General features: G+C 41.3%; 2 protein-coding genes and 1 long non-coding RNA gene across 3 annotated transcripts; all 3 read right to left on the bottom strand.

The window, feature by feature from the left end:
* Positions 1 to 13,331: 13,331 nt before the first annotated feature.
* Positions 13,332 to 20,163, bottom strand: LOC308103014 (uncharacterized protein; the record flags this gene model as incomplete). Its single annotated transcript, XM_080452866.1, has 5 exons — positions 13,332 to 13,336; positions 16,225 to 16,359; positions 17,222 to 17,362; positions 18,238 to 18,386; positions 20,105 to 20,163. 5 exons carry the CDS (start codon positions 20,161 to 20,163, stop codon positions 13,332 to 13,334), a joined length of 489 nt encoding a protein of 162 aa, XP_080308992.1.
* Positions 20,164 to 30,473: 10,310 nt separating this feature from the next.
* Positions 30,474 to 31,764, bottom strand: LOC308103345. The gene is made up of 2 exons (XR_013934727.1): positions 31,214 to 31,764; positions 30,474 to 30,771 (listed from the first exon to the last, which is right to left on the bottom strand). It is a non-coding gene; the product is annotated as an uncharacterized lncRNA (long non-coding RNA).
* A 37-nt stretch (positions 31,765 to 31,801) lies between these two features.
* LOC308103015 (receptor-interacting serine/threonine-protein kinase 3-like) lies at positions 31,802 to 41,229 on the bottom strand (the record flags this gene model as incomplete). Its single annotated transcript, XM_080452867.1, has 9 exons — positions 31,802 to 31,818; positions 34,588 to 34,719; positions 36,089 to 36,128; positions 36,446 to 36,528; positions 37,082 to 37,240; positions 37,595 to 37,650; positions 37,747 to 37,892; positions 40,071 to 40,410; positions 41,087 to 41,229. 9 exons carry the CDS (start codon positions 41,227 to 41,229, stop codon positions 31,802 to 31,804), a joined length of 1,116 nt encoding a protein of 371 aa, XP_080308993.1.
* Between the last annotated feature and the right edge of the window lie 30,860 nt (positions 41,230 to 72,089).

Raw genomic sequence — 72,089 nt, forward strand, 5'->3', positions numbered from 1 at the left:
TGCGTTTCCCTGGGTCCCCAGCAACACACCTGACAAATGTCGACTTCATACAGTGTTCGGTTTTCAAGATATATAATTGTATAATGTAATAATAGTGTGGATGGCGGCCATTTTGAATTAAAATAATTTCCCTACATGCAATTCCTTGCGACTTTTTTCCTCTCATTCAGGACATATTTAGGACACAAAATCAGTTGAGTTTGTCTTTGTTGCAATTAGTGGGAGGTCAAGTGACAATATTACTGAACTAATAGCTGAGGTATGGAGAAAACACTATCACAACCTATTTAACTGTGTAAAATGTGGCACTGTGGCAGTAGATCATGTTGAACTATCTGAAAGTGTACTGATCAGGTCTGATGAGGTGGTTGATGCCATTAGGTTGTTAGACAACAACAAGGCATGTGGCATGGACCACATCACAGCAGAACATCTCAAATTTGCAAGGAACAAAATCTGCCCTTTACTGGCCTTGTGCTTCACAGGTCTGATGGGTCATGGTGTCCTCCCAGAAGCAATCACTTCTGTACAATTAGTACCTGTCCTTAAAGACAAGGCAGGTAAACTAAACAGCATTGACAACTATAGACCTATCGCTCTGGCCAGCATCCTCTCCAAAGTTTTGGAGAGAATCCTGCTTGTGCGTCTGGAAGTGTTTGTCCTGACTGCAGATAACCAGTTTGGATTTAAAAAGAAACACGGCACAGACTTATGCATCTTTGCACTTAAAGAACTGATTGCCAGCTACAGTAGCCATAATTCCACTGTTTTCCTCTGCTTCATTGATGCATCTCGAGCATTTGACAGGATTAACCACTTCAAACTGTTTCAGAAACTGCTTGATAGAGGCACACCTAGATACATTGTACGTATACTGGTGTTTTGGTATGCAAATCAGAAAATGCAAGTCAAGTCAAGGTAATGTAATATCTGCCCAGTTCCCTGTTAGCAATGGGGTACGCCAAGGGGGGATTTTATCCCCTGTTTTATTTAATGTTTATATGAATGATCTATCTGTTGGATTAAATAAGTGCAATAGCACAATGGCAGGTGTTTTTCTCTCACATTTCTAAAGCCTTTTCAACTGCAATGAAAAAATAAATCTTTGCCTGCGGGTGTCACTGGTGAGGGATTTTGCCTGTCAATCATCGCCTCTGCTCCGCCCCCCCCCCCCCCAAAGGAAAGGATAGGGGAGGGGAGGGGCGAGGAGGAGAGTGGGCGGGATTAATCGGCTGTGACCTCACTGCTGAAGGGCCAAGCTCAGATTACTTTTCAGCCTAATTATTCAGAAAACCCCAGACCACAGCAAATCCACTGAATGTTCAAAGTTCAGATTTTTTGGGTGTTATTGAGGTCATAAAACCCCCAAAAAAACAAAAAATAAAAAAAGTGAAAATTAATGTCATAGAACCTTTAAAACACTCCATGTATGGTTTCATGTCCCGACTGGATGAGTTCCGGAACAGTATTATTGAGGATATAGTCAATCCTGGGAAAAGCTGTCTCCGGTACTCGTCCAGGCTGCGGAAACCCTGGAGAGCCAGCTTATGTGTGTGATTTTATGTCCTTGTATGGTATGGTTGTGTTTTGTGTGTTTTTTATTTATTTTATTTTAGTCTATTGTATTTGTATGCTGTGCTTTTATATATGCTCTATGGACCCCCTGAGTGTCTGGAATAAAGTTTGAATTGAATTGAATTTGTGTGGACAACACTTTTGTTCAATCCACAGGATTCAGGAACAGCTGGGTGTCTGTTGGTGCAATCTGGGAACCCAGATCCAACTGAAAATGAAAAACAGCGACCTCTGCTGTTTGTTCTATGTCTGTTGGCTCTGGGAGGAAGTCGACGTAGCACACGTGCGCAAAGAAAACCGGGGTTTAGGTCTGCTTTCAGCTTTCACTTCCGGTGGGTGCCACTATGCTTTCATTCCCACTAACAATATTTCTACACGGAACACTAACACCACTTCTCCCAGAGAACATGGATCGTTTTGGTTATAAGCCCACTTGTTTCTATGATGAAAGAGTAAGTTAAAATGTGAATATCTTTCCGTGGTTTTGTCTGCTCCGCGGACGCTATTGTTAAATTAGTTTGGGTTTGTTTCGAGGGGGAAAGATCGACGGACATGTGAATCCCGCCCACTACATTTGATTGGGTAAAGCGCGGCCTGCTTCCTGATCTGAAGGCACGCCCACTTGTAGCCAATGCGCAGACGTTATGACGAACCTCCCCGACAGATTCCAACAATTACATGTTCAAATCCGCAGTGTTCATTTGGCCATTTCTAACATTGTAAAAAATGGAAACAGACAGACCCATTGAATTCCATTTGTACACTCGGAGTTAAATTAACACAGTGTTAAATGTACAGTGGACTCATGTCTACTACCTGTGCATGTTCACGTGGTTCCTATCTCATCCAGAGAGACACACAGCTGAGCAGTGGGCATCTCCCCCAAAATGTCCCATGTGTTTGTCTGATCATTGAACGACTCGATGCAACAGAGATTGCTACATGGAGAGAGAACAATAGCCATGTACATTTACTCAATTACCGTCCTTAAGAACTATTGTGAAGTACCTTTACTTTACATTGTTAAACTTTTACTCCACTACATCTCATAGAAATATATTGTATGCTTTACTCTACTACAATTCTTTGAAAGCTTTAGTTAGGAAAGCTTTAGTTACACATTACTTTACTTATACATACAAAACATGCTTTAAACCTTTAAGGAGTAGTTCACCCAAAAAAATGACTTATTTTCTATCAATTACACATACACACGCCATGAAGCCTTGAATTCATGGATTTTTTAAACATTTTTGTCGCATTCCTAAGCCAATCATTTGATTAAAGTTATTCCCTTAACATTGAAGTCTATGAGAGCACCTCAGACAATGTCCAAGCTGGTTGAGATCGCCCTGAACTGGACCAGTACTTTCAGTAAGTGGTGTGCTAGTTTAAAAGAGACACAACTTTGTATGGAACACGGCTAGTCACTATTCAAAATTATCATTGTATAATAACAAAACAACTATAAAAAATATATAATAATATACAGACTGAAAAAATTATACTTACTTCCAGCATGTACCCTGTAATAGCTTAAGTACAAGGTATACATGCTGTAAAATGACTGTATTGATCACAATAGTTATGGGGTAAGTACAACACATATGTGATGACATTTCTGTAATGATAAAGCACACAGAGGACCTGTTGTGGTGAAACCTTTATTAATTATTACAAACAAAAACATTATCAATATTTATTTTCCTAGGTATAAAAGGGTCTATTTGAGGTCAGAAAAACACCTCAATAAATATACAAACTCTGTAGAATGTGAATAAGTATTCAAACTAACTAACTAACTCAACTGACTCTGGCATTTACCAAATATACACTATGATAATTTAACAATCCAAACAACACACACGTCAACACAAAGTGAACAGCTACACAAACCCAGCAGCTTGTCAGCACTTTACTGCACCATTATTGCATTCATATCAATGGACCTAATGATTATTGCATTGCATACTAATGAATATAATAATGAACATGACTTTTTTTTATCTGTGGACAGACACTAGTACTCATATTGTTCAACCAATATTATCGTATGAGCTGTGGGCGAATAATACAAGATGACAAAAAAAGCATCTGAAATTCCATCAAGTAGAATCCATAAACAAGATAAACAAAATGCCTAACACAAGATACTATTAATGTTTATTTTATTCAGTCATATTGATAGTCAGATTATGTGATTCCTCTGCTTTAGTATCCTCATTGTCATCCTGGATTAGACATAAAGGTCATTATACTGTATGTGTCTGTGTGTGACTAACTTCCACTAAAAGGCTGTCCCACTGGATGAGTCCTCATGTGTCTTTTCATATTATGCATTACGGCAAAGCCTTTACCACAAAGTGTACAAGAAAAGGGCTTTTCACCTGTATGAGTCCTCATGTGTTCTTTTAGATCACCCCTTTGACCACAGCCTTTACCACAAACTGTACAAGAAAAAGGCTTTTCGCCTGTATGAGTCCTCATGTGTGTTTTTAGATCACCCCTTTGACCACAGCCTTTACCACAAACTGTACAAGAAAAAGGCTTTTCGCCTGTATGAGTCCTCATGTGTATTTTTAGATCACCCCTTTGACCACAGCCTTTACCACAAACTGTACAAGAAAAAGGCTTTTCGCCTGTATGAGTCCTCATGTGTGCTTTTAGATTACAAGTCTGAGTGAAGGCTTTACCACAAACAGTACAAGAACAGGGTTTTTCACCTGTATGAGTCCTCATGTGTTTTTTTAGATCACCCCTTTGACCACAGCCTTTACCACAAACTGTACAAGAAAAAGGCTTTTCGCCTGTATGAGTCCTCATGTGTATTTTTAGATCACCCCTTTGACCACAGCCTTTACCACAAACTGTACAAGAAAAAGGCTTTTCGCCTGTATGAGTCCTCATGTGTGCTTTTAGATGACTTGTGCTAACAAAGCTTTTACCACAAACAGTACAAGAAAACGGCTTTTCCCCTGTATGAGTCCTCATGTGTTCTTTTAGATGACTTGTGCTACTATAGCCTTTACCACATATTGTACAAGAAAAGGGCTTTTCGCCTGTATGAGTCCTCATGTGTGCTTTTAGATTACATTTCTGAGTAAAGCCTATATCACAAACTGTACAAGGAAATGGCTTTTCCCCTGTGTGAATCATTGTGTGTATCTTCAGTTGTCCCTTTTGCTTAAATATGTTGCCACACTCTGTACAACTAAAGCTTTTCTTCCCTGCGTGACCCTTCATGGAGTGAGTTTGTTTCGATGATTTCAGGTGCTGTCCCAGCTTGCGCTGTCCTCCCACATTTTGTGTCTTGTGTGATTTCAGTGTGTTTAAAGCTGACTGATCTCTCCTAGTCTCCTCCCACTCATCACTGTCTTCAGTGTCTGATTCAGAACAGTGTGAAGAGAGGAGCTGGTGATCACTAGTTGGTTGTGATGTTTCACAGTCCTCTACATCAGCTTGTGTTTTCATGTGTTCAGTTGAGGTGCTGGCTACAGGCTCTGTGTCACTGTTTTCATCATCATCATCTTCACTTTTCACTGCTAGAAAAGTCAACGTTGACCCACCAGTTTCCTCTGGTCTTTGATGTAGCTCCTCCTGTTCCTCTTTAATCTGTGGAGGTTGTGGTTCCTCCTGAACCAGACTGGAGCTCCGCTCCTCTTCAGGTGAAACATCCTCTTTACACACAGGGACGTGCAGCAAGTCTAGGAAAAAGATTTAATGAGACTATAAAAGGTTTGCATCTTGTAGCTCCACTGCAGTACCTCAGTGCAGAGTTGCGGCTGGAAAAGGTATCAACAGATTACTCTTTGACCACATCTTCCAATTGTTTTATTTGATGGTGTGCTGACTGCACTCTGTGCTGTAAATAGTGTGGCCGTTGTTTGTTTACATTGCAGAGGTGAATGATTATATTCATTTACCCCAGGGGGGTCCCCACATGATTTTGGGGGGTCCCCAGATGATAGTGAAGTGACAATGTAAGGACTTTTAAGACCTTTTTAATACCTAAGAAATGTTTAAATGAAAACAAAAAAAAAATTCTGCATTACTGCATCAAAAGTAATCAACAAACTATACTATAAAAACTGGTCAAACATTGGCCAAATTGTTTCGATGATTTCAGGTGCTGAAATCATCGAAACAATTCCGAAATAGGTTGCCTCTCAATGCCTCTCAATGCGAGGCATTGTGAGCTTGTAGATCGGCTATTTTCACAATATTTATCTGTGGAATCAGGGTGGGGGGTCCATAGTTCAAATATGATTATTTTGGGGGGTCGCGGCCTGAAAAGGTTGAGAACCACCGATTTAGATTACATTGCATGAACGCACATGCGTGTACGCGTGCCCACATCAAGTCACTTTTTGACCAATGCGGCCCGGACCCCAAAATGAGTTTGACACCCCTGATGTAAACAGTTCAGATAATAACAGTACATGGCACCTTCTAGTCAGTGTTGCCATGTCTGCTTTTTGTTTTGTAAAGTTGCTTGTAAATATTGGTGGTTGTGGGTTGCGTTTTTTGGGGCTTGTTTCTTAACACGTTCCCTGCCATTGACGCAGATCTATGTAATTTTTTTTTTAAATCATGCTAGAGGGCGCCCTTTGCTTGAATGATCCCTTAAATGTGATGGTGCGCTGACTGTGCTCTGTGCTGTAAATAGTGTGGCTGTTGTTTGTTTACATTGCAGCAAACAGAGGCCATTCTAATCGGCACCCCACACCAGGTCAAATCATCCCCAATAACTAGCATCACTTTCTCCAGCCAGATCCTTTCCCTCTCACCCGTAGTCACCAACCTCGGTGTTAAAATGGACCCCCACCTGACTTTCGATTCCCATATCAAACACCTCTGTAAAACCTCATTTTTCCACCTCCGAAATATAGCCAGACTCCGCCCCACACTCACTCTGCCAGATGCCGAAAAACTCATCCACGCCTTTGTCTCCTCAAGGCTTGACTACTGCAACGCACTTCTCATCGGGATCCCTAGCAAGAGCATCCAGAAGCTCCAGTACATCCAGAACAGTGCTGCTAGGATCCTGATGAGAGTGCGGAAATATGAACACATCACACCCATCCTCCATTCACTACACTGGCTCCCCATCTCCGTCAGGATCGAATACAAGGTCTCCCTCCTCACACATCAGTGCATCTACAGCAATGCCCCCTCCTACCTAAAGGAACTCATCAAACCCCCGAACTCCACCCGCTCCACCCGCTCACTCCGCTCCAGAAACTCAAACGCACTGGAGCCCCGCACAACAAATCTCTGCACCATGGGGGATCGGGCCTTCTGCTCAGCTGCTCCTCGACTGTGGAATGCCCTCCCGGACCATCTGAGAGCACCACAGTCGACTTTTAAAAAGGGCCTAAAAACCTTCCTTTTTAACAAGGCATTTGCATAGATAGAGATGTAGTTGTTTTATCTTTTTAAACTTCTACTGTGCCTGCTGACTTGATTTGAAGTTTATTCATTTCACCGTTTTATTATTATTGTTGTTTTCTCTTTCTTTTTTTGTTTTTAATCCTGTAGCACATTGAGATTTGCTTCAAAAATAAAGTGCGTTACAAATAAAATGTATTATTATTATTATTATAGCGCTCTCATAGGAGATGCAAGATGAGCTGAATGAGAGGCGGTCCCTATTATTTTGAGAGTATTAACTTCAGTGAGTCTTCTGCAGCAGGTTAGTTAATACTGAAGTAGAATTAACTGCAACGCCTCAGTGAACCCATAAATACTTATACTACTGAGCCATCATCCGATTCATGGTACATTCTGTTCAATGCAGGGGTCCATGCATTGATGTAGTCACATGGTTAATGCTAAAATTGATCAACTATATGAATCGGTATCAATTCATATCGATAACCGATTTAAAAAATAAATATAGACAGAGTGCTTGAAACTTACTGAGATACAGCTGGTTGTCAGGTTCCTGTTTAATAGAAACAGTCCTGGCTCGAGAACTGATCTTCACCTGCAAACTGGACTCCACACACTGGTCTAGAATTAAGGAATACAATACACACTCATTTAATAATAAAGACTTTGATGTGACATAAATAAGGAATTTAATAATAAGGATTTTGATCTTTCAATAGGTAGTGTGGTTCTTTTTTGAAGTGTCTACCTAAATAGGCCAAATGTATGTTGCTGAATGTGTCTTTTTGCTTTATTGTTACATTATTTGTACTTTTTCTGTAAAACACTTGTGCTTTAATCTAGTTCTGTAAAGCACTTTGAGCTGCATTTCAAGTCATAAAAGGTGCTAAAATAAAGCTTATTATTATTATTATTATTATTATTATTATTATTATTATTATATCAAGTTATTCAACATAAATCAGCTTTTTATTTAACAGAAATATTGTGGTTGATATCACAAGCAATCAGGCTTAAACATACCTATCCTGTACAGATTTACTACAGGTTTAAGACTAGAGACTAGAAACTAGAGGTCTCCGCCAGGTCAGGTAGATTAGAGTGGGCCAGCAATGTTCGGAATTCACCAATCAGGCTGGAATGTGAAAAATAGGACGGATGCGTCTTTATCATTTGATTAAAGAGATAATATGTACCGATTTTGCATGATGTTACATTTGTGGGAGTCATTTAAAAAAAATATGTTTTACAAAATTCGGCCTCCTGGTGGCGCTATAATAGGCAGATGTGAAAAAAGCAGGGCAAAAGTTTTTCCTTGGCCGCTGGGGAGTGTGCATACAAAGTTTTACACAGATCGGTGCAGTTATAGTTAAAAACACGAATCGGCCTATGAGGCTCCTCTGCCACTGATCTCCCCGCAAGCCAAGAACGCGGCTACTTTGAGCATTATTTTTCTTACTATACTTTTTTCTTACAGATTCCAATCAACTGTAAATAGTTTTTTGGTAATAAATAAAACCAAATAAAATATGAATGGTCTAGGACTATGTTCAATGGGACTGGGAGTTGTTCCCAGTTCTGGGGCTCTGTGTATTTATGATACATATTGCACGTCATCTTGCCATCATAATATTCAGGTCAATTAACTTTGCACTGATCATCTCAGTATTAAAACAAGCACCGGGTAAATGTCAACAATGAAGCGTCCTGTGGCTGTGATTTCACTCAATAGACTGCTTCATCGATCGCGTCCCAAAAATAAACTGATCTACAAGCTATCATCGCGTCGCAGTTCAATGTGTGGATACCTTGTAGATTTGTTTAGCAAAACTGTTGTACGATGAAGTATAAATCATTCTTCCTTCGTTGGTGTTTCGTCCAGGTTTCGCTCACACAAACCTATGCTTACCACGCCCACCTGGGCGAAACACCAGAGAGAATCCGGTGACGTTGTGTTGATTTGACTGGAGGCGGTGCGCACACCGTGATCCTTCACCTGTCAATCACTAAATCCACACAGCTGAGATAAATTGCACTAAATTGGCTAAAGGAGCAAGCAGGCTAAAGACCGTCAGAAGAGACGACGACAACAAAGCGAAAATGTAAGTTATTTTGTCATTGAAATGTCATTACATCTATGCAAATTAACACTGATAATACAACAATGTGGTAGCCTAATGCAATTTAATTACATTTAATTGGACTAATTAATGAGCATTAGCTAGCTGCTAGCTTACAGCATTGGATGTAAATGGTGAGGCTCACACAAACTAATAGCTTGTTTGTCAAATTACGTTTTAATTTTCAGATGAAAAGTTTAAAAGACTGGCTGATCAAAAAAAGAAAGCATGATGATGAGGATGATGAGGAGGAGGTGAGTTGGGGTTTTGAAAGTTGATTTTAACCTTTTGTAGTAGGTTTTAAAGCAGAGGCCTTCAACGTTTTCAGGACAGGGACCCCCAAACTATTCAAAATGGAAAATGTTTTATTTATTGAAAGACAAATTGACTTTTTAAGTAAAAATGAAAAATATATATATTGTGTGTGTGTGTGTGTGTGTGTGTGTGTGTGTGTTTATTTTTTTATTTTTTTATTATCTAATCAATAAAACAACAATTTCGGACCCCTGTTGAAGAGCTCTGTTTTACAGGTTGCTAAATTTCTAGACAAGACAGGTGGTGGACCAGGGAAGCCCAGGAGTGAGTGGAGGCCAGAGCAGAGGAAGTGAAGGAGATGCAGGACAGGAGCAGGGAGGAGGAGAAGAGGAGCATATTGCTGCTGCTGTTGCTATACACCAGCTATAGCTGGAGGAACAAAACACAGGCTGTCTGGTTTTGATCCGGGGTGGATTGAGGAGACAATATTCAAGCCTTGGCTTTATTATACTCCTGACCATGGTGAGTACCTCATAACACTCCAGTTTATTTGTTTTGAATTTAATTCACCCTTTTTAACCTCTGAACAGGATCCTCAGTGCTTGTTGCATTTGATCCCGTTATCATCCTGGAACATGAGGCTGTGATTGGTGGCTTCAAATGCCTCTACCACCTCACACAAAAAGAACAGGCTCATCATACTAATTATGCTGACCTCCTGGAGCTTGCTAAACTTCTTGGCTGCCAGTATTTTGAAAAGGTAAAAGTTGCTGATTGCCTTCCTTTAATCAACATCATGACCAAGTTTGTAATATTTAATCTGGGCTCATTTGGTCTCTTTAAGATTGGGAAGAGAACCAATTATACATCACTCCGAATTGTGGATGAGATGCTGGAGATCCTGGGCACTGTTGTTGAGGAGCCAATCCTCAAAGACATTTGTAGCTCTGTGGCAATTGGTCTGGAAGTGGATGAGACCACAGATGTGTCTGTTAAGAAACAGCTTGATATACACATCAGGTAAAATGTTATTCAGAGACTGGCAACAATTATCTAATAATTAAAATGATTTTGAATACATGATCTTGTGTTTAATATATGCTCTCTGTTCATCAGATACATGGATAAGGAGGGGATGCTTTACAGCCAGTTCTTGTCCACGCCATAAGAGAGGTCCTGAACAAAAAGAATATTCCCACCCATAAGATCTACGGCCTGGGGACAGATGGAGCAGCAGTCATGACTGGTATGAACTACCCCCCCCCCCCAAAAAAAAAACAAGGTTGACATTTACTGCTTAAAAACAAAATCATTAATATAAAACATCTGTTTTTGTTGTTGAACAGGGAGATTGAATGGGGTAGCTAAGCAGCTACAGGACACCTTCCCATGGTTAGTGCCAGTTGCCTGTGCCACCGCCTCGCCCTGTGCTGCAAAGATGCATCCTCAGGAGTGGCTTATATGGACTCCTTCAGGGACCTCCTACAGCAGCTACACCTGTATTTCAGGAACAGTGCTAACCGCACAGCTGTACTCCAGGCTGCAGCAGAGTGCTTGGGCCTGGATAACCTGAAAGTGAAGGTAATTGTATAAAGGGGAAAATATATATTATATTCCATGGTATATTTGAGGCACCAACCTGATATGATTGACTAACTGTGCTTTGATATCAGAATGTTAGTTTTGATGCAGTTGAACTAAGTTTTAAAGTCCTTATGTTCTATGACCTATGGGTCAAATAGTACCCCCCCCCCCCACTGCCTTGTGGTACCTTTGGGAGAAGGAAAGGCTATGGGAGTAAACCCTGACAGATAATCAGGAGTGGAGCCCCTAAGGCGGCTGTCACTGCTGACCTCCTGCCGGCAGCTCCTGCAGCCAAGCTGATGCCAGATGTATTGCCCTGCTCTCCTGGATCACACCAGCACGGCCGAGAGGGGGATTCTGATGATTGGGCAACCCAGGATCTCCATACTCCCTGCCCAGGCTTGCGCCATGGAGAGGTCACTCCAGCCTCCCCCTGGAGGGAGGAAACAACACGGAAGCTGGCAGTCTACGGGTTCTAAGTCCTACCCGTCTGGCGAAGGGAATGGGGCGCCACGTGTGCCAACCCCCCAGTGCCAGCGTCATCCTGGCGGGGCATAGGGTAAAGCACAACTAGCGGATGTCAACACTGCACTAGTGAAAAACAGGATGAAAACGAAGATAACGAAAACGAAGATACCAGCTCTTCGAGTATCAACTGGAATGTCAGAACCATGCGCACAGGGCTCTCGGACAGCCTTGACCACATTGATGACTCGCGAAAGACAGCCATCATCGACCGCGAGCTCCACAGACTTAATGTTGACATCGCTGCCCTCCAAGAGACACGTCTCGCTGACTGTGGCTCTCTTCTGGCAGGGCAAGAGCGCAGAGGAGACCCGGGAGTATGGCGTGGGATTTGCTGTGAAGAACACTCTACTTCCCATGATAAACCCACCGACAGGAGGCTCTGAGCGGATCCTTGCAATCCGCCTATCCACCAGTAGCGGGCCAGCCTACCTGTTGAGTGCTTATGTCCCGACTCTCTGCTCACCATCACAGTCAAAAGATAAGTTCTACATGGAGCTCAATGCGGTTGTCAACACCTTCCCGAAGAATGAGCATCTGCTCCTTCTGGGAGACTTCAATGCCAGGGTAGGTGCTGACCATGAATCCTGGCCAGACTGTCTTGGTCACTTTGGAGTGGGGAACATAAACGAAAATGGACAGCGTCTTCTAGAGTTGTGCTGCTACCACAAGCTCTGCATCACCAACACCTTCTCCCAGACAAAGCCTCTGCACAGGGTCTCCTGGAGACACCCCAGATCTAAACGTTGGCACCAGCTCGACCTCATCATCACGAGGCGAGAGGCACTTAACAGTGTACATCTCACACAGACGTTTCACAGCGCTGACTGTGACACAGACCACGCACTAGTCCTCAGCAAGGTCAAGCTACAGCCAAAGCAGATCCATCACACCAAGCAGAAGGCCCATCCACGCATCAACGCCAGCCGTTCTACCAACCCGGCTGTCACACAGCGCTTCCTCTCCTCCCTCGACCAAGAACTCTGTGCGTCAAGCCAGCAGTGTGCTGTGGACAAGTGGAACTGCCTACGTGACACCATCTATGACCAAGCCATTGTAGCATATGGAAAGAGAACGAGAAGGAACGCAGACTGGTTTGAGGCTAGTGCAGCAGAGATGGAGCCAGTTATAGAGGCTAAGCGTACGGAACGCATGCATTCGTTGGGTGTCCTCTTTTTGGGAATTCAGAATATGGTCACCCTAGATTAGCTGTTCACAGACTGAGGGGGCGACGGACACACACACACACGGACGGACGGACGGACGGACGGACGGACGGAAGGATAGGGTGCAAAACATAGTCCCGGCCATGCCTTTTGGCCTGGCGGAGACAATAAAACACTACATACCCATCCTGTACAACTTTACTACAGGTTGCATCCTTGAATCAAACCGTCCACGTCCCTCGTCCATCTCTCGCTGTTCCTCTGACAACGTTGAATATCTTTTGGAGGACATCTCTCTAGATGCTGTAGACCTCTCCCTGTGGTGCTCTGTGGAAATCAACATGCATTAGCTGAGCCTGAGAGTGCCAGACGAGCAGGTCCTGGTCAGTCCAAGCTCCTAGCTGTTTGGTATATATGTGCCTCGGGCCTAGGAGGTAGGAATTTGGGCTTACCAGTATAATTGTATTCATTATGTAAATGATGATGGGTTGTATATGCTTAGTGATTAATTGGTGTGTTTGTACATTTTAGGCTGAACGGGTGATGCACAGGGCCGTGGTCAGCAGGGCAGCCACTGTTCTTTTTCCTCCATTTTATTTTAGTAGTTGTTGCTATGTGCAAGTGCCTCCCTTGTGTTCAGCTTTGTGTAGATTATTCATTTATTGTAACTTCACCTTGATGGTCCCCAATGTCTTTAAAAAATATATATATAAATCTAATCTACAAATGAAAGAATATCTAGCAAGCAGTATTTTTTATTGCATATTTGATATTTGTTATATTTATTTATGATCCTGAAATAGATAACACAAGTAGGTATAATATTGTTGCTGTCAGGTGGAAACCTCTTTCCCAAAACTGTTACTTTTCAGAATTCTAATTAAAAAGTTACAGAAATAGCAGATCAAAAGCTTGTAGATCGGCTACTTTTGTGTGACACTGTAATATGATGAATGGCATTAATTTACAAAATAGATAAAAAGGTTAAAATATGGAGATACAAGGTTTCTGCCCGACAGCAACGATATGTAGAAAAGGAAACACAGCCAAAAGAGTGAGAACTATGTAGATTTCACATGGGAACGGTGTGGCTAGGGTGACCATATATTCAGCCCCTCAAACCGGGACCCTAAAAGAGATATTTCACTTTCAAACATGTTCGGGGTCATTTTAACGTCTACTTGGGCTTCACCCCAAACAGTTTTGATATTCATTCATTTAACAGACATGCCCCTTTCTATACAAACCCATTGTATTGAATTTAACCATGTTAGGCTCATTTAAAACACCCGTCTTGGTTCTAGTGATTGATATTGTCCTTCTAAGAAGCGTGAGGACACCGTGTTTATTCAATTACAATTCTTTTTTTTTTCTCCATTATTATTATTTTGTTCATTTTCCCAAAACATTACACAGTCTCCTCACGCATTAGAAGGACAATATCAGTCACCAGAACCAAGGAAGGGTATTTTCAATTAATCTATAATGGTTAAAATGGAGTTTTAACTCATTTCTGGCTATTTCTATCTAAATCGAGCAACTTATGGGGGTGCTCACAAAAGCCTGAGTAGACATTAAAATGACCCAAACATGTTTGAAAGTGAACTAGAAAAAGTGCTCCTCGGAGCACAGGTCTCCGCCAGGTCAGGTAGGATAGTGTGGGGCAGCAATGTTCGGAATTCGCATATCAGGCTGGAATGTGAAAAATCAGGAGGATCGGACGGATCCGTCTTGATCAGTTGACTATAGAGATCATGTGTACCGATTTGCGTGATGTTTGGATAAAATCTGAAGGAGTAATATAAAGAAATTGTTTTATATAAGTTGGCCTCCTGGTGGCGCTATAATAGCGCAACGTTGAAAGGGTGGCATTTGTTCGTCAACGTAGTGCAAATGTGCAGTTTCACCGCAATTATTTCTTTCAAAACGGGCCACTCCTGCAAACTTTAGATGTCAATATTAGCCAATCAGGATGGAATATGAAAAATCTAATCACATGACTATAGAGATCATGTCTACCGATTTGCGTGAAATTTGGATAAAATGTAAAGGAGCAATATCAAAAAATGTGTTTTATAAGTCGGCCTCCTGGTGGCGCTATAAAAGGCAGATGTGAAAAATGCAGGGCAAAGGTTTTTCCCTGACCTCTAGGGAGTGCACATACAAAGTTTTACACAGATCGGTGCAGTTATAGGTAAAAACAGTAATCGGCATGTTATAGCGCCACCATGAGGCTGATGTGAAAATGTTCAAGTGGCATTTCTTCCTCTGCATAATGGGAATGTGCGTGCAAAGTTTCACGAAAATTGCAAGCTGTGTTCATGATTTGAGGCATTTTGTTCAAAACGGAGCACTCCTGCAAACTTTGGAAGCCATTTTTAGCAAATCAGGATGGTATATGAAAAATCTGAAAGACCCGTTTCGTGTAATGACTATAGAGATATTGTTACGATTCGTGTGACGTTTGGGCAAAATCTGTAGGAGTACTGTCAAAAGAAATGTTTTGCAAAAAGCGGCCTCATGGTGGCGCTATAACAGGCCCATGTGAAAAATGTGTGGCAAAGGTTCTGAATTGGCATCCAGGGAGTGTGTGTGCACAGTTTCGCTGCGATCAAGCCAACGGTGCCGGAGATTACATGTTAACAGACGGACGGACACACACACACGGACGGACGGACGGACGGACAGGGTGCAAAACATACTCTCTCGTTCATGATTTGAGGCATTTTGTTCAAAACGGAGCACTCCTGCAAACTTTGGAAGACATTTTTAGCCAATCAGGATGGAATATGAAAAATCTGAAAGGCCCGTTTCGTGTACTGACTATAGAGATACTGTGTACCGATTCGCGTGACGTTTGGGCAAAATCTGTAGGAGTACTTTAAAAAAAAAATTGCAAAAAGTTTTGCAAAAAGCGGCCTCCTGGTGACGCTATAACAGGCCCATGTGAAACATTTGTGGCAAAGGTCCTGAATTAGCATCCAGGCAGTGTGTGTGCACAGTTTCGCTGCGATCAAGCCAACGGTGCCGTAGATTACCTGTTCACAGACGGACGGACACACACACACACACACACGGACGGACGGACGGAAAGGGTGCAAAACATACTCTCTCGTTCATGATTTGAGGCATTTTGTTCAAAACGGAGCACTCCTGCAAACTTTGGAAGCCATTTTTAGCCAATCAGGATGGAATATGAAAAATCTGAAAGACCCGTTTTGTGTGACTATAGAGATACTGTGTACCGATTCGCGTGACGTTTGGGCAAAATCTGTAGGAGTGGTGTCAAAAAAAATGTTTTGCACAAAGCGGCCTCCTGGTGGCGCTATAACAGGCCCATGTGATCAAATTGGGGCAAAGGTTTTGAATTGGCATCCAGGGAGTGTGTGTGCACAGTTTCGCTGCGATCAAGCCAACGGTGCCGGAGATTACCTGTTCACAGACGGACGGACACACACACACACACACACGGACGGACAGGGTGCAAAACATACTCTCTCGCCATGACTTTTGGCCTGGCGGAGACATATATCTCTTTTATTCAATATGCACCTTTGTCATGCATCTATCTCCACTTTTAAATGCTAGTAATGTCAACGTTGACCCACCAGCCTCTTCTGGTCTTTGAAGTAGATCCTCCTGTTCCTCTTTAATATGTGGAGGTTGTGGTTCCTCCTGGACCAGACTGGGGCTCTGCTCCTCTTCAAGTGAAACCTCTTTACACACAGGGACGTGCAGGAAGTCTAGGAAAAAGACACAATGAGACTCTATAAAAAGGTTTGAATCTTGTTACTCCACTGCAGTACCTCAGTGCAGAGTTGTGGCTGGAAAAAGTGTCAACAGATTACTCTTTGCTCACATCTTCAAAAAAATAAATAAATGACGGTGCACTAACTGCACTCTGTGCTGTAAATAGTATGGCCGGTGTTTGTTTACATTGCAGCGCTCTCATAGAACAATGGTTATCAACCTTTTCAGGCCGTGGCCCCCCAAAATAATCATATTTGAACTGGATACCCCCCACCCTGACAAGCACTAGGAATGTAGGAGTTGAGGCATTACATTTAGTTTGACTCGGTTCTACAGAGTCAAACGCGAGGCGTTGTGAGCTTGTAGATCGGCTACTTTCACAATGTGTCGCCTCTTTCTTTAATTATTTGACGATTTGACCAATGTTTGACCAGATTTTATAGTATAGTTTGTTGATTACTTTTGATGCAGTAATGGTTATCTGGGGACCCCCTCAAAATCATGCAGGGATCCCCCTGGGGGTCCGGACCAGCAGGTTGAGAACCGCTGTCATAGATGATGCAGGACGAGTGAGAATGAAAGGCAGTCCCTATTATTTTGAAAGTAATGACTTGTAAATGTTAGATCAGTTAGTCTTCTGAAGCAGGTTAGTTAATACTGAAGTAGAATTAACTGCACAGCTTCAGTGAACCCATTAATATTTTTACAACCGAACCATCGTCCGATTGATGGTATTTAGATAGATGCAGGGGTCCATGCATCCATGTAGTCACATTGTAAATGCTTAAATCGATAACCGATTCATATCGGTTCACCCTCCGTACCGGCCCACTTTCACCAATGAAAGAAACTTACTGAGATCCAGGTGGTCTTCAGGTTCCTGATTAAGGTGGTCTTCAGGTTCCTGATCCAGGTGGTCTTCAGGTTCCTGCTTAACAGAAACAGTCCTGGCTGGAGAACTGATCTTCACCTGCAGACTGGACTCCCCACACTGGTCTGGAATGAAGGAATACAAGAAATACTTGAATAATAAGGACTATATGACATGAATAAGGACTTTAATAATAAGGACTTTATGACATGAAAAAGGACTTTAATAATAAGGACTGATATGAAAAAGGACTTTAATAATAAGGACATTATGATATGAATAAGGACTTAAATAACAAGGACTTTGATGCGACATGAATAAGGACTAAACTATATATAAAGACTATATTACTATTACTATTATAACTTAATAAACAGCCGAACACTCATGAATAGAACTGAACCAGACTAAATGCATTCATATTATGAACCTGAATGTTTCTTCAAAAGTAGTAGCAGTATTTTTTTATTTCATATTTGAATCAACCAATCAGTTTGATAACAGATTTATGATCCTGAAACTGATAACAGAAGTAGGCTATGTTGCCGTCAGGTGGAAACCTCTTATGTCCAAAACTGTTACTTTTCAGAATTCTGATTCAAAAAGTAGCAAACTCAATTGTGGCGATGGATTCGAATCATTTGGATTCCATAACCGTGTGTGTGTGTGTGTGTGTGTGTGTGTGTGTGTGTGTGTGTGTGTGTGTGTGTGTGTGTGTGTGTGTGTGTGTGTGTGGAGGGGGGATAGGCTACAGAAATGATCACAGCAGTGTGGGACGAGGAGTAAAACTCAGTCATCAAAACAGAGTATACTGGCTGGTTTATTGATCTACAAGCAATGATCCCTAAAACAGATCTACAACCTAACAACACCTCACCATGTAAACACTGTGTCATACCTGCAGTGTGTAGTTTGATGTTTTGTATGTAAGTTTGATGTTGTGTGTGTAACAGACATACCTGCAGTGTGTAGTTTGATGTTGTGTGTGTAACAGACATACCTGCAGTGTGTAGATCGATGTCCATATCAAAATCAATGTCCAGCAGTTTGTTTTGTTTCTCCAGCAGAGTTTCTAGTGTCTCTATCTCTCTCTGGAAGAGGTTGCACATGAACTCTGCAGCCGCACTGAGGCGCTCCAACACAAACACTCTGACAAGCTTCACACAACAAACATCAGCACCACGCTGCTGTTTGTCCAAAACACACAATATCTCCTCTCCCACCGACGTCATGTGTTCATTTATCTTCAGCCGTACAGACTCCATTTGACACGTTGTTACCTCCTTTATGACACGTTTTTCACAGCGACGAGTTAAGAGTTATAATTATAGAGTTATAATATATATATATATCGGTTATGACCACGCTGAACAACGCTATGGTGCGTTATGATCATAGAGATGAAAATAATAGAGAGGGCACCCGATATCCCCTCCCATCCACTTGCATTGAGTTGCTCACACAGCATAGGCCGAAATCATCCCTTCTTGCGTGTTGTGTAATGTGGTGGGCAAGGCCTATTTGGGGCTTCTGTGCGTCACTTCTGTGACGCAAAACGCGTCACAGAAGTGCGCAGCCCCGTGCGCAAGCTCGTGCGCACGCTCGTGAGTCGAGCCCATTGGTCGAAACTGTTTTCGCTCGTTCGTGACAGAAGCCCCAGGCCGTTTTAAGCTGCAGTACCATGAATGGCCAGCATGTCCATTCGGCTTCATTATGAAACCACTGGGTCTGGGGGCTGGGTTATGATACGCACTTAGTACTTCTGGGGTAACATGTTTCACACATGCGCATTACACGGTCAAGGAACTGTTGCCATAATGCCTTTCGCACCTGGTGGAGGAAGTGTGTAACTGTCACTGAAAAAACAAAGAAAGAAAGAAAGAAAGAAAGAAAGAAAGAAAGAAAGAAAGAAAGAAAGAAAGAAAGAAAAAAAAAAAAAAACAGACAGTAAAACATTTAGGCTAAAAGGCCAACACAAAAAAAAGTCCACTCCTTGGGACTTGTTTCCATTGTGGTCTTATGTATTCAAGTCATCCATGTACAGAGCATAGAATTCGGGAACACATAATACATGTCATCAACAAATACAAACAGCTATATTTAGAGAGGAGAAAAAGGAAAAAAGGTGTAGTGTAAGAGCCCATTTCAATGGGAAATAATATATAACTCCTAAGATTGGTTAAAAGTTGTCCCACAATGAAAAACACACTTTAAAAAACAATTTAGTATTCAGACTTTACTGTGTACTAATATCATATTATGGTCTAATTAATCACAATACAATCATTGAGATAATACAAAGTTAAATATATAAAAAAGCATATTTTATATGTTACTTCCTATTGGAAGGTGGATGTCCTAACCTCTAACCCCTAAATTTAAATTCATGAAAATAGTACTTAAAAGATTGTTGTCACTTTTGTCACGGTGATAATGGCCCCATTCAATAGGATGATAACGTAAAGATCGGCTGTCAGATCAGAGTTTGACCGTTTGGTTGAAAAAGTACTCAAATGTTTTACCTAAGTAAAGTATCAATACTGCAATGTAGAAATACTCTGTTACAAGCAAAAGTCCAGTAATCAAAATTTACATGAGTAAAAGTACAAAAGTATTGGTATCAAAATATACTTAAATGTAGAATGTAGAATGTCCCGTTTCACAAGGTATCATATATGTATAAAATGTATAAACATCTTTTGAAACAGATCTATAGCAACTTGTGAGCTTGTAGATCGGCTATTTTCAAATAGCCAAAGTTTAAACAGGGCTGAAAATGTATGTTTTGTTTATAATAATTAAAATCTGCAAAGTAATTAGTAACTGTCAATGTTGTAGTGGGCTACTTTATTATTTATTTACAGTACCCCACGGAAATGGCGACCGGAACTACGTCATTCTGAGCCTGGCTCCTCCCTTCGCCCATTCCCTATATCAGGGGCGGCGATTTATGTCCGCGCTTCTGGGTGCGCAACGGACGCGTGCGCAGCGCGCGTGCGGCCGGTCCGCACATGCAAAATGTGCTGTTATTTTCCGGGTTTGTTCTATTTTGTGATGAGTTTGTGATGGGTGCTCTTCATTTCCCCTGGGTGCTTTAGCCCCGAGGCACCCACAGTATCGGCGCCCTTGCCCTATATAGCGTTCGGAGATTGTGGAATACTTTGTCTGGCTACGTGAGACTACTTGAGCACAGTCCATAATGCTGTTCTGCATCAACACAAAAGGCTGTTGCATGACCACAATAACCCAACTTAATTCATGGTCCACAACAGGCCTGGAATTTTGTCATTTTAGGCCACTTGGCCTTCTGTGTTTAAAAAAAGAAAAAAGTCAGGGCACAGAGGCCAAATGCCAGGGCAGCAGAGCTATCAAATTATAAAACAATGATTTTAAGTCCACGGATATAACTAATTTAGCTTAAAATGCAAAAAAATATGCTGAATGAAATAAATGTTCACCATAGCAAACAACTTCTGAAACAGTGCTCTTGCTGCAGGTGAACAGAGGATTAAAGCTAGATGCAGCCTCAGGACTTCCACCTTTTTCTGGATAAGGGCCCACTTGACAATCTCCAAAGCGTTCACGGCCCACCCATCTGACCACTTAACACGGCACGTGTTAAGTGGTCAGATCCACAGAGAAACTTTTCGTCTCCGAGCCGAGCCTAGCACACTCTCCCCAGTGCCCTCGGCCCGCACCTCTGAACCAGGAAATAGATTTGACATGAAAATGTATTTTATTTGTAAATCTGTGCATACAAAAAATATATCCCCACCCAAATCTCTAAGTTACACCAACATTGTTCACGTGAAGCAGTTTGTTTAAGCTTATTTATTGAAATTCAAAAAATCGCTATGGTCATTCAGCGTACTGGGTGTCTGCGGGGGCTGAGCCTGAATTCTGGCCGGGTTTAGGTTCTCTCAGAGCGGGAGAGGCTCCTTCTGATCAGTGTTGCCATGTCTGCTTATTATAAGCGACTTGATGAAGACGCATTGTGGGCTATTTTCTATTATGCTTATTTCTCTTGCAATCTGGCAACACTGCTGGTGATACAATGCCTGTATTTCTCCCCGCCCACTGAGGATACAGAGCGGCTCTAGCCTAGTCAATACAGTGCTCATCTCATCGAGACCTCATCTCGGAGCTGTATAGCGGCAGGAGAGGTTCGTGATGGGGCTAGTGTTCTGTGAGACACTAGCCCCATAGTGAATGAAACTGCGCTCAATCGCTTACTAGGCTTACTGTTTGTGTAACGCAGATGATCAACCAAAGATGCTGAAGAATGAATGAATAAAATAATGAATAGTTTGTTTAGAAACAAACTGACAGCCACGCCCCCGCCATGCGTGTATCTCCATTTCTCCCCCGACCAGCGGGGACACAGAGCGGCTCCGAGGAGAGCTGAGAGACCTAAAGGTTCTAAAAGCTGGCCCGTTGGGCTTCAGTGCCGTTGCCACGCTTGTCACTGGCGTGTGCGTGTCCTCACTGACGTGTAACTTCCTCAAACAAAGCTGGCCTGTTGGGCTTCAGTTTAGTTTTGTTTGTCCACCATGCATCAGCACAGTCTTGTGCAACTGTCCGAGTGTCTGTCTCTCCACGAGAGCACTCCCCCCTCGGGTTGTCTACCCCTGGCGGTGGATGTGTGACTGAACCATGCAAAATGTGTCCGCAGGCACTAACTGTGTGTTTTGCCTTGGCGCAGGCTTGGTGAGGAGGAAACACAACGCTGCTGCTTTGCCGAGAGTATTTCACCCCTGACTGCCCTGGTGTTGGGCCTATTTTTATTGATTATGTAGCGTGAAACCCCCGGTCATGCACTGTCTACTGTGAAATGTAATTGAACTAACCTAATGTATTATACTGGTCCTCACTATTGTTCTCTCTTTGCCTAGGGTTCTGGTGCTGAGGCCCCAAGTGCGGACCAGGCGACGCCCGCGCTCCAGTGGTGGTGGTATCCCCATTCCTTTTCGTGTGCTATTTAGATTATTTTACCCTTTTCATTTTGGTGTGCTGTGGGTTGGGGTGCCTTGGGGCTGGTTAGCCAGTCCCCCCTGTCCCTTGGTAAGCCTCGGCACTGAGCCCTGTAGAAGTAAATTGATCTTGCTGAACTACAGTGATACATTTTAAGCTGTTGCTGCATCATTAGATACTCTGACCTGGTATTGCCTTTTGTAGGCCTATCTATATTGTGAATAAAACTGATTACCATTTGCATTGATCCACGTATCTGCCTTTATTATTTAAGTACAACGAACCTTGGGGAGTGATATCCTTGTCTTCAGGTGGTTTAATGTAATTAGATTCTAAATACTATTTCCTAGGGCGCAATTCCCTAGGTGGCGTAGTTGGCTCTACCTTAATTTATACCGTCCTGTTACATTTGAGTTTGCTTCCCCCCCCCCATATATTTTCATAAGCCCCCCCCCCCCCAATATATTTTCCTAATAACAAAGTGCCATATATCGTATCGTATCAATATTGTGAGCCCAATATCGTGTATCGTGTATTGTATCATGAAATTAGTGTCGGCACACCCCTATAATAAACAATATGTTTTATTATCAGGCATGATTAAGTCCAATGTTGTCGGTCCAGAATGCCTTTGTTGTCTTACTGTACTTTGTTGTCTTACTATAGGCATAGAGATAACAACGAAATACTGATCAAAATACTTATCATGTTGCATTTACTTGCACGTGTATGATGAAGATGAAGTATCAATAATTTAGCTGGGGACCCCCTGGAACCCTGTCAAGGACCCCTGGAGGTCCCCAGAACCTTCATTGATATCCATTGATTATGTGATGTTTGATCACATAATAGTATGGCAAAGGAAGAAATAACTAGAAACACCAGAAATACAGATATACTGATATATCATGTGTTTGATAGTTAGAAAAACTAATCAACATTTGACATGACTGAAATAGTGTCATTCATTAGTAAACACTCCTCCACTCTGTGTGCAGTGCAGATAAAACCCAGACAACCAATGCAGATCATTAGCCTCTTGATAAATTGAATAAATAGGACCACAATGGAAACAAGCCCTTAGGGTTTTTTGTGTTATCCTTTTAGCATCATTGTCTAATCATACCACTGTACAATTTTGCAAACGTAAATAAAGTATTCAATCAATCAATCAATCAAAGCCATGATGCCAACTATTCTATCATCTATCTGCAGTGGACAGGACAGTGTGTGTGTGTGTGTGTGTGTGTGTGTGTGTGTGTGTGTGTGTGTGTGTGTGTGTGTGTGTGTGTGTTGATAGGCGAAACATTGAAATGCTAATGATCTGCTACCATTTCCCAGGAATAGGCTGCTTTTATGCTGCGGTGCCAATTGTTATGTACACACACTCACAACGGGCAAAATTGAGTAAATTTTACAGGCATTAATACCATAGAGTTATAGATTAATACCTGTACATTTTACGACTTCCTTAATCATGTGATATTCTCCACAAAAAGAAGGACCCGTCCCTATGGAAAAGTTTCAAACAGAAGTACAGTCGCCATTGTCTGCACCTGTTTTTACCTGCTGCTTCAGCTCCAGTCACCAAGTTTATAACTTTAAGGTAAGAATAAAATTAGCTCAGCATTTGATTGAGGTTCAGTTTAGCAAGAGGCTATAAGATGTTTGGTTCTGAAAACAGAGCGCTGATATGTTCTATATCAAGAATCATCAAAGCAGCTGCACATGTTAAATAAACACGACGCTTTTTTGGAGTGGCTATTTCTGTATGATGTACATGCTTATGCATAAATTTACAATAGAAGATAATCTATTTGCTGTTTAAATGTGAAGGATAGAACGGTTAAGTAACTCATTTGGTTCCATTTTCATAATTTTGCGGGTGAATACAGATTTATACTTGTTCGTACGACGGTGTTGCGCAGCAAAAACTGCCGACTTACAAGCCCACATCGTGAAGCATAAGTGACGGATGTGAGCTTGTAGATCTACTCTTTTCACAAGGCAGAACCTAGTTATAAACTAACCAGGGATAACGTCGACAATTATGAGACTAAATCTTTTTTTTCTGTGGGGAGATAGTTTGGTAGTTTGTAAGTTAGTTAATAGGCACCTAAACCCAATTGTTTTGATGAGAGATGATTATTTGTTATTCCTTAAACCATGCTGGGAGTTACACCATAAGTGTTGGATCGTGTTCCCAGCCAGCACGCCCACGTGGGACCCATATGGTTTCAATGCGGGCTACTTGGGTACCAAGTGGGAATGGGCTTGAACTGGGCAAATTATGAGGGTCCCAAATGGTCTGCATATGGGCTAACTGGGCACGGGCTTGAACTGGGCAAGCCCATGCCGGGCCCACATGGTCTGCATATGGGCTAACTGGGAGTGGGATGGAAGTGGGCAAGCCCATGTGGTTCCCACATGGTCTGCATGTGGGCTAACCGGCATGGGTTGGAAGTGGGCAAGCTCTAGCCTCTATGTAGATGAGACGTAAACGTAATCTGTCTGTGTGTGTGTGTGTGTGTGTGTGTGTGTGTGTGTGTGCGTGCGTGTGTGCGTGCGTAGGTTTGCTGTGTTCAGCGCATAGATATCGATTCACATAGAACTGTTCTGACTGCTGCTGCTCATTCCAACTGCAGAGCTTCACTTTCTATGCTTATTATGTCTATGCTGACTGAGCTACGCTTCCACGCTCGACGGGATCATCGATGTACAAGCCCACAAGCGTTGTGGAGGCGAGTTGTTGTGCGTTTGTAGATCGGCGATTTTTGACGCGCGATACCGTCGTGCGTCGAAGTATAAATCAAGCTCATTGAGCCATGAAAAGCATCACAACTCATTGAGTTCTCAACGGATTTACACACGGTTTGGTTTGTATGATACAGGATTATTCTGGCTGTAAACATAATATAGTATAGCCTAACTTATAAAACAAAAAAACTTTTTGTCTGTTAGTTATTGCAGTGAAAGGATATGAATCATATAATACAGCAGTATTTTATTATTAGTCAAAAAGGTACAAAAAGGTGTGCTTGCACATATTTTTACAAATTGGTACCACCCGTGACCATATATATATTTTTTTGTATTACTATGTCATAGCTTATATTTTGGTATGATAAATATGCCAATATAGTAGCACAAACCTACCCCCATGCCCACTTAGCCCATATATAGCCCTTATGGAACCCACTTTTGTGATACCAGTCCTAACCCATGCCCACTTCGCCCGTACATAGCCCATATGGAACCCAGACATGGGTGACCAGTTCTAACCCATGCCCACTTAGCCCACACATAACCCTTATGGGACCCAGACATGGGTGACCAGTTCTAACCCATGCCCACTTAGCCCGTACATAGCCCATATGGAACCCACTTTTGTGATACCAGTTCTAACCCTCTAATCGCTTTAAAAATATATATGTATATATATATTCCCACTTGCTTTTTGACGCTGAATCCAACGGTGCCAGTCTCAAAGCTGCACGACCCCTAGGGGCCAAGATAATCATAAATAACTGTCTCAAAGGCTTGGAAAAGTCATTTTTCAAAATCAAACACCAGATTCTGGGTCAGTGTGTTGCCCAGAACGCACCCATATAACTTTTGTCATACACAGCCTTACGGTTCTCCTTAATTAGCTGGGGTCAAGGGGCTATCTTCTGCGCGTTATATCTCGATAACGATGCGTTTTTGGAATCCGCCTTTTGGATATGTCGTACAGCTCATTAAGGCGCACGTGTGGATGCCCTTGGTGTCCCAATCCGACATTCCTACGAGAAATTTGTTTTTAAAAGTTTGCATTCACTATGGTCTAAAGGTCTAACACTCTATGTAGCTCCCTGAAAGTAGAGGACTCTGCGTGGGAGTGTCGTACGAGAAAGGCGAAGACATCGACGCGTGCGCCTCTGCGAGCTTTACAACATATCCGAAAGGCGGATTCTAAAAACGTATCGTTATCGAGATATTACGCTTTATTGCGCGTTCTAAGTCGACATTTGGTGACCAGTTCTAACCCATGCCCACTTAGCCCACACATAACCCTTATGGGACCCAGACATGGGTGACCAGTTCTAACACATGCCCACTTAGCCCACACATAGCCCATATGGAACACACTTTTGTGCTACCAGTTCTAACCCATGCCCACTTAGCCCATACATAGCCCTTATGGGACCCAGACATGGGTGACCAGTTCTAATCCATGCCCACTTAGCCCGTACGAAACCCATATGAGACCCAGACATGGGTGACCAGTTTTAACCCATGCCCACTTAGCTCGTACAAAGCCCATATGAGACCATGTACAGGGTGATCAGTTCTAACCCAAGCCCACTTAGCCCATATATAGCCCATATGGAACCCACTTTTGTGACACCAGTTCTAACCCGTGCCCACTTAGCACGTACATAGCCCATATGGGACACAGAAAAGGGTGACCAGTTCCAACCCATGCCCACTTAGCCCACATATAGCCCATATGAGACCCAGACATGGGTGACCAGTTCTAACCCATGCCCACTTAGCCCATGCATAGCCCATATGAGACCCAGACATGGGTAACCAGTTCTAACCCATGCCCACTTAGCCCACACATAGCCCATATGGAACCCACTTTTGTGATACCAGTTCTAACCCATGCCCACTTAGCCCATACATAGCCCTTATGGGACCCAGACATGGGTGACCAGTTCTAACCCATGCCCACTTAACCCACATATAGCCCATATGAGACCCAGACATGGATGACCAGTTCTAACCCATGCCCACTTAGCCCGTACAAAGCCCATATGAGACCAAGTACAGGGTGACCAGTTCTAACCCAAGCCCACTTAGCCCTTATATAGCCCATATGGAACCCACTTTGTTACACCAGTTCTAACCCATAACCACTTAGCCCGTACATAGCCCATATGGGACACAGAAAAGGGTGACCAGTTCCAACCCATGCCCACTTAGCCCACATATAGCCCATATGAGACCCAGACATGGGTGGCCAGTTCTAACCCATGCCCACTTAGCCCACACATAGCCCATATGGAACCCACTTTTGTGATACCAGTTCTAACCCATGCCCACTTAGCCCATACATAGCCCATATGAGACCCAGACATGGGTGACCAGTTCTAACCCATGCCCACTTAGCCCACACATAGCCCATATGGAACCCACTTTTGTGATACCAGTTCTAACCCATGCCCACTTAGCCCATACATAGCCCATATGAGACCCAGACATGTGTGACCAGTTCTAACCCATGCCCACTTAGCCCACATATAGCCCATATGAGACCCAGACATATTTGACCAGTTCTAACCCATGCCCACTTAGCCCACACATAACCCTTATGGGACCCAGACGTGGGTGACCAGTTCTAACCCATGCCCACTTAGCCCACACATAACCCACATAGAACCCACCAAACTTGCCCAGTTCAAGCCCGCGCCCACTTAGCCCATATAGAACCTATATGGAACCCACTACAATTGCCCAGTTCAAGCCCATGCCCGCTTGGTACCCAAGTAGCCCACATGTGCCCCACATGGGGCCCAGGTGGACATGTTGGCTGGGTATGTTGGTCCCTAACAACAAACTAAAAGAAAAAGTCTCTGGAGTGACTCGGAAGTCCCCAAAACAGTGTCATGAAGGTGCTCTTTGCTTGGGCACTCAAACGGTACAACAAAGGAAAAACCAAGGCACTCTTCTGGTGAAAAAGTTTTTTAAAAAGCCTTTATTAGATGGATATTTCATGAGAGAAATACATAAAAAACAGTGCATGGTGACAGGAATACAACCCACGCATATATATATATATATAAAGAAATATTGCTGTTGCTAATGCCATGGCATTTGCTGTGAACCTTCCTTCTCCCTGAATGGGGAACTCAGCCGGTTTTGGTAACCATATGGCCTTTCCTCTAGTAGACTAGAGCCACCCTCAGGCAGTGGTGGGCAAAGTACAGTATATACTGTACTCAAATAAATACTCAAGTATTCGAAATGACAGATTACGAATTATATTTTCAGAATTTGTCCGAAACTTATATGTTCGTATCAGATATGTTCACAAATAGTGAAATTGGCACATCTACCAGTTCACATTGTTCCTTGTTCCTTTGTTGTACCTGTCAGGCTGGCATCAAACACAGGAACACAGGAATTTAGAAACAGTGCGTCATGGCTTATCACCGACAACTAACATCTGCCAAAGTGGAAGGGAAAAGGTATAACAGGCCTTAACCATGTTGCCTTGGGTCTAAATCCACACTGGCGATGTAACCCTGTAGCCCCCCAGGTTCACTAGGTGGGCTGCTGGCATCATGTGCCCCAGACCCAGGAGCAACTTGATTGGCATTTGTCTGAAAGCTGCACTGTAATGCAGCACAAGTGGAGAAAGTAAACATGTTTGCAATGCCAGTGTCTCAAGTCAAATTCAATCTGGAAAAGGCTGAGGCTTTTGGCTGAGGCTGAGACAATTTAGCCAATGTTTGAATCTCCTTTATATAGTAACGTTTGTTGGTTTCTTTTGACGTAGTAATATTCTCATTAGTTTATTTTTGTTTTCATTGTAGAGGAATTAAAAGGGTCTTAAAAGTCATGAAATAGTATCTTTATAAATGTGCAGATACCCTGAATATACACTTAATACTGTATATCTGTTTACTGTTGAGTGACAAAACTATGTTAGACATTAAAGGGATAGTTCACCCAAAATATGACATTATTTTCTATCAATTACACACCCCATGAAGCATTGAATTCATGGAGATTTTTTTAGTTTTTGTCTCATTCCGGTAGGAGACACAAAGGAGTCTCTTTGAGTCTCCTACCGGAAATACACCCGCTCATCAAATTACTGTCCCAGGAATGTGTCAAAAAAAAAAGAGGAAAAAGAATCGCCTTGAATTCAATGCTTCACGGGGTGTGTGATAAACTGGTAGAAAATAAGTCATATTTTGGGAGAACTACTCCTTTAAGCTAATCATCTGGGGACCAGTGGTGTAAAGTAACTAAATACATTTACTCAAGTTCTGTACTTAAGTACAATTTTGAGGTACTTTTACTTTCTTAGAGAATTTCCAGTTTTCAGTACTTTTACTTCTACTCCACTACATCTCAGAGGCAAATATTGTACTTTTACTCCACTACAATTATTTGAAAACTTTAGTTACTAGTTACTTTTCAGATATAAATGATTACATTATAAAACATACATTAACCACTTTAGACCTATTTTATACATAGGCTATTTGAAAATAGCAGATCTACAAGCTCACAACGCGTCGCATCGTGACGCGTTGTGAGCTTGTAGATCTGCTATTTTCAAACATTTTAGTACTTTCTACTTTTGGTACTTTAAGTACATTTTGATACTTTGGTACTTTTACTCAAGTCAATTTTGAATTCTGGACTTTTGCAGTATTGCTACTTTTACTTAAGTAAAACATTTGAGTACTTTTTACACCACTGAAAATAAGTCATATTTTTGGGTGAATTGCTCCTTTAAGCCAATCATCTGGGGACCCCCCAACATAATTTGGGGACCCCCCTGTGGATACCGAGCCCCGGCTTGGGAACCAGTGCTCTCTAGAGCATTGGTTCTCAGGGGTCTATAGATCTGTTTTATTCAACGGTCTTTTGTCGCCCCCGTGTGGACAAAATGAGTCAATAGTGAACTTCAAAATCAAAGTAAAAGTACTTGCAAAAGCATTTGTTTTGCACCAAAACCACTCCTTGGGCTAAAAACAGCCCAATCTCAATGGGCTTTTTACACAAAAAGTATACCTGGACAAGGATGGCTATGGCCGTTTGTAGCCCAATGAGTGGTTTTGGTGCAAAACAAATGCTTGCAATGGATTCAGAATCATAAAAACACCCTAGTTTGACCCCTCACATGCTACTTAAAACAGAATTAAATTTTTTTTTGCCCTGCATGGAAATGGTGGGTACCCCAACTTTCAGCAGCTGTCAAAAATTCTCCTAGGGAAACTGAATTTCAGTTTTCGTGAGATGTGTTACTAGACACCTTTACAAACACATTGGTGAAGATTTTTTTTGGTAAGGAATTTATTCCAAGATTGGAAATCTTTCTGCTAATATCCCCTGAATAATAGTATTGATTACATTATATTTGTAATCAACCAGTAATGGATTACTCTACATTTGTAATCATGAAATAACAACCATGACCAATGAGCTGAGGCCATGTTGTCATGACAACACTATGAATATTATATTATATATAGAACAATATCAGACTTTTAAGAATCCATTTATTAAACAATTAAACATCAGATGATCATACAATAACACAACGAAGAATGAGAATAATATGGAATGAATATGCAAATAAAACAACAACATAATGATGTAATAATGAATCAATAGATGAACAATGAATGATTTGAATGTCATTAATGAATGAATGCAGACATTTAGTAGATGTTTGAATCCAGAGTGATTTACAAAGTTCAACATGAGAGCAGTGGTGGAAAGTAACTAAGTACATTTACTCAAGTACTGTACTCAAGTACACATTTTAGGATTTTTTTTACTTTAGTGGAGTATTTAAATTATTCAATACTTTTACTTCTTACATCTCAGAGGCAAATATTGTACTTTTACTCCACTACAATGATATGAAAACTTTAGTTACTAGTTACTTTGTAGATTTTGATTATTATTACAAAACATACATTTACCACTTCAGCTCTATTTAAACTTTGGCTATTTGAAAATAGCAGATCTACAAGCTCACAACGCGTCGCAGAGCGACGCGTTGTGAGCTTGTAGATCGGCTATTTTTAAAATACTTTTACACATTTTAGATGGAACATTCTGCATTTACTTTTGGTACATTTACTCAAGTACATTTTTGAATTCCAAACTTTTACTTGTAACAGAGTATTTCTACATCGGAGTATTGCAGTGGTGGAAAGTAACTAAGTACATTTACTCAAGTACTGTACTCAAGTACACATTTTAGGATTTTTTACTTTAGTGGAGTATTTACATTTTTCAATACGCGACACGTTGTGAGCTTGTAGATGTGCTATTTTCAAACATTATACTTTTACTTTTGGTACTTTCAATACATTTTGATGCCAATACTTTTGTACTTTTACTTAAGTAAATTTTGGATTCTGGACTTTTACTTAACAGAGTATTTCTATACTGCAGTATTGATACTTTTACTTAAGTAAAGAAATGGAGTACTTTTTCCACCACTGCAGTAGTGATACTTTTACTTAAGTAAACAAATGTAGTACTTTTCCCACCACAGCATGAGAGTAAAGTAATCAACCAACAACATGCTCACAGCAGTAGGAGAGGAAAGAGTTAAACATATCAACCCTAGAGTCACTAACATGTGGAGTAACCATGGAGACCTGGTGTCCTCCTCACATAGAGACTCTATCTCTGCTCACACAGACGTACTGAGGAGAAGGAGCCCCATAACCTGAACCCAGCATAGAGCGGTTCAGATAATGTGTTGTGGAAGGTGAAGGTGAACAGGTGAGTCAGTGAGTCTGAGCAGACCTCATAAAAGGACAGATTCCCGAAAGGACAGTCCAGATACACTGCTACTCTTTTGGAGCGCCTAGAGGGACGGACAGGGAGGCGAGTCTGCTTACTATTGTGTTTGACAATGTATCTGTCATCATCACAGAACAGACTCCAGGACTTATCATTGAATCCAAACAGAGAGTCATGACCATCTCCTTTCCTACTGATTCCTCCATAAGTCACTGCTATAGAAACCTCTCTATGCCTCTCTACCTCCCAGTAACAGGGTCCAGTCAGACCCTCTGTACACAGAACCTGATCCCAGTAATCAAACCTGTCAGGATGATCAGGAGGAGGAGGACCTGTCCTCCTCCGTGTCACCACCATGTTGTTCTCAGACAGAGAGAGGTCACTGTATGCTGTGTTTGTGTCCAGTTTGAGATGAGAGAAATCTGATGAGAAAATAACACAATAAACATTAAACACATCATTCACTGAGTGACACACATATACACACACACACACACACACACACACACACACACACACACACACACACACACACACACACACACACACACACACACACACACACACACACACACAGAGAGAGAGAGCCTTCTATCAGCTAGCATGCTAGCTAATGCAACGTAGGCAATGCAAACGGCTTGGGGTAAAGACTACCATGATCCCCCCCCCACCCTTTTTAATCATTTTAACCCATTAAAGCCTGGAACGAAGCTGTGTCATTTTAGATGTCTTTGGCTATTCAAAAATAGCAGATCTACAAGCTCATAGCGCGGCACCGAGTGCCGCGCTATGAGCTTGTAGATCTGCTATTTTTGAAAAATCCTCAACATTTTGTGCAAATATTTGAAAATATATATATTTTTAAAGGGAGCATTTGTAACTCAAATCTTTGCTTCATGGTGGTCCCTGGAACAAAATATTTTGGGATGGGGGGTCCACGGCCAAATACATATAATTTTGGGGACATGAAAAAGTTTGAGAACCAGTGATATTATAGCAACATAAGTTTTTCAGAAAACTGTTAGGATTTAGGAGACATTTGTAGAATCCCCCAGAAGCAAAGATTTCAGTTACAGAAATGTTCGCTTTAAAAAAAATAATATATATATCCAAAGATTTGCACAAATCTTCACGATTTTTCAAAAATAGCAGATCTACAAGCTCACTCGGTGCCGTGCTATGAGCTTGTATATCAGCTATTTTTGAATAGCCCAAATAAATCTTAAAATTTACAGTCTTTTTCTTTGAGTGAAAGTAATCAACATATACTTAAAGTATTAAAAGTAAAAGTACTCATTTCACAACTTTTTCTTTTTTTCCAGAAGTTTTCAAAATGTGTCAAAATATTTTGAATAAAGCAGATCTACAAGCTCACAATCTGATGCATTGTGAGCTTGTAGATAAGCTATTTTAGAATAGCTGAAGGCTGAAGTATGAAATAGGGTTGAAGTGGTTAATACATGTTTTGTAACAATAATCTAAATGTAAGTAACTAAATTAATAATTATAGTGAAGTAAAAAAGTATAATATCTGCTTCTGAGATGTAGTGGAGTAGAAGTAGAAAGTAGTAAAATAAACTATTTTTGTGTATTCTGATGGCAATAGTTTTACTTTTACTCAAGTAAATTGTTGAATATAGGACTTTTACCTTAACAGAGTATTTCTACATTTTGGTATTAATACTTTTACCTATGTAAACAATCTGAGTACTTCTTCCAACACATAGTCTGTCAGGTAGAAACCTTGTAAGTCCAGACTGTTACTTTACAGGAAAAAGAAACTGATCCAATGTAGTTATTATTTATTATTAATTAACAGGGGGGTCCCCACATGATTTTGGGGGGGTCCCCAGATGACAGTGAAGTGACAATTTAAGGATTTTTAATACCTTTTTAATACCTAAAATTGTGAAAATAGCCGATCATTGTGAGGCGTTGTGGACTTGTAGATCTGCTATTTTCACAATATTTATCTGTGGAACCGAGTCAAACTAAATGTAATGCCTCAACTCCTAAGATTCTAAGTGCTTGTCATGGAGGGGGGTCCCCAGTTCAAATATGATCATTTTGGAGGGTTCACAGTTCAAATATGATCATTTTGGGGGGTCCCCAGGTTCAAATATGATCATTTTGGGGGTTCACGGCCTGAAAAGGTTGAGAACCACTGCTCTATACTACAGTTTTTCCCTCTATACTCCAAATATCTTTGTCAAAGATAAAAGATCTACAAGCTCACAACACGTCATAACATGATGCGTTGTGAGCTTGTAGATATTTTCCATGAATGTTCACGTATTAAGAAATGCCAAAAACCTTAAGGAGGGGAGGAGAGGAGAGGCGAGGAGAGGAGAGGAGAGGAGAGGAGTACACCCTGGAACCCCTTCAAGGACCCCTGGGGGTCCCAAAACCCCACCACTGGTCTACTGGTATCCAAACAATGTCACTGTATGAAGGGTTTGTGTAAAAGCAGTTTACTGATCACCATGTACTCACGTTTTAAATAGTCCTTCCTGTTTGTGCTCCCTGGAGGCACTGATGGTGAGTTATTGACTGCAGACTCTGTAAACACAAGAAGTAATTTGATATCATGATCTAATCTACAAAGTATGCATAAATTAGTGCGTTTGGAAATACAAACTATCGGAATGGAATATGCAAAAATCTGATTGATACATCTGGATCACATGACTCCAGAGATCATGTGTATTCATTCATGTGAGTTTTGAGCAAAACAAATGACAAAATAAATAATATGCACGAGCAAGTACTGTGTTTTGAAATGAATTGTCCAGGCTTCAGATCATCATCAACATTTAAATAGAAATAAACATACTTGGAGCTGTTGTGGGATGGAGAAGAGCTGTGGGTCTGTAGACAACTCTGGTCCTCATTGGTCCTGGTGTATCTGCCTGTGGAACTGGTTTGGTTGGAGGTCTGTCTTCTGTTGCTTTAGTGGCAGCATGACCTGGACACACAGAGATTAAAATGCCACCAGTTGTCCAACTATTTTATTTGCTTAATTTAAAATATAACCAGTAGTTTCAGATCTATTAAAAAAAGTGTATTTGTTTGTCATGAGTAGTTCCAATGCTTTGATGTCTATATAATTAAATTAAATTATATAGTTAAGAACTTAAGAACATAATGTGAATATACAGCACGCAACATGCTGGCAAATATTTAACTGCTCTCAGGAAATTAAATTGATTTAGGCCAGGGGTGATGCAACTTTGATGATGTAGAGGGCCACTATTTTTCCACACTCACTCCAGAGGGCCACATTGCATAATGCTGTCGGGCCATTCGCACAAAAGTAGCACAAATAGCCGATCTACAAGCTCAAAACGCGTTGCAGTGCGACACGTTTTGAGCTTGTAGATCTGATATTTTTGCTATTTTTGAATTGGAATCCTGATTTTTTTTTCTTTGCTGTTTTCATACTTATGTTAACTATATGAACTTAAATACAAATACATTGGACATAAAAAAGACAATAGAGTTTTAATACTAGTCATTAAGCTACTAATATAGACTGAAGTAATTAAAGCGGGTCATGTTTGCATGTTTGGAATTGTAACAGCTGAAATCAATAATATATCACTATTCTGATATTAACCTGTGGGCCGCATTAAGTGAAGGTGGGGGCCGCATGTGGCCCCCGGGCCGTCAGTTGCCCATGTATGGTTTAGGCCAACCGGTTACAAGATAAATGGACAACAGAGCCTTTTCTCCTCTTTAACCCATTAAGACCGGCAAGGAAACGCATCTGTGTCATTTTAAGATGTCTTTGGCTATTCTAATAATAGCTAATAATAGCAGATCTACAAGCTCATAGCGCGGCACTCGCTTGTAGATCTGCTATTTTTTTGAAAAATCATGACAATTTGTGCAAATCTTTGAATATACATTTTTTTAAAGTAAACATTTGTAACTCAAATCTTTTGCTTTTGGGGGGTCCCTGGAACTAAATATTTTACAAATGTTTGCTTTAAAAATATATATATTCAAAGATTTCCACAATTTTTCAAAAAAATAGCAGATCTACAAGCTCATAGCGCGGCACTCGGTGCCGCGCTATGAGCTTGTATATCTGCTATTTTTGAATAGCCAAATAAATCTAAAATGACAGATCGTTCCAGGATTGAATGGGTTAAGCAATGTGAATTAATTTAGTCATTATACACAAACTAAAGTAAAGAATCACAGTCATGGAACCATCCCTATAATAATAATTATTATTATTATATCCCTATTATGAGCCCATAGTGTTCTGTGATGTTTACAGGAACCTTGGATGGGAGTTAAATAGATAGTTTTTGCATTAATTTACGTACCTGGTGGTCGTACACACTCCTCCTGTCTGTTCACAGAGTCCTGGAGTAATGACATTACACACATATTAGAGTACTGATTACATTTAAGGACACAAGTACAGAAACTCATTTCCAACAATGAATAAACTGATAAAGCCTGAGTTTCTTTATCACAATTTTAACTTCACAACTCACACTTCCAACTTGTGTTGGTATGTTGGCAAGAAAAATTATACGTATAAGTGTTTCTGAGATGTACAGTTAAAAATCATAAAGTCACAAGTAAGGCCTTTTTCATAAAATGTTATAGTGGGCTTCCATCAATGAACTACTAAAAGTTGTTAGTTTGAAAACAGAGCTAGAAAAATGTGTACCTACCAACTTTGTCAAGGTTTCATTGACAGCAGCTTTGATTCCCTTCTGATGCTTTGAGAAAACACGACCTGTCACTTCAGTGCATCCTGAAAAGAAAACCACCATGACAGGACAAAGATGTAAATGACCAGAATGATGTACCTCTGTACCAGCGTGAATGTTGTGTTTACATAACAAGTTACAATATACACTAGGTCTAATTCCTTCACATGAATTACATGTATGATTTTTTTTTAAATCTGTTTAGAAAGTACAATTGGACTGTATAAATCATATTGACAAAGTATTTTAGATATATTTTGGCGACGAAACAATATCCTGCTTGAATCCTGCTCTCTTTCAGCTACAGAAAGTGCCGGCATGGCGATCTCAGAGAATCTGAATCTGGCTTTCTTTTCTACCAAACAAATTACATTTTATAATCTGTATAACGTGTACACAATATACTTGTTTGTGTTTATATCATACAGTATATTTGAAGTTTTTAAATGTACAAAACATGACAGAAATATATTTTGGACACATTATTGAAGTGTTTGAAGTCAATTAACATTGAGCAGGAAGCTCGTAGTGTGCTCCCATTTCATGACTTTCCCTAAAAACGTTATATCCGTAGAATGTATAAGAATGTAAATTCACCTCTGAATGTGGGCCTCTTAGTGGGATCCTTGTCCCAGCACCTCTCCATGAGGTCAACTAGCTCGTCTAATCCATCTGCTTTGCTCTGATCAATTGTGTGAAGATCAGGTCTCTGTCCCTTATTAATAATCCTGAATATCAGCACATTACGATTCACCCCTACAACAAATACAGAACAGATATTTGTGCGTGCGTGCGACTGTGCGTGTGCACGTACATGCGTGCGTAAGGTTTGAAATATGAATACATACAGTAGGTATGCATGAGTACTGTACATAGTGGTTGTTATGTACATAGTGGTATAAATAATAATAATAATAAATGTATTTGTTTAATAGCACTTTTCTCAAAGCTTACAGATTGCTTTACACAGCAAATATGACAAATAAAAACAGAACGTTGAAAGGCTCATAACTAAATATCACAAATCAAGCATGTTGATTGTAAGTGAAATTCCTTTTTCTACAACCACTTAGTTCAAACTCCATTCACATGAAACAGTGGATCATTTACCTGCTGGATAGGGCTCCCAATTTCCAGTGAGAAGGGTCCAGAGGAGCATGCCGTAACTAAATACAAATATGTTAAAAAAAAAGGTTTGAAACTGTTTTCACATAATAAATAAATGTAATGACTATATCAACAGCATTCCTTCAAGAGTTTACCTGTAAATATCATAAGAGCGGACAGGACGGTAGTCGTCCTGTTCAAAGGCCTCTGGGGGAGTGTAGGCCAGAGTGCCTCCTTCATCACCTTTGTTGCTGGTATTCAAAACACTGGTGGACACCATAGACAAGCCAAAATCAGCTATCTGTTAAAAGAAAGAGAGAGGATAAAAGAGCATTTTAGGGCTTCCTGCTTTGATTTAAGCCCAGTGAAGAGAAGAAGTGAGGACAAATGGCATGGCAATATGCATCATGGTCTGAAATCTGAATCAAACCCTTGAGGTTACGTTGTGAATTGATAGAGCAAAGTGGGTGCTCAATATTTTTTTTTTTTAAATCATTGTTTTTCAGAATCACCATTTTACACAAATGTGGTCGCGGCTTTACATGATAGATATAATAAGGCATAATAATAGTCATCATCATAATCAGAGTTGTCAGGGAGAAAACAATGAAATCATAAATAATAATAATAATATAATGGGGATTAACCAAATTATCATATTCACAACAATATGTAAAAATCACACCCTGTGTGAAGTGGGCGGTGTCTTGCTAGCTAATCACAATACTGAATGGAGTCAACCAATCATGTACAAAAAAATAAATACATTTATTGAAACACTCTTTATGATGGAAGAAACCATAACTTGAAAAAAACAATTTATGTTTTTTTTCAAGTTATGGTTTCTTATATAGGGCTATGCACATGTGTCATGTGACACTGGCCAATCACAGTCCTGAATAGACTGTGATTGGCCAATCACAGTGCAGGATAATTGTACAAATTACTTTTTGGCCAATCACAGCGCAGGATAATTGTACAAATTTCCAAACCTCACTTATAGGGGCGGTTTCACTGCCCAAAAAGAGAGATACATTGACAATGATCATCCACAGTAATTAGATAATAATAATAATAATAATAATAATAATAATAATAATAATAAATACATGTCATAATAAAGACATAATAATAGTAATTACATAATTACAGTTCATGTATTATGCACTAGACCTATTAAAGGAGAATTTCGCCCTAGGCGTTTCCTTACCTTTATTTGAGGTTGTAATCTCATCATACGTGTGGTCCGGGACCCCCAGTTCATAACGAGTGATGTTATGATTTCGAAGACCCCGTCCCCCACAGCACAGAACAGGAGTTTTTAGTTCTTGGCTAAATCGGGTTATTTCTGTCTCTGGAAATATTTTTTTCTTGTATATATCTGTAGTGTGTGGTCCGTCTGATGTCGGTGCTATGCTATTGCTACACGGGCGCCGCCATTACTGTTTACAAATCTAATTTTTACTGAAATCACGTTTGAAATCTCGTCTCGAGATACTTCCGCCTTCCGTCCGGACCAATGGCGGGCGGAAGTATCGCGAGACGAGATTTCAAACGTGATTTCAGTAAAACAGATTTGTAAACAGTAATGGTGGCACCCGTGTAGCAATAGCATTCTAGCGACATCAGACGGACCACACACTACAGATATATACAAGAAAAAACTGTTTTTGAGCGACAAGAAATAAAAACTCCTGTTCTGAGCTGCGGGGGGCGGGGTCCCCGATATCACAACATCACTCGTTATGAACTGGGGGTCCCGGACCACACTTATGACAAGATAACAACCTCAAATAAAGGTTAGGAAACGCCTAGGGTGAAATTCTCCTTTAAGTGTGTGTGTGTTAAATGTGTTTCTTGCTTGGCAACCATAGAAACCTGTATATGCCCTAAATATAAGCTCCCATAGTAACAGAGACAGATATTATAATACAAAAAGGTTATTCAAAGATCGTTCAAAGGGGGGAAAGATAGAGACATGTTTAGCCCTCAGTAAACAAGGAACCCTTTCATTCTATTTATTTGGGCAATATTCATATTTTTCAAGTAATTCAGAAAGGGGTTCCAGGAAACATAGAATGGGTCTTTTTGACCTCGAGATTTTTTCCTGCTTTTGCCAATTTTCTTTATTGATATAAATCAATTAAAAAGGGACCTGAATGGATACACACGTGGGCGTGCGCACCCACGCACACGTGTGTGTGTGTGTGTGTGTGTGTGTGTGTGTGTGTGTGTGTGTGTGTGTGTGTGTATGTGTGTGTGTGTGTCTGTGCGTGGGTGCATGCGTGTGTGTGTGTGTGTGTGTGTGTGTGTGTGTGTGTGTGTGTGTGTCTGTGTGTGGGTGCATGCATGTGTGTGTGTGTGTGTGTGTGTGTGTGTGTGTGTGTGTGTGTGTGTGTGTGTGTGTGTGTGTGTGTGTGTGTGTGTGTGTGTGTGTGTGTGTGTGTGTGTGTGTGTGTGTGTGTGTGTGTGTGCATACCTTGACATCTAAGTAGGCATCCAGTAGTACATTGTCTGGTTTCAGGTCCGAGTGCACAACCGGTGGCTTCTTGCTGTGAAGGAAGTTCATGGCCACGGCCACCTGGTTGGCCAGACGGAAAGCCAAGGGCCAGGGTGGAGGCCCAGCCAGGGCCTTCTGGAGGGACAGCAGGGAGCCTCCCTCCATCAGCTCCATTACTATACCCTGCCTCTTGATATAGCCCAGATCAGGGACAGGGGGAATGCCCTGGTACATCCCATAGACCCTGGGCACAAACTGATGGGCGACAGCGTCCATGTGACGAGCCTCTCGCCCCAGAGCGGTGGACAAGGTGTCAGAGCTACAGTTTAGGAGGAGAAAGACAGCAGTTGGAATCAGTGGTGTAAAGTAACTAAGTACATTTACTCAAGTACTGTACTTCAGTAAATTTTTAGGCACTTTTACTTTACTGGGGTATTTTCAATTGTCTATACTATTACTTCTACTCCACTACATCTCAGAGGCAAATATTGTACTTTTACTCCACTACAATTATTTGAAAACTTTAGTTACTTTGCAGATATACATTATTACGTTATAAAACATACATTAACCACTTCAGCCCTATTTTATACCTAGGCTATTTGAAAATAGCAGATCTACGCGACGCGTTGTGAGCTTGTAGATCGGCTATTTTCAAACATTTTTGTACTTTTACTTTTGGTACTTTAAGTACATTTTGATGCCAATACTTTTGTACTTTTACTCAAGTAAATTTTTTATTCTGGACTTTTACTTGTAACAGAGTATTTCTATATTGCAGTATTGATACTTTTACTTAAGTAAAGAATTTGAGTACTTTTTTCACCACTGGTTAGAATCCAGTTATGTGAGGCTGACTTTGATAGGACTGAATATTATGAAATATGTGATTGATTAGTGTGAAAGAATCAACCATGTTGCTGATAAAAGTCCTGTAATAATTGCTTTTTTTAAATATCATTTTTAATATCATATCCATATCATATCCATCATACCCAACATGAAGCAGCTTGATGGCAACGTCAAAGCCCCAGTCCTTGTGGCTGGCCTTGTAGACACATGCAAAGCCCCCTGAGCCCAGCTCTTTCCAGTTCTCCAGACTTTCATCGCCAATCGTCTCTCTGTCCTGGGCTGCCATCTCTCACCAAAGGACGGAACCACCAAAGATTCAAATCTAGAGGGCAGTAAGGTATAGGCAAATTAATATGACATCTTTCCATACTAAAGCAACCAATTATCACATACACGTACAGTACTTGTCTGCTGACAATGAAGCGTTCAATGACAACGTTTCCTCTGGCGATAGGGTTGCATAGTGCTGATGCTGACGCATCTCTGTCATTTTAGATTTCTTTGACTATTCAAAAATAGAAGATCTACAAGCTCATAGCGCGGCACTGAGTGCTGGTCGATTCTACAAATGTCTTCTAAATACTAACAGTTTTTTGAAAAAACTTGCTATCAAACCTTTTCATGTCAAGGACCCCCAAAATGATATGATTTTGCCACGGACCCCCATCTCAAAATATGTCGTTCCAGGGACAGGCACTCGTTTTTGGGGCCCTGGGGCCTTTGCCAGGGTTTTGACTGTGTGTGTGTGTGTGTGTGTGTGTGTGTGTGTGTGTGTGTGTGTGTGTGTGTGTGTGTGTGTGTGTGTGTGTGTGTGTGAGAGAGAAATACTCAGTGGTGGAAAAAGCACTATGTTTTTTTACTTAAGTAAAAGTATCAATACTGCAAAGTAGAAATACTCTGTTACAAGTAAAAGTCTGGAATTAAAAATAGTCTTGAGTAAAAGTACAAAAGTATTGGTATCAACATGTACTTAAAGTACCAACAGTAGAAATACTTCTGCTTAAGTATGATAAATGTCGCATTTCAAGTTCTTCAAATTAATGAAAATCTTTAGAAAATAGCAGATCTACAAGCTCACAATGATTCGCACCGTGACGTGTTGTGCTATTTTCAAAGAGCCAAAGCTTAAATAGGGCTGAAGTGATTAATGTATGTTTTGTAATAACATATATATATATCTTTTTTTATTAAGTTTTCAAGTAATTGTAGTGGAGTAAAAGTACAATATTTTCCTCTGAGATGTAGTGGAGTTGAATAAAAGTACTGAAATTTGTAAATACTACAGTACTACAGTAACTACACAAATCATGCAATTAATCGTGATTAAAAATTGTAATCGCTTGACAGCACTAATAAAGTAACTGAGTACATTTACTCAAGTACTGTACTTAAGTACAATTTTGAGGTATTTTATACTTTACTGGAGTATTTCCAATGTTCTGTACTTTTACTCATACTCCATTACATTTCAGAAGCAAATAATATACTTCTACTCCACTACAATCATTTGAAAACTTTAGTTACTAGTTACTTTGTAGGTTTTGGTTATTATCACAAAACATACAGTAACCACTTCAGCTCTATATACATTTCGGCCATTTTAAATAGCAGATCTTCAAGCTCACGATGCGACGCACTGTGAGCTTGTAGATCTGCTATTTTTGAAGTGGCCGAAATGAGGACATTCTGCACAATGTATACTTTCTACTTTTGGTACTTTAAGTACATTTTTATACAAACACTTTTGAACTTTTTACTCAAGTAAATTTTGAATTCCAGACTTTTACTTGTTACAGAGTATTTCTACAGTATTGATACGTTTACTCAAGTAAAAATAATAAGTACTTTTCCCACCACCGCCCAAGTTACAAACCACTCAACTCCCCCAAATCCCCTCCATATATATTCGGTTCCAAAAGGAAATCAAGACTTACCTGTGTGCTCTGTTCTGTGTGAGAAGATGTTATTCCTGTGTTCTGTAGAAGCTGTGTGAGAAGAAGATGTTATTCCTGTGCTCTGTAGAAGCTGTGTGAGAAGATGAAGGAGAAGAGGTTTCCTTCAGCTTGATGCACAGGGTGAAGAAAGAAATGAACTGCATGCAGTGTGTCTCCCTGAAGTTTGTGGTTTGGTTTGAATAACCGGTCAGGGTGCATTCAGTTGACCCAGAGGGCTGTTAGTGAAACCCACCCTGAGGGCCCAAACGAGAAAAGAACCTTTGCTTTGACTTAAAGGAATACTTCACCCCTCAAAAAATATTTTCTGTCAATTACTTGCTGTGTGATGTGTGTTTGTCTCAGTGGTGGAAAGAGTACTCAAATGTTTTCCTTTAAGTAAAAGTATCAATACTGCACTGTAGAAGTACTCTGTTACAAGTAGAATTCCGGAATTCAACGTTTACTTGAGTAAAAGTACAAAAGTATCGGTATCAAAATGTACTTAAAGTACCAAAAGTAAAAGTACTAACACGTTTGAAAATAGCGGATCTACAAGCTCACAACGTGTCACGATGCGACGTGTTGTGAGCTTGTAGATCTGCTATTTTCAAATAGCCTATGTATAAAATAGGGCTGTAATGTTTTATAATATAATAATGTATATCTACAAAGTAACTAACTAAAGTTTTCAAATAACTGTAGTGGAGTAAAAGTATAATATTTGCCTCTGAGATGTAGTGCAGTAGAAAGTACTGAAAATTGGAAATACTCCAGTAAGTAAAAGTACCTAAAGATTGCACTCAAGTACGGTACTTGAGTAAATGTACTTAGTTACTTTACACCACTGGTTTGTGTGCACTATTTGAAGATGTCATTAGTAGGCCACATGTGAAGCGCTTTGATTTACACAATACTAGATGGTGCATTTATACAGCGCTTTTATCCAAAGTGCTTTACATAGATTGTGCATCACACACACACACACACACACACACACACACACACACACACACACACACACACACACACACACACACACACACACACACACACACACACACACACACACACACACACACACACACACACACACACACACACACACACACACACACACCGATGGAGGAGGAAACCATGCAAGGCACCAACCTGCTCATCGGGAGCAATTAGGGGTTCAGTGTCTTGCACTTCAGCACTAACTCTGGGGGAGCCTGGGATCGAACAGGGAACCTCACGGCTTCCATCCGGCCACTCAACCCCTGAGCCACTGCCGCCCCGAAGATTGACATAAAGACTGACAGCTTGTAGATCTGCTATTTTCAAAAGATTTGTATACATTTGAACAGCTTGCAGTTGCCTGCAAACTGTTTGGGAAGAATAAAACGAATACATTTACAGAGGGGTTCTGTGACTGGGGACGTGCAAAACGCCTGGGTTAGAGTAGCCCAGAACACAGGGCTTGCATGTTAACATTGATGCAGTGGATTCTGCCATAATAAAGCAGGCTTTGGACGTGAAGAGTTATCGGAGGGAGGTTCTCAAACGGGTTGTGGCAGTGATTACGTCTTTAGGAGAGAGAGGACTGGCATTTAGAGCAGGGGTCTTCAACGTTTTCAGGCCAAGGACCCCCTAGCTGAGAGAGAGAGATGAAGCAGGGACCCCCTCTATATCGTATAAAATTGTGTTTCAGATTAAACTGTTTTTGTTTCCCTGGTCTGCTCTTTTTCCCCCTCTACACCTCTTTGCCAAAAATAGACGATCGACAAGCTCACAACGCCTCGCTGTGCGAGGCGTTGTGAGCTTGTCGATCGTCTATTTTTGGCTAAAGTTCTTCTCAGAAAAGAGATGTTAGGGTTCAAGTGGTTAAGGTAAAATAATAATCATATCACACAAAGATTTGGCGGACCCCCTGTAGTAACTCTGAGGACCTCCTAGGGGTCCCGGACCCCCTGTTGAAGACCCCTGATTTAGAGGAAACGACGAGCTCCTGGAAGTTTTTCGGAACGCAGACATCAAATCATGCATGAGCTCAAATGTTCTCAATCTCAACGACAGCAAGACAGAAATTAGCATTTTCAGCCTCGACTCTCCCATCCCTCCCCCCCGACATCCTTGGTCGCCTTAGCTCCTACACACACACCCCTCTGTTAAAACCCTTGGTGTCACTTTTGATTCAGCCTTCAAACTGGACAAACAGGTCAGCTCGGTTGTGAAACCAGCTTTTTTCATCTCAGACTTTTAGCCAAGATCAAACCCTGCCTCTCTCAACGTGACCTCGAGAGGGTCATCCATGCTTTTATTTCATCCAGATTGGATTATTGTAACTCTCTATATGTCTATACGATCAATCGCTGCTGAGGCGCTTGCAGCTGGTCCAGAACGCCGCTGCCCGTCTCCTCACTGGGACAAAGCAGCCAGACCACATCACATCATCACAGACCACATCACACACAAAAAAACACAGGGGTGACCGACCGGGCCTTTGCTGTGTGGTGGCCCCCAGGCTCTGGAATAACCTGCCCATATGCATCAAACCCAGTCGATATCGCTACTTTTAAAAAAGTAATTTCTTCTCCCTGGGCTTCAGTGATAACTGATGTAGCCCTGTCTTTTCCCTGACAGGTGCTAATGTTTGTTTTTTTATTTTTTATTTTTTTATCTGCCATCTGCTATTTTCAAAAGATTTTTTATACACTTTGAACTTGTGAAATGGGACATTCTGCACAATGAGTACTTTTACTTTTGGTACTTTAAGTATATTTTGATGCCAATACTTTTGTACTTTTAAAGTTGTACATTTTGATTACCAGACTTTTACTTGTAACAGAGTATTTCTACATTGCAGTCAATCAAGATTGTATGTATATTGAGATTCCACTGTGGTTGGTAACCAGACGTGTCTCTCCTTGGATAAGGAGACAGAAAGCCACACCCCCCACCTGATACAGGTGCCACACCCCCCACCCCTGATACACCGCCACCCCTGATACCATGCCACACCCCCCAGCTGCGGCTCAATACTGTGACTGCGGACCGGGCCTCTCCATGGAGCACGACCGTGGATTTCTACTACATTACACTATACCACTACACTATACTGTATATTATCTTAACATTCTTTTATTATACCATTATATACTGCATACACACTATTGCTGTACTATATTATATTATCATATACTATCTTACACTATTATATTTGCTGCTATTGTTATTGTTACTACTTGCACTGTATCTCTTTTGTCTCTCCTCTGTCTGTCTCTCCCTCTCTCTCTCTTCTTTCCCCCGACACGGTCGAGGCAGAAGGTCGCCACCCTATAGAGCCTAGGGTCTGCCTGACGTTTCTTCCAGTTAAGAGGGAGTTTTTCGTTGCCACTGTCACAAAATTGCTTGCTCAGGGTGGGATGTCGGGTCTCTTCTCTACATGTAAAGTGTCTTGAGACAACTTGTTGTGATTTGACACTTTAATCAAATTGAATTGAATTGAATTGAATTGATACTCCCGGTAAGTCCTGTTCATGCTGCTTGACAAGAGCTTTCACCTGTAGCTATCTGAACCCAACCCACCAGTATAAACCTGTATAGATATTCAAATCAGACCATTGTTATTTCACCAGAGAGTGTGTGTGGAGTGTGTGTGTGTGTGTGTGTGTGTGTGTGTGTGTGTGTGTGTGTGTGTGTGTGTGTGTGTGTGTGTGTGTGTGTGTGTGTGTGTGTGTGTGTGTGCATGTGTGTGTGTGTGTGTCTGTCTGTCTGTCTGTCTGAGTGTGTGTGTGCGTGTGTGTGTGTGTGTGTGTGTGTGTGCGTGCGTGTGTGTGGGGGGGGGGGGGGGGGGGGCTTTGCTTAGCAAAAAAAAAAAAAATCTCAATGAATTCAATGCTTCATGGGGTGTGTAATTGATAGAAAATAAGTCATTTTTGGGGGGGAACTACTCCTTCAACTGATATGATTTATTATTCCCTGTTTTTCAAATTAAGATGCTAGTTACCGTGATCACGGTAAGCAATGTAAAAATAACAGAACATTTCCCCAAATTATTTAAAGATAACCCCCTGCTGGATCAGTGGTTTGTGGGCAAGTTAGAATCCCAAGACTGGACCATGCACGTGAGCTTCTAGATCTGCTATTTTAGCTATTTTGGAAATATGCTCTCACTCACAAACACGTGTGTGTGTAAGTCAGAGTGGGGGGAACAATGGGCCTCATGCAGCAACCGTTCTTAAGAGGACATTTCTTCTTAAACCCACTTAAGAAGTTTTTAAGAAGATTTTGGTATACTCCAATGTTTTCTTAGCTGTGATCTGTTCTTAGGTAAGAACAGAATCTACGCACACTTTCTTAAGAGGACATTCTTTCTTAGACCCTTCTTAGATCTTTCCGCATGTCGCACAGACTGTGCGTTTATCTGCTCTACACGACTTGTCCATTTGAAGCATAAAACTGCTGGAGGCAGGAGCTGCTTTTCCTCCTCTGCCCAATCGGGTGAGTGGAAGGCGGACCGTCCCAAGACTCAGGAAGCACCATGGTGCTCAAGGCCGAAGGCGGTGCGGGCTACGGGGAGGGTCCTGAAAGTGAGTGACAGGTGGGTCACTCCCGTTTTTTTGAATCCGCTGGCTGCAAAAAACTGTGGCTGCGCCCAACCTGCGTTTAACAGCAGCCAACCATGTTTTGGTGGGAGCGCGCCCTTAGGGTGGCCTTTAAGTTCTTAAGTGTGACATGTTTGTGCAAAAATAATTAATTCTCAAAGTTTCTTCAATTCTACAGTTGTATAATATAGGATTTAAATTGCAAAAATATTTTTATCATATCTTTAGAGCAAAAACGGTTCTCAAAAGTGTGGTCTGGGGACCCCCAGGGGTCCTTGAGGGAGTTCCTTGAGGGAGTTTCATAGGCGGTACCGAGTTGCCGCACTATGAGCTTGTAGATCTGCAATTTTTTTGAAAAATCATGAAATCTTTGAATATATATATATTTTTTTTAAAAGCGAACATTTTTAACTCAAATCTTTGCTTCTGGGGGTCCCAGGAACAACATATTTTGAGATGGGGGTCCGGCCAAATACATATATTTTGGGGGGTCCTTGACATGAAACAGTTTGAGAACCACTGATCAGCAACAGACTTTTTTTGTTTTTTGATTTAGAAGACATTTGTAGAATCCCCCAGAAGCAAAGATTTGAGTTACAAATGTTCGCTTTAAAAAATGTACATATTATCCCAAGACCGTCATTTAGGGATGAGGTGAGCGACTTTATCTTTATTGGTCGACTGTAACGTTAAGTGATATTGAATTGGCTTTTTAATGCGTTTATTTGTACGTTTTGAGTGAGCGAGCGTTGACATGGTTTTATCGTTTTACTTTTCAGAAGTAGTTTGTTCCACGTTTAAAGCAGCACTATGTAACTTTTTACGAATGGTTTTCTACTGAGGAAACAGCAATGAAAGCGACCATTTACAGGCAGAAGATATGATCAATGATCATCACTCATTATCACAGGGATGAGAGGGTTAATGGTAATTGCTGATTTTAATACATGACGATGGTTCAGTTGGTGATACAAGCATGATAGTCTAGATCAGGGGTCTTCAACAGGGGGTCCGGGACCCCTAGGGGATCCTCAGAGTTACTACAGGGGGTCCGCCAAATCTTTTTGTGGTATGATTATTATTTATTTTTTTACATTAACCACTTGAACCCTACAGCATCCCTTTTCTGAGGAGCACTTATTAGCCAAAAATAGCAGATCTACAAGCTCACAACGCCTCGCAGCGCGAGGCGTTGTGAGCTTGTAGATTTGCTATTTTTTGGCAAAGAGGTATAGGTGTAGAGGGGAAAAAAGAGCAGACCACGTAAACAAAAAAAGTAAACACAACTTTATACAATATAGAGGTGTGTGAATGTGTATGTATGTGTATGTGTGTGTGCATGTGTGTGTGCGTGTGAATGTGTATGTAACGCACAATCTTTTTGAAGCGCTTTGGATAAAAGCGTATATAAATAAATAAATATATATAAATGCACCATTTATTTGTCTCTCTCTCTCTCTCTCAGCTAGGGGGTCCATGGGCTGAAAACGTCTAGACCCCTGGTCTAGATGGAAAGTGGGGTCCACGCGCAGCGGGTGGATTTTTTCCCCGCCACCTGGTTTTTCTTAATGCTTGAAGTGTGTATTTTAAGATTCTGCCTGGTAACAGGCTGAAATAATGTCCCACAGGGTTAAAATGTAACCCTTTATTATGCAAATCCTGCATGAAACCAAATCCCAAAATGAAAAATAAATCCCATACAATTTGGACCAGAGGAATTCATTAAAGTGGATATTATTAAGATTCAAGCACATCTTGACTCTATTACAGGACAAAAACAGCACGAAAGAAATGGAGACTAAAATGTTCACATATTTCTGCTTTTACTAAATACTTTTAATCTTAATCCTTGAAGTGTGTATTTTAAGATTCTGCCTGGTAACAGACTGAAATAATGTCCCATGGGGTTCATTTTTAACCCTATGTTACACAGATCGTACCCAAACTCAAGAATGGAAACAATAGCTATATGGCAAATCTTTGGAAGAATACAACATACAAATGAACACATTTACCTGCAATTTGGACTCAAGGAAGTCATTACAATTGGGATTATTAAGATTCAAGCATATCTTGACTCTATTTCCAGGCAAAAGTAGGAAAAAAAACAGAGCCATAAATGTTCAGATTACATCTGTATTTCTCTGTTTTACTTGTTGTTGTTTTCTTGCCTACTATCTTCTCACATATCCTTGGAGGCTGAAATAAGGTGTGTGTGTGTGTGTGTGTGTGTGTGTGTGTGTGTGTGTGTGTGTGTGTGTGTGTGTGTGTGTGTGTGTGTGTGTGTGTGTGTGTGAGAGAGAGAGAGAGAGAGAGAGAGAGAGAGAGAGAGAGAGAGAGAGAGAGAGAGAGAGAGAGAGAGAGACATTCCCAGTAGCCTACGGCTACAGCCTACATAGCCTACATTCCCAGTAGGCTATGTGAAGACTAACTTTGTGGCTCCTAGTATTTCCAAAAGAGAACTTTCCAAACTATAATAAAAATGCATATACAAAATATAAAATATATATATATATATAATCTATATATAAATAATGAAAATATGTGCTAATATTTGTTTTTTAAAGCGATTTTTTTTAACTCAAATCTTTCCTTTCAGGGATTCTAATGTCTTCTAAAATCCTAACAGTTAAAACAAAAAATATCAGTGGTTCTCAAACTGTTTTCATGTCAAGGACCACCCAAAATGGTATGTATTTGGCCACAGACCCCCATCTCAAAATATGTTGTTCCAGGGACCCCCCAGAGGAAAAGATTTGAGTTAAAAAATGTATAAATTTATTCAAAGATTTGCACACATTTTCCACGACTTTAAAAAAAAATAGCAGATCTACAAGCTCATAGCGCGGCAGTCGGTGCCGTGCTATGAGCTTGTAGATCTGCTATCAATAGCCAAGGAAATCTTAAAATGACACACAGATGAGTTTGTGGTCTTAATGGATTAATAAATGACATGACCTGCCTGGTGAAACATGTTCTACAACTCTAATGCACGTGTGGTGAAGTAAGTAAGTAAGTACATTTTATTTGTATGGCGCTTCTCACAGAGAGAACTCACAAAGTGCTTTACACACAACTGAAATAAAGACACAGCACGAAACATTCAAATGATTAAAAAACAGTGGTGGAAAAAGTACTCAACTGTTTGACTTAAAGGGATACTTCACTCTCGGGCCGGGGACACATTTAAAAAAAATATTAAAAATAAATGAAAAAAGTTATGGAAAATTCATGGCCCCCTCACGCATTAGAGTGTCCTACTAATGCGTGAGGGGGCCATGAATTTTCCATAACTTTTTTCATTTATTTTTAATATTTTTTTTAAATGTGTCCCCGGCCCTAAAGTGAAGTATCCCTTTAAGTAAAAGTATCAATACTGCAATGTAGAAGTATACTCTGTTACAAGTAAAAGTCCGGAATTAAAAATGTACTTGAGTAAAAGTATAAAAGTATTGGTATCAAAATGTACTTAAAGTACCAAAAGTAAAAGTACTAAAATGTTTGAAAATAGCAGATCTACAAGCTCACAGCGATTCGCGATGCGACGCGTTGTGAGCTTGTAGATCGGCTATTTTCAAATAGCCTATAGGTATAAAATAGGGCTAAAGTGGTTAATGTATGTTTTTTTTAATGTAATCATTTATATCTGCAAAGTAACTAGTAACTAAAGTTTTCAAATAATTGTAGTGGAGTAAAAGTACAATATTTGCCCCTGAGATGTAGTGGAGTAGAAGTTAAAGTATAGACAATTGGAAATGCTCCAGTAAAGTAAAAGTACCTAAAAGATTGTACTTAAGTACAGTACTTGAGTTAATGTACTTAGTTACTTTACACCACTGTTAAAAACAAAGACATTTTTAAAAAATTCCACAAATGTTTGTTTAAACAGTAAGTGGTCGTTAAAAATGTCCACAGAGGCTGCAGCGCTCAAGACCTGTGGAGGGGCATTCCATACCGTTTGGTCTTGACCTTTTTTCACCCGGCGGAGGAGCAGCTAGGGGTTAAATGTCTTGCTCCGGGACATTTTGACACTTAAAGGGATAGTTCACCCAAAAAAATATGTTTTTGTTTTTGTCTCATTCCTAAGACAATAATTTGAAGACCAGTAGGCAGCGGTTCCAGTAGGAGACACAAAGGAGACTCTTTGTGTCTCCTACCGGAACCGCTGACTACCGGTCATCAAATTATTGGCTTAGGAATGAGAAAACATCCATGAATTCAAGTCTGCATGGGGAAGTCATTTTGGGGGTGAACTATCCCTTTAAGAGATGTCTTAAAGCAAACCAAATGTGTAATCCTGGGTAATTATCAGCTCCATTTGTCACTGGTGTCATTTCTCATACTTTACTGTAATTGTTCTGTCTCCTGTACTGTCTACTTGTCATGTATTATATTGATGTGTCTGTTTTTGTATGGATATAGTTTTATCACCACTTTTTAACAGCCTGCTCAGGGAATGCAGTTCTAACTCTGGCTCATTTACACGGATGTGAAAACTGACCTGTTGATTAATGAGCACTGTCCCTGGTAGTACACACACACACACACACACACACACACACACACACACACACACACACACACACACACACACACACACACACACACACACACACACACACACACACACATTGTGTTTACCATATTAAAGACGCACTCCCCCTCCCTTTCCAAACCACACTCAAACCCCACCTCTTCAGGATAACCTTTCCCAGCTGAGGTCCAGTTAACATTTCTCTCAAAGCCCTGCTTAACCTCTTAATAAATGCTAATTTAGCACTTCTCTTTTTCTCTCACTCTCACCTTTGACACCCCCCCCCCCCACACACACACACACACACACACACACACACACACACACACACACACACACACAAAAGTAATACAAGGAGTTCATGTGGAATAAAGTAATGTGCAGCGGCTCAGTGGTGTAAAGTAACTAAGTACAATTACTCAAGTACAGCACTTAAGTCAAATTTTGACGTATGATACTTAACTTGCAGAGTATTTCCAATTTTCAGTACTTTTACTTCTACTCCACTACATCTCAGAGGCAAATATAGTACTTTTACTCCACTGCAACTTTACTTATTAGTTACTTTTCAGATATAAATTATGATATCTGAAAAGTATTAATTCAATTCAATTCAATTTTATTAAAGTGTCAAATCACAACAAGTTGTCTCAAGACACTTTACATGTAGAGAAGAGACCCGACAGTCCCACCCTGAGCACCCTGAGATTTTGTGACAGTGGCAACGAAAAACTCCCCCTTAACTGGAAGAAACGTCAGGCAGACCCTAGGCTCTAGGGTGGCGGCCTTCTGCCTCGACCGTGTCGGGGGAAAGAAGAGAGAGAGAGGGAGAGACAGAAAGAGATACAAGTAGTAACAATAACAATAGTAGCAAATATAATAGTGTAAGTTAGTATATGATAATATAATATAGTACAGCAATAATGTGTATGCAGTATATAATGGTATAATATAAGAATGTTAAGATGATATACAGTATAGTGTAGTGGTATAGTGTAATGTAGTAGAAATCCACGGTCGTGCTCCATGGAGAGGCCCGGTCCGCAGTCACAGTCTTGAGCCGCAGCTGGGGGTCCGTAGTGACAGTCCATGGAACTGCGACGTGGGAGATAAAAGAAAGTCCGGGGAGCGGGTCCCCGGGTGTAGAATTAGTGGCAGGCCTTACTAGAGCGTGAATCCGTACAGGGTTAATTACGATTGTACCAATGGGACACAAACCCACACAACCAAAAGGGAGGACGAGAAGAGAGAGGAAGAGAGGAGATAGGGGGGGAGGTGGGGAGGGAGAGGGGAGAGAGGATGACTATAGAGCGTCGCAGTTCCCGCCCACTTCCTGTTTTTTTTTGTGCCGGAAGAAAAAACTCAATGCATTTTTCCATTGACATTTCCAAAAATATTTATATCTATTCATTTAAGCCTCGAATCAAGCCATCATGACATGACATGAATCATGACCATAAACGTTTGATTCTGTGATTTTTTTTTTGTTGAAAACGGCAAAACAAAGGGTATTTATTAAATATAGTATATCATATAATTAAATATAAAATAAAAAAAAATCACAGAAAAAAACGTTTTATGGTCATGATTCATGTCATCTCGTGATGGCTTGATTCGAGGCTTAAATTAATAGATATAAATATTTTTGGAAATGTCAATGGAAAAATGCATTGAGTTTTTTCTTCCGGCACCAAAAAAAACAGGAAGTGGGCGGGAACTGCGACGCTCTATAGGGTGACTGAGTCTATACACTTCGGCTATAGGCTTTATCATAGAGAAAGGTTTTTAGTCTAGTCTTAAATATACAGAGTGTGTCTGCTTCACGGACTGAGACTGGGAGAAGGTTCCAAAGCTGAGGTGCCTGAAACTTAAATGCTCTGCCTCCTGTTCTAGCTTTTTTGGGGGTTTCCTGGAGCCGTAAGCATATGCAGATCTAGTATGCAGATCTACAAGCTCACAACGTGTCGCATAGCGATGCATTGTGAACATTTTAGAATGCATCTTCCCGCTTGTCGCACACATCTTGCGTTTATGCGCTCTATGCTGCTTTTCCCCCTCTGTCCAATCGGGTGAGTGGAAGGCAGAGCGTCCTAAGCCTCAGGAAGAGACATGGTGCTTGTGATAGAGCAACTGGTTGTAGCTGTCTACATGGGAGGGTCCTGAAAGTGAGTGACAGGTGGGTCACTCAGTTTATTGTCTCCGCCAGGCCGAAAGGCAAGGCGAGAGAGTATGTTTTACCCCCTGTCCGTCCATCCGTCCGTGTGTCCTGTACGTCCGTTAGCAGCTAATCTCCGGCACCGTTGGCCCGGCCGCTGCGAAACTGTGCACACACACTCCCTGGATGCCAATTCAGAACCTCTGGCCCACATTTTTCAGATTGGCCTGTTATAGCGCCACCAGGAGGCCGATTTGTGCAAAACACACGTACTACTCCTACAGATTTGGTCCAAACATCACACAAATCGGTACACAGTATCTCTATAGTCATGTGATCAACACAGATTTATCCGATTTCCCATATTCGTCCCATAACGTACCTGACCTGGCGGAGACCTGTGCTCCGAGGAGCACTTTTTCTAGTTTAGAATGCGCTGGCTGCAAAAAAAACTGTGGCCGCGTACAACCTGAGTTTAACAGCGGCCGACCATGTTTTGGTGGGACGGCGCCCTAACAGACTATTTTTATAATAAGGTATTGCTACTTTTACTTAAAGTAAAATATCTGAGTATTTCTCCACCACTGATGCACCGTGTGCCGTTCCCACAGTATGGACACAGTTCTGATTGGCTGCCCGTCTGGTGCCCATCCATTGGAGGGGCAGCCATTTTAAATCCTCTTAACAGACCTTGTATTGAATTGTACTTTCCTGTGCTTAATTTTTTTCCCCCCACAAACTGCTAAAGTATTCAATCAATCAATGGATCTATTGTTGATCGATTTATTTTCTTTTTTTCTGGCCCCCGTCTTTCAGCAGCTGGGCGGGGCCAGAGCTCCATTGGCTGGGCCAAGATTGAATACTTTATTAACAGTTTGCCAATAGAACAGTGGTACAATTAAACAATGTGCTAAAAGATAACACAAAAAGCCCTACAGAGTACAGAAGTCCTGACGTCACTCGTCCATCCCCTGGTTCGTAAAGTATTGTCTCTATGGAGAATAACATTGGGTCATCTTAGAATCGTCTCATATAAGAATTGTGGTCCAAAAATAAACAAACTGTCTCTGTGATATTGTCAGGGAGGAGGTTCTGTATCGTTTATGAGTCAGTCACTCATATTTGAAATAGTCTGTTTCTGGCAATAATGTAACTAATAGACTAGGTCAGTTTTCCAAAAATCTTAACCCCGAAGGCAAATCGTGTTAATTTATGACACACATGTTTTTTAGGGGTATTAAGGTGTGCTGAATCCAAATCTGCTGTGTGTCAAGCTCAAAAATGGCCGCTAAGCCCTCAAAATGGACCATTTAAAGATGGCGGCGACCACTATGCTGAAACATAATACAACACTATATGTTTGATTAAACAAGGTAGAAAATAGACTGAAATGTGCTTTTTTTTTATGTTTACATATATGGGGAATACAATGAAATATTCTGATATAAGATCAATTGTGAAGGAACCACTTTTATATAATTTATATTGTGAAAATTGGCCTCTTTGGTAATGAATAATGTTTTTTTCTTTTCCTTTTTTTGGGTTGTTAATGAATTTTTAACTTTAAGATGTATAATTGCCTTAATTTGTGTTTCTGACTTGTATTTGCAGGCAGCAGGCACATGGACTTAGTCCCAGTCATCCTCAGTGTTCTGGCAGGTGTTGCCAAGTTTCTTGCAATTACACGCTTCAATGCACTCCATACGTATTCTCCTGCAGCCACAGCGTTGGCTGAGACATCCCTTTGTGCAACTGCATGACGTGATCTCCCTGCATGCTTTTGGCATAGGTGGCAGAGAAAGCAGCCGTGGCACCAACTGACCATTCAGGTGCATCCATCCCATTTCGGTCACTGGAGGAAGATCAGGATGTGGCAAGTGAGCTTGGTTCCAGACAAGAGCTTGATAGTGGGAACGCATGATGTGAAACTTTGCTGCATCTGAGGTTGGTGGCAGAGTCTCTTGTGCACGACCTATACAAAACAACTTGACTCTTGCTTCATCGCATGTATCAACTTCAGGCACACCGTATATCTTACAGATGAATTTCTCTGTTGACCTCGCTATGTCTACTGTGAGAGGGCCTTTTCCAAGCCCAATGAGATCTGTGTGATGTTGCTGGAACACCTGCCAGGCTGTTTTCTTACTGTGGCCACTGAACTGAGACACGCTGTCACAGCCAGTGACAGCATGGAAGGCAAGTAGTGTGTCAACTTGATCAGCAGAAAGCAACATTAGAATTTCATGTACTGGAAGATACTTCGGAGCCTTTGATGTCCCAGCTTTCATGTAGAGACGCTTACATTGCATTCTGTCATAGTGTGCCAGAAGTAGAAGAAGCACATCTGTATCTCGTGCTGACACAACTAGTGTTTCCATTTGAGCATGGATGCAATGCAAAATCAGTCGTGTATCAGCTTCCTCGTGGTCAGCACTTAGAGAAGAGACTTCAAGATCTGGATCCGATGACTTGACAGTGGTCACTTCGGCAAACCCCCCTGATACAATGATGGTTAGATTATTTGGGCTGTGTTTAATCAGATGGTTTGAAAGCAATAGAGCAAGGTCTGCTTTATTTTTCTCAAGTGCCATGAAGCTAGACCAGTCTGGTGGAAGAGGAACGGACTCGTTCTCTATTTTACGACGTATTGGTCGGTGGCGCTGCTTGCGTTTAATCCTTGTGCCTGCTTTGATCGTTAGCTCTTGATACCTGTCAAAGACTACATCAATCCTCTGGCAGTTTTCTCCCATTTTAAAAACAGCTCCAGCAAACATGTTGGCATATTCAACAAATGTTCTAATGCCAGGTTGCTTTCCTAGTGCCATCACGAGTGCTTGGCCATCTATAGACCATATTCACACGGCGGCCATGTTTCTATGAAGTCAATGAAAGTGCCAGTTTCTACCTTCTTTAGTCAAAAAGATGCTTTGTAATATATTACAGCATAGTGGCGGCCGCCATCTTTAAATGGTCCATTTTGAGGGCTTAGCGGCCATTTTTGAGCTTGACACACAGCAGATTTGGATTCAGCACACCTTAATACCCCTAAAAAACATATGTGTCATAAAATAACACGATTTGCCTTCAGCACTTTAAATAAGCACATTTTCTGAAATCCTGCCTAGTCTATAATTAGTCGGAAGTAACATTAGCGTTTTCTCACCGTCAGTTGATGGTTCATATCCATAACAGTCAAACCGCCGGGGTCATTTGTTTATTTTTGGAACACAGTTCTTATTTGATGCGATATTAAACACGTCTATGGAAATTCAGAACGGGGGGGGGGGGGGGGGGGATGCGAACCAGGTAGGATGTGTAAATTACGTCAGACTTCGGTGCTCTATAGGGGCTTGTTGTTTTTCCATTATGGTATCCTGTGTATTCAATTCATCAAGACATTCAATAATAAACAAGACATCACCAACTCTAGAAGCAATAAACGGCTATATGTACAGTAAACAGTTGGGGGGAGGGGGAGGGGGCATTTCTGGTGTTAAGCTTAGACTTTACAAACAGGTTCTCTTCTATGGTGGTTTTGAAGGAGGGTAAAGGTCAAGGTAATTAGAAAAGAAGGTAGGGTCAGCCTAGGGGCCGGGCAGTGTAACAGAGACGAGGTATTCTTCACAAAAGTTGTGTACCATAAATTATAAAGGCAGAGACATGCGTTTAGCAAACAGTACCAAGATCTTTATTGTAATTTAACAGGTTAATATCATCATCATTCGTCATCAATAATAAAAGTAGGATGCATCAAATGGAATAAGACTAATAAATGGTGCATATATATATAGTGCTTTTATCCAAAGCGCTTTACATAGATTGTACAATACATTCACCCATTCACACACATTCATACACCGATGGAGGAGGAAACCATGCAAGACACCAACCTGCTTATCAGGAGCCATTGGGTTCAGCGTCTTGCTCAAGGACACTTCCACACTAACTCGCCCGGGATCGAACTGGGAACCTGGCGGTTTCCAGTTCACTCTACCCGGCCACTCTACCCCTGAGCCACTGCCACCCCCAATAATAATAATAATAATAATAATAATGACTTAACAATAAAACAAAGGGGGAGGGGGAATATGGGCAGGCTGACCGACCCAGGGGAGGGGACCCCCAATATATCACAACAAACCAAATGAATTAACACAAAAAGCACAAAAAGGGGGGGGGGGGGTGGTACCACAACCACTGGGCGGCCGTCACCTGTTCCCATGCTCCATAGATCCCCAGCACCAGGCCTGTAAGACACCATGGATCCCCAGCACCAGGCCTGTAAGACACCATGGATCCCCAGCACCAGGCCTGTAAGACAGAAACAATTAATGACTTGCAGCCAAATTATGTTCAGACACTAAAAACTAGAAAATAAGGAAAATGAATAAACAAATACTCCGGCTGTTAAGCCAGAGTTCGGTGGACCGAGGCAACAAGGAATGGACCACATAAACCATATAAGGGCATAGGCAACGTTAATCTGCACGGTTGCCGTGGAGTCACCCTCGCTCCACGTCACGGCCGGCCGTTTTATGAATGGGGGAGACTCAGAGTGGTGTGTAGATTTAAGATGGTCTCTCAATGAGTGCCGAGTGGTAAAACCACACCCAGCAAAGCAGCAGTGTTTATCACCGGGCCTGAAACAACAAACGGCCGTGTCATTCTACTATTTAATAATACTGACATTCATTGAGACAGGAGCAGAGAGACAGACAGTAACGTACCGCAATGCTGCAAAGGCGGAAGCCACAGTAGCCTGCCTGCAGCGGCGGACACCGGGTATAGAGGGAACTGAAATAAAGGCCACGGTTCACGGTCCTTATAGTGCCTGACAAACATAAAATTAACTTGCTATACTGCGGAGAAGGAGGACCACCAACCTACCCTTTGTGCGGCGTGGAATAGCACCTTACGCCCGGAGCGAAGCTCCAACAGGATGGGTAGACACACACCGGGGCTACAAAGGACAACAAACGGTCATGTTCACATCCATGTACCACGCAGCATAAGACAAATGCGTAAACAGCAAGATGGAGAGACATACCTGCACTGAAGCGGGACAACGGAAGCGAGCCCAACAGGCCAGCTTGGAAATGGAAACACAACCAGACAGACAGCTAACTGTGGTAGGAGGGGCGCTGCTTTAATACTGATGTCAATCAGCCCACTGATGAGTGGGCGGAGCTTTAATACTGATGTCAATCAGTCCACTGATGAGTGGGCGGAGCTTTAATACTGATGTCAATCAGCCCACTGGTGAGTGGGCGGAGCTTTAATACTGATGTCAATCAGTCCACTGATGAGTGGGCGGAGCTTTAATACTGATGTCAATCAGCCCACTGGTGAGTGGGCGGAGCTTTAATACTGATGTCAATCAGTCCACTGATGAGTGGGCGGAGCTTTAATACTGATGTCAATCAGCCCACTGGTGAGTGGGCGGAGCTTTAATACTGATGTCAATCAGCCCACTGATGAGTGGGCGGAGGATGGGCCGTGGGTAGTGTGGGAACCAACGCCCATCCTGCTACACATGCATAGCAGACGCCATTGACGCGCATGGGAGCCAAAACTGGAACCGGAAGTTTGGTGAAATACATTGAAGTCTATGGCAGCCGACTGGACCAGCTTGTGAACAAACACTATTTCTGAACGATTGTGTCCTTTGTCAGATCATCGGTTCAGGAATATAAAAGAAGACATATCACAGGTTTGTATCCAATCAATTATTTTTAGATTGGATTTTTTTTGGCACACTGTATCATTTTATTGAGGCATCTAAACAACGGCATGTATCGTTTCTGGCAGTGTTGCCAGATTCTGTGAGATAAATAAGCAACCAGGTCTAGGAAACAAGCCCAGAAGCATTAGGCCAGGGGTCTTCAACGTTTTCAGGCCAGGGCCCCCCCCAATTGATGGGGAGATGGAGCAGGGAGTGACCCCCTACCTCGTAGGGTGGGGGGGCTACAACATATTATTGTATAATTATTGATACAATTTTGTTTCATATGTGTAAATATATACCATTGTGCATTCAATACTAAGCTATTAAAAATAGTAGACAGATTAATATATTCATGCTTTTATTTTAAAGATACATGTACAAGGTACAGTGAGTAGGGTGGCCGTACTGCCATTTATAAACAAACCTTTGCGGAAAATGCGGAAAAAATGCGGAAAATGCGGAAAATGATTTTTAAAATATTTATAGACAAATGGATATTTTTGAAAAAATGGAAATAAAAATATATTACATTACATTAGTCATTTAGCAGACGCTTTTATCCAAAGCGACTTACAATAAGTGCATTCAACATAGGTAGGGAACGAAAACTACTAATCACCAGAAGTCTTAAGTGCATTTTCTGCAAAAACAAGCAACCAAGAGTATACCTAGCGCTAAGGTAAAAGTGCATTATATCAGCTACCTATTTCCTTAAACAGATGAGACAAAAATAGCAAAATCAAATGAGCAGGAGCTAAAACAAATAAGTGTATCGACTAAACAAGATCCAATAAAACAATACAACAATAAAACAAGCGTTCGTACAACTAGTTAACAACAAGTAGGCCAGGCAGAGAGGATGGGTAGTGTTTCCTGAAGAGGTGGGTTTTCAGCCTGCGGCGAAAGATGGGCAGTGACTCTGACTCTCTATATAAAAAATATTTTCTACATAATATATTCTTTTTAATTGTCTAATCAAGCAACAATTTCGCGGACCCCCTGTTCAAGACCTGCACTAGGCCATTATGAGCACATTAAACCTTTATACTGTATACGTTCAAAATAGCCGATCTACAAGCTCACAACGCGCCGTGATGCAAAGCGTTGTGAGCTTGAAAATAAAATATTTGTAGATTTTTGAAACACTAACAACAAAAATCTGGTACGGGGCTCCCTGGCACAAAACATTTTCAGATGGGGGTTAGGGACGCGGACAAATACATAAAAAATGATTGAGAACCACTGGTTAAAATAATTTTTAAATTGTGAAGCAAGTCCAAATAATCAACTACACTTGAGAAAAAATCCCCAAAAAACGCAACAACAATCCTGCAACTACCAACATGTACAAGCAAAAAAAATAAGCCCAAAGTCGCTTATAATAGGACATGGCAACGCTGGTTTCTGGCTCTGCAGTATCTTGTACTTTGTGCTCTTTAGATCGCACAATAAACGTATACAGTGGACACATCGAAAAGCAACACAGCATAAGTCTTCTTTCATTTTCCAGAAGCAATTACTTTACAAAGGTCTCAGTCATTCAGAAATATATTTTGTTCATAAGCTGATCCACTGGGCTCTCATTAACTCCAATGTATTCCAATGAACTCAAGGCTGCAGTCTGGCTCCATGATGCGACGAATCTGCCGGCTGGAATTGCATGATAGCGAAAATGGCGTAGATGACCCTACCTTCTTTCTATATACCTTGGTAGAGGTGGCTGCATGCTACCATTTTAGGTGATCACCCTTTCACCTTTTAGGTGGAAACGTTTTCACCTTAACGGTGATTATGATACTAGGAGCTCATAGTCCGGTGATGTCATAGCCTGATTATCAGACTGAAGCTGCATGGAGCTTCAGTCTAACATTAGCCAAATTCCAATACCGAAAATCTCGGCCACTCGCTCACTCCCACTCGGTCACTCCAGCTTGACCCGGAAATAGTCTGGGCCCAATTGTTCATTTGCTTCTTGGAGGAGGCGAGTGGAGTCGAGTGGAGGAGGCGAGTCGGCTCTCCGAGTCCACATGGAGCAAGCGTAGGCTCGACCACTCTCCACATCTCCTCGCGGCAGACTTCCGCATCACGTGTACACGTTTTTTTTCCCGCATCACGTGTACACGGATATGGACTACAGTCCATATCCGTAAATAATCATTTTATGAATATGTGTCTCATCAACGAAAGACACATGCATTTGTGATCTGACATGTTGAGCTTGACAAAAATATAATTCTTTACAGGGACAGATGAGGAGACACGCAGCCTAATTTTAGTGCGAAGCACTAGGGACCATCTCTTCGATGGAAGAAGACACTCCGCTAAAAAAGCTTGGAGGTGAGTTTTATTAATTATCATTTCATTTGTCATTTCATTTGCAGGATAATTGTGCATAATACACATAGTTGTTTTGTAGCTTTCAATGAAATACACGTTCATCTTTGTTAGTCTATCAATGTTTGAGTCAGCTGGACTGCGATTCATATTTTAGTGTATGTAGAGTAGAGTAACTGTATGAATGTGTGCATCTCATGACATCATCCCTATTCCATGTTCAATAACAAGAAGCATTACCTTCACATTTCCCAACACATAAATATGTCATTGATGTAATTAGTAGAATATGTGCATGTAACAGGTTTTGTATTCCTCAGGGAAATACAGAAAGAGATGGGAGTCGGAGGCATCATCACCACCACCCAGCTCAGCAAGAAATGGGACCATTTAAAAAGAAAATATAAGGTATGGTTGCAATGTGCAATTTCAAGTGCTTAGTGCTGTTTATCCTTTGCTGTGCGCATTTAGATACTCTCACACAGTGTGAAACTCATGTAAGCCTGTTCAAATAGGCTCACAACTCAACTACAATGTTGCTTCTATTCTTGTAGGAGATCAAGTGTCCCTCTACTGGGACGGGGACAGACAGAGGGGAGGACACACCCAACACCTGGCCCTGGTTCGATGAAATGCATGATGCAATCGTGCATTTCATGTATGAAAAATGTATGTGTGTCCAGAGTGTGCGTGCCATGCACGTAAGTGCACTAAAATGTTAAAGTTGCACCAAAGTGAAATATTGAAAGTTTCTGTAGACTTTTATCAAACAACTCAAAGTACATAGAATTACTGGGACGTTATTACAGTTATAATAACTGTAATAACGTTATTACAGGTGCCCCCGGTTCTCATGGATTCCATGCATGAGGCGATCCAGACGGCCAGTGGTGTGTCCTCCCAAGTGCCAACTGCTGGCTCATGTCCTCCGTCCTCCGGCCACTTTGAGCCAGAAGGTGGCACAACCTGGCTCAAGTGGCCAGGAGGAAGGTGAGCCAGCCACCTCTGTCTGTCCCCCCCACCGCTCTTCCTCCTCCTCCACCTCATCTTCCTCTGCCAGGCTCCCCACCGGCAGTGGTGGAAAAAGTGCTCAAATTCTTTACTTAAGTAAAAGTACCAATACTGCAATATAAAAATACTCTGTTACAAGTAAAAATCCAGAATTCAAAATTTACTAGAATTCTAATTTACTACGTAAAAGTACAGAAGTATTGGCATCAAAATGTACTTAAAGTACCAAAAGTAAAAGTACTAAAATATTTGAAAATAGCAGATCTACAAGCTCAGAACGTGTCGCGATGCGACACGTTGTGAGCTTGTAGATCGGCTATTTTCAAATAGCCTATGTATAAAATAGGGTTAAAGTGGTTAATGTATGTTTCATAATGTAATAATTTATATCTGAAAAGTAAATAGTAACTAAAGTTTTCAAATAATTGTAGTGGAGTAAAAGTACAATATTTACCTCTGAGATGTAGTGGAGTAGAAGTAAAAGTATTGGGAAATGGATATACTTAAGTAAAGTACAAATACCAATTTTTTTGCAACCAGTTTACTTTTTACTTAAGTACAGTACTTAAGTAAATGTACTTAGTTACTTTCCACCACTGCCCACCGGTCCATCATCCTCCTCCTCCACCTCATCTTCCTCTGCCAGGCCCCCCACCGGTCAACCATCCCCCTTTACCTCAGCTTCCACTTCCTCTGCTGATCCCCCACCACAGAAACCCCCCCCCCCAAAAAAACAAAGAAAAGCAATCACAGACTTCCTCGAGGAAGAGCAGAGGAGGGAGGAAGAGCGCCCAGGAAGACAGCCCCAGGTTCCTCCACCTGTTGGAGGAGCTGGTGAAATCGAAAAGAAAAAAGTATTCTTTTAGAGACATTATTTATTTAAATTGTCAGAGGAATTTTTTTTGCATGTTATTTTAAATACCTTTTATTTATTTCAATTGTCAGAGGCATTATTTGTTTTGCATGTTAATTTAAATACCTTTTATTGATTTTATTTTACAGAGGCATTATTGTATTTTTTCTTACATAAACATTATTTTATTTCTTACAGAGGCATTCTATGATCTTCTTCTGATTCTTTGATCAGAGGCATGTTCATGTAAATACCTTGTTTTTTTTTTTGAGTTCCATTAAAATGGCAAATCTTTGTTCAACAGCATTTCAGTTGTTTATGTTCCAGCTCATTGAAATCAGGGCAGTAGCACAAGTGGTAAGGCAGTTTTATCTTGCACAAGGACAGCATTTTCACATGCTGGGCCGGTGTCAGAAAAACTCTAGAGAATCTATCAAAAAGTAAACAAGGAAAAGTTTTCAAACATACAAAATTAACACAGCACTTAAGCACGTACTGTAACAGACACTGGCATCAGAGGTGGACTGAACATCAGCACATCGTGCAACAGTTGAGCATCAGAACAAGAATGTATCAGTTCAGTTGGTATCAACAGTTCTACATGTGAAATATCTGCACATCCAGGATCATGTGTATGACTCACTGAACACACGTATGATCAACTTTAAACCAAAGTGCCAATTCCATCTCATACTCTTCTACTTAAATAGATGAAACACTCTAGACATACTACATACAGTAGGCATGTAGGACAATTAATGAAATGAAGTCTAGTGTTTCAACGCCCAGAAGTTTAATTCTACAATAAATAAAGTGTAACCAAATAATGCCTCAATAACGATAACCAATAACCAAAGTAATTTAAATGACCAGGTAAAGCCCGAGGAGCCGACAGTTGGTCATTCTGTCCCGCAGACCTTCCCCACATTGTTCCCCCCTCTCTGGACCAGCTAGAGGCATGGGCATATCCTCCTCCTCATCCGCATTAGGTTCAATAGTGTCCCCGGTTGATACGCAGATGTTGTGGAGTACACAGCATGCTGTGATGGCCGCTGGTACAAAGGTGTTGTGGACCTCCAGGGCCTCGAACAGCAGGCACCTCCAGCGAACCTTCATCATGCCAAAGGCCCGCTCAATGATGGAGCGAGCCTTGGCATGGTGGTGGTTGTAGCGGCTTTTGACCGGTTGCACTGTATCCCGAAACGGAGCGATAAGGGTGATGGGAGCACTAATACATGGGTGGCCACCGTCACCCACAACAAAATGCCCTGGAGGAGGGTACAGAGCATCCCTGTACATCCCACTGTTAAGAGAAAAGAGAATATGTTATTTATTGTGCTGCATGGGGAATATGTCTGGGCCTCCCACCACACCAATATACATGTAATGTATGTAGATAACACACGCACGCACGCACGCACGCACGCACGCACGCACACACGCACGCACACACACGCACACACACGCACGCACACACACACACACACACACACACCCCCAGCACTGGCACAACCCTGTTGACCCTGGCAAACTGGACCAGAGCAGGACTGTGGTCCTGTGAATTGAATTGAAAGTGTGTGATTGTTGGTATGTACACATGAACTATATGACTACAACTATGTTAATAGCATCACAACCACTGAATCATGTAACCTTTGTACTGCCATGTAATATAGTCTAAAACGCTGGACCAGAGCTAGGGATAGACCTAAGTTTTAACAATAATAGTTTTTGAAACATTTGTCTTCATGTTGTGTAAATTGAACGCTATGATGCCTTTTACAATATGAGTCTGAGCATTCAAAAGGAATTTGTGATACTGTCATGACTGCTCATATCCAGCAGATGTCACTCTCCCTTCATGGTCTGTCGTTACTTTGCTATGTATCCATCCATATAAATGACTCTGACCTTAATGAGTGCTTGATATAGTCTGCATGCCAAACACAAGATGTGAGAATTGTACGATTTTGACATCGATGAAATTTCCTGTCCACTTACTAACATTTGATTTAAGATGGTTACCTTGTAGAGTAGCAGGATTAGTGTGCGACGCATACGCGCTCTCCTGGGCTCTGACAGGGCATTCTCCTTGTTCATACGCTCCTGCTTTTGCAGCTACAGCCACAGCCAAGATGCAATGATCGTCGTCTTCATCTTGTCTGGTGATCAGGGTGTTTGGGTTTGAACCCCCTTTTGTATCCTTTCAAACCATGATTACTATAATCATTGATTAGTTACTGACAGGCATCACCTGGCGTGTGTTGCCAGCCAATAGGGGATAGTAAACGATAACATCTATAACATTTCCCATCTGACTTTCAAATCATGTGTCCGTTGCAGGGAATGAAAACAAGAGATGAAGGAAGTGTTGAAATGAATTGTCTATTCTTCTATTCTGTACTATTCTATACCTGCATACATTCTATGCATGTATATTATTATTTTTATGCAAATGACAAGCTATATGATCGGTTGGCTGTGTTCCAGTGATCCAGCTGTGTGACACATCATAAGTGATTGCGGAATTTGCCGTCGCTTTGAAATGACGCTAGAGTACGTTCCGATCCTGTGGGGCCAACAGGTTGACCACTCCGTCCTCACATTTAATCCTCTCCTCCTCGCAGGGGCTTTAGCACGAGTGGAGGATGCAAGGAGAGTGAGCGAGTGACCGTGTTTGGGGGATGGGAATTCAGCTTTAGCCTTTTTGACTGGGCACGCCCCCTTTCCAAAGCCATGCCCCTTTCCTGGGTAGGGTATTAATATAAATGGAAGTGCACGTCTAATTTTCTTTGATCTTTGTTTAAAATGAACCACTCAGATCATATTTCCTCCCTCATAACTCCACTAGGAAGCATAGAACAGTCATCAATGATGGAAGTGTACACCCAATTTTTGAGTGCTGTTTATAGGACTGCATGTGCATACACAGTAAAAAAAAATAAACAGTTCAACACAGTTTGCATTTCAAATGATCTTTAAGATGAACCACTCAGATCATATTTCCTCCCTCCTAACTCCACTAGTGATGTGCCGTGGCAGACCTGTCACTCTTGGTTCAATAAACCCTAAAGTCCAGTTTATAGACGACATACACAGAAATTACCTTTTACATGCGCAAGGCATCTTTATTGACAAACAAGGGAGATTCCCTCTATACTATGTGAATAAAAGAACAGCAAATTAATGATATTAAAACAATACGACCTGATATATCACGAAGGCAATTCGCTCCACATCTAAGTCTGCATGCAAACAAGCGTTCGGTTGAGCGCCTGGAGAATTCTGAAGTTCTTATCTATTACATTCAGTATATCAACGCTGTGGCTATCAAGGCCTGTCTTCTGACTGCACTCTATAAAGTAAAGGTTGACGGCCCAAGGTTCCACAATGGACCATCAAGCCCTCCTTGGGTACGAATTTAGTACCCACAACAACACAAGATTAAACACTAAACAGTACTTTATAGAAATTCACTTAAGTCTTTCGAACCTCCCCACCGGGGCGCAGTCCCAGGCTAGACCCCTTTCCACTTGAGGTCTACACCCAGATCACCCTGGATAGAGAGTTCAAGTCTCCTGCTTCCCGGCGTCTTCTTTTCAAAGCCCACCGATCACAGGAGCATCACTCGCTTAGTAACTGTAGCACTCCGGCGGTCGCTTTCAGCTTGTGATGGCCTGACTGTACATTGAGCCGAACGCAGCGACCACACCCGCCTCCTGTCAGGGAGCACGCCATGGAATTAATGCTTTTTGCGATCCGACCGGCGGGTGACCCAGTCGATAGCGATCCCTTACCCGTAGGCGTGGTTGGCGCCCCAGGCAGGAAACCGACGGTCTTGTCCTGGCCCCGCTTGGCTACGGGAACCAGAATATTAACCGTTTTCACCCGCCTTGCCTGTAACCGGTGAGTCACGCGCTCCCGTCCGGTTAGGTGTGGACTGTCATCCACGCACCATGTGCTGCCAACCCTAGGAGAGAGCGACAGTCGGCACACCGACTAGACGGAAAACACAGCTAGGATGTTGATTCATCCTTGACAGAACACGGGGGCCCTTCAGTCTCTCCCCAGCACTATATATGCGTCTTTAACGTGCTCTGGGAGCCTTGCGACCCCGCTGCCGCCTGTTATGGACAAGGATTGGGGAGCCTACCCCCTAACCTCATCCACTTGCATAACATTTTTCATGTTTAAAAAATCAGGTCCCATTATTCTCTTTTTGAGTCATGTGAGCCGAGGAAAACCCTTTTCTTTGAAGGGGAAACTCTGAACTAGGCTGGGGCAGTCCCAAACCTACCATCTGGACATGAGCTCTTATTGGGGACAATTACATCATTTGATTCCATATTGCATTGCTAAACTTAGGGTCCCTCAGTGGGGCATTCCCACTGAGTTTTCCTTTACAAGCAACTATTCTAACATGTGTAATATATATATATTAAAAAAAAAAAAAAAAAAATCATTTATCTTGTTCTCTGTGTGCATTTTTGGTTTCTTCTCCAATTCCTCTGGTTGAGGTGGTCACCTTTCCGAGCCCGGAGGAGGAGGTTCCGACAGAGCCCAAGACTAGGCCCCCCCCCCAACCCATCCAGTGCCATTAACGAATGTACTTGGCACTGAATGAGCTAAGAGGCGGAGGTCCCACTCCCGAGCCCCCCGGGTCCGTACCCTCCTGGGGCCTGAGACCGGAGCCCCCCGTATTATACACAGGGGCCCCAACCCCCAAGCGCCAGTCAGATCCGTACCCTCCTTGAGGTCGAAAGTCGGGGCGTAGATATCGTGCAGGGGTGTTCTTCGTCAAGTTCAGCATGGGGGCCCAGGTGGCAATAAAATGTTTCTGTGGTGTGTATTGGGATCACTCTGTCACTGCTCTCTTATCACTTGCCATTTGCGAAGGGCAAGACAGCCTATATTTAATGTGCCTAAAGCTGCCAGGGAGATCGCTACGATCAGATTATGTCCCCCAACATTACTATCAAAATCAAAATCTAAATTAATATGTATTCTGGGGTCGTTCAGTGGCCTTGGGCAGCATAGATGTACCCCATGAAACAATGGTATGTTCCTGTCTGGCTGAGAGTGATATTGGTACTACTCAAATTAAATGTGTAGTGTCCCTCCTTTATCTAAAAAAAAATTGGGTGGGGGTTTGATGGTGAGTCTTTGATCTCTATCATATTATTTCCCTCCTTGACCTGACACCCGGCAGGGCACACAGCATAGGAATGTGCAGAGGCCAGGGTGCCACCCTCCTTTACCTTTTTTGACATACACAACAACACATACCATACACAAAATGTAATTGGAAACACAACAAAACAACTTTCCTGTGCTTTATGCACAGGTCAATTGACATTATTCTCGGGCTGTACAAGATTGTACAATTCTCTTCTGCAACCCATGACCTGTTTCAGAGAAACCAACGCACACAAACACCTCACTTCGCTGTATGTGAATCAAATCAAGCCAGAGCACAAAAAGAGCCAACACGCACACAGCATGTTTCCGTTCAGTTAACTAATTTGACATTGGCCTGTATAATTTAGTTTAATTTGAATATATATAGTTTGATTGTGACATTTTATTTAACACTACACATTACAACAGTTTCACTTCAATTTGGTTGTTTTCTCTGATTAAGCTATTATAGTTACTTTAGTCTATGATGTCACTATACATCAGATGTAATATTATATTACTACTGGTGAAATATTATTATGTGATCTTTTGAAACTTTAATCTATGCGAGTCAAAATCAGGTTTACTCTATAATATATTAGTGCAACTAATTGTTTGTTTGTTAAAGCAGAAATACATTTGTTTTAAATTCCACTTAATCTCTAATAAGTATCATGTTTGTCTCCTCTCTAGTGTATGTTATTTGTAAAAAAGAATATATATATATTTTTTTTTTATTGTGTCCCACCCAGAGCGATAGAAAATGTATTTGTTTACACATGTCGAGGCCCCAACAACAACGATTAGCAGTAAGTCAACCTTGCTTCAGATATTCCCACTTCTTGCTTAGAAAGTGTGTCCTTCTCCATGGCATAGTAGTTCCAGTGTCTGTAACAGATAAAAGTTTGTCAAAAGTCACGCAAGCTTTCCCAAGGCTTGCTCTCTGGATGCCATAGGTGTCATCGGAAGTGAGTCTCGTGAACACTGCAGTTTGCAATGTTGGTGCCCCTCTGCCTCAGCATGTCGATCAGACAGAATTATAGGGCCTTCCACTGCATGTTTCCAGTTCATAGAAAGAAATGACCGTCCGCCAACCAGTGTTGCAGTCCTCGAATGTGAAACCAACCCATTTCTAAAGTCTGAGATAGTTGTAATAACAAAAATATATAGATATACTAATGTAACAATACATAGAAGCGTTTGGGCTTTCTGTCCACTGTTACATTCTTAAAATTATTATAATAATAATAATTATTATTACTTATTTTAAATATAACCTATTTATTTTACACTTACACTCTACTTACTTAACCACACGGTCAAATTGGCTTTTCTCTTTATTATTATTATATATATATTTTTTTTTTTTCTGATATTCAGTTCAGAGTCAACAATCATTTAGTCACCTTAGTGCACTTGCATGTTGTTTCTGGTCTGGTCACTTCTAAGAAAGTTAACTGTTGGTTTTTGGGATTATACAAATCATAGGTATACAACATATTGCAGACTGTGCATAAAATTTAACGAAAATAGCAGATCTACAAATTGATACAATTATTACGGATAACGCTTAGTTTGGTCACAGTACATTATTTCTGCATATAAGATCTGATCAGTTCACAGGGTCCCCCCTTTTTTTCTATAGTGCTGCGCCAGGCTCTCTCTCTCTCTCTCTCTCTGAGGGGAGTGACTCACTTACTGTATGGAAGCTATTTTTTTTTTTTTTTTTTTTTTTTGCAGAATTCTCTGAAGAAACTAATTTATTTGAACATCATATTTCTCTCCTCGCTTTTTTTCCTCTTTTTCCATTTTCCAAAATAACTGACTCCAATCTTTTAATCTAAGGGCTACCACTCCCTAGTTATCTGTGTCCTTAATTTCTGGGATTACGAATCATAGTTATAGCGTATTTCAGACTGTTCATAACTCTAACAACAATAGCAGATTCTACTAGCACAATGAGTCACTATTGAGCTAGCCTAAACAGCCACGGTTTCCAGTAATCATACTGGAGTAAATGTACAATGTCGGCTTCTGAAATGTACACTTAAGTAGAAGTAAAAGTATTGAAAACTGGAACCACTCTAGTGAGATACAAAATGGGACCCTCAAAATGTACTCAAGTAGAACACTTGAGTAAATGTACTTCGTGACCTTGGCTTCCACCACTGAACCCCGTGCAGGCGGTTATCTTCCTTGTTTAAATTCCTAAGCAGGACAAAATCTCTAAACAAAATGCTTACGGAGCAGATTACACTATCCACTGACATGTACTTGGGTCAAAGTACCAAAAACAAAAAATGGTATCGGAGTGGAGTGAGACACCAACGTGAGAAGTGTTTACAGTAATAGGCAGCCTGTCCCCATTCACAATTTCTCAGATTTAACATGCACAAGTTTCCCTTTGAAAATAGCAGATCCACAAGCACGAAGTGCTTGAGATGAAATAGCTTGTGAGCTTGTAGATCGGCAATTTCCAAATGGCTGAGCTGTATGCAGGGCTGAAGTGGTTCTGCAGCAATTATCTACCACTTCAAAGTAAACAGTTACCAACGTTCTCAAGGTGTTTTGCAGGGGCAGAAGCACACTGTCTGCCTCTGAGATGTATGCAGTGGAAGTAAAAATACAGATAGCTGTAAGGGCTTTTTAAAGTAACAATACCTCAAGACTGTACTTAAGCACAAACCTGGACCTCAGGAAGAATAGTCTCCACTAAGGTGTAGACTAGTGGATGCTCCTTAAAAAAACAACAACAAACAAACAGACAGGACTTACAGAGGCCTTCATTCATTCGGATGACGTACATATAACATACATATAAAGACAACATATATGA

The sequence above is a fragment of the Gymnoscopelus braueri genome (assembly GCF_963280865.1).
Source record: "Gymnoscopelus braueri genome assembly, chromosome: 16".
NCBI lineage: Eukaryota > Metazoa > Chordata > Actinopteri > Myctophiformes > Myctophidae > Gymnoscopelus > Gymnoscopelus braueri.